At 44.0% G+C, this 71,018-nt stretch overlaps 4 protein-coding genes across 8 annotated transcripts; all 4 read right to left on the reverse strand.

Annotated features, from left to right (window-relative positions):
- Positions 1-2,463: 2,463 nt before the first annotated feature.
- LOC310812462 (actin, alpha cardiac muscle 1-like) lies at positions 2,464-7,876 on the reverse strand. The gene is made up of 9 exons (XM_083681037.1): positions 7,699-7,876; positions 6,957-7,107; positions 5,682-5,810; positions 5,235-5,345; positions 4,886-4,970; positions 4,311-4,472; positions 3,406-3,597; positions 2,970-3,151; positions 2,464-2,746 (listed from the first exon to the last, which is right to left on the reverse strand). Exons 2-9 carry the CDS (start codon positions 7,083-7,085, stop codon positions 2,603-2,605), a joined length of 1,134 nt encoding a protein of 377 aa, XP_083537163.1. The 5' UTR covers positions 7,086-7,107; positions 7,699-7,876; the 3' UTR covers positions 2,464-2,602.
- A 1,881-nt stretch (positions 7,877-9,757) lies between these two features.
- LOC310812342 (uncharacterized protein) lies at positions 9,758-46,281 on the reverse strand. 5 transcript variants are annotated; one of them, XM_083680856.1, is made up of 29 exons: positions 46,142-46,281; positions 45,057-45,119; positions 44,106-44,273; positions 42,736-42,885; positions 42,399-42,524; positions 40,918-41,073; positions 40,340-40,516; positions 40,060-40,182; positions 39,426-39,539; positions 38,810-39,128; positions 37,649-37,764; positions 37,389-37,506; positions 36,109-36,200; positions 35,652-35,802; positions 31,362-31,480; positions 31,154-31,244; positions 30,156-30,289; positions 28,273-28,382; positions 27,573-27,741; positions 27,375-27,479; positions 22,369-26,985; positions 14,878-14,990; positions 13,368-13,455; positions 13,000-13,146; positions 12,740-12,910; positions 12,482-12,582; positions 12,287-12,400; positions 12,002-12,116; positions 9,758-11,531 (listed from the first exon to the last, which is right to left on the reverse strand). In XM_083680856.1, the coding sequence occupies exons 2-29, from the start codon at positions 45,099-45,101 to the stop codon at positions 11,373-11,375; spliced, it is 8,208 nt and encodes a 2,735-aa protein (XP_083536982.1). In that variant the 5' UTR covers positions 45,102-45,119; positions 46,142-46,281; the 3' UTR covers positions 9,758-11,372. The 5 variants fall into 5 exon arrangements, with proteins under 5 accessions (XP_083536982.1, XP_083536984.1, XP_083536981.1 ...); XM_083680858.1 differs by having other exon boundaries at positions 23,914-26,985; positions 31,121-31,244; XM_083680855.1 differs by having other exon boundaries at positions 12,482-12,579; positions 31,121-31,244.
- A 5,078-nt stretch (positions 46,282-51,359) lies between these two features.
- Positions 51,360-54,628, reverse strand: LOC310812139 (guanylyl cyclase-activating protein 2-like; the record flags this gene model as incomplete). Its single annotated transcript, XM_083680559.1, has 4 exons — positions 51,360-51,499; positions 52,036-52,138; positions 52,597-52,746; positions 54,428-54,628. 4 exons carry the CDS (start codon positions 54,626-54,628, stop codon positions 51,360-51,362), a joined length of 594 nt encoding a protein of 197 aa, XP_083536685.1.
- Positions 54,629-57,011: 2,383 nt separating this feature from the next.
- LOC310812335 (guanylyl cyclase-activating protein 2-like) lies at positions 57,012-60,563 on the reverse strand. The gene is made up of 4 exons (XM_083680847.1): positions 60,351-60,563; positions 60,055-60,204; positions 58,403-58,511; positions 57,012-58,139 (listed from the first exon to the last, which is right to left on the reverse strand). The coding sequence occupies exons 1-4, from the start codon at positions 60,546-60,548 to the stop codon at positions 58,012-58,014; spliced, it is 585 nt and encodes a 194-aa protein (XP_083536973.1). The 5' UTR covers positions 60,549-60,563; the 3' UTR covers positions 57,012-58,011.
- Between the last annotated feature and the right edge of the window lie 10,455 nt (positions 60,564-71,018).

The following is a 71,018-nucleotide window of genomic DNA, read 5'->3' on the forward strand; positions in this document are numbered from 1 at the left end:
CAAAAGGAGGTTGGTTGTTGTGAAGCCTCCTGTTGCCACCCCATTCCCTATCCTGCACCGGACCTCTACCCAGCACCAGACTCCTATCCAGCACCAGGCCCCTACCCAGAACCAGACCCCTACCAGACCACTACCCACCACCAGACCCCTATACAGCACCAGACCACTCCCCAGCATCAGACCCCTATCCAGCACGAGACCCCTAGCCAGCACCAGACCCCTACCCAGCACCAGACCCCTACCCAGCACCAGACTCCGATCCAGCACCAGACCCCTATAAAGCACTAGACCCCTATCCAGCACCAGACCCCTACCCAGCAGCAGACCCCTATCCAACACCAGAGCCCAATCCAACACCCCTACACCCCTGTCTTGTCACTGTCTAACCCTATTTCATTGTAATCAGTATGAAGTGAATCTCAAGGTAACATAACTCAAAATTCTTCAAGCCTCTGTAATCCTTCATTGTAAAAAAAACTTGGCAGCAATAGCTGTGGTGTGATGCAACAATGTAAAAGTCTCCTCCCCCTTACCAGGTTTCAGTATAAAAGAGTGTCTCGTCTTTATTTAGACAAAGATACATGAACAGTATTGTGTGAGAGAGTGTGTGAGAAACTCCAAAAGGAGGTTGGTTGCTGCCACCTCATCCCCTATCCAGCACCGGACCTCTACCCAGCACCAAACCCCTACCAGACCCTTACCCAGCACCAGACCCCTATCCAGCACCAGACCCCTACCCAGCAACAGACTCCTACCCAGAACCAGACCCCTACCCAGCAACAGACTCCTACCCAGAACCAGACCCCTATCCAGCACCAGACATCTATCCAGCACCAGACCTCTATCCAGCACCAGACTCCTACCTAGCACCAGACCACTCCCCAGCACCAGACCCCTATCCAGCACCAAATTCCTACCCAGCACAAGACCTCTACCCAGCACCAGACCCCTATCCAGCACCAAACCCCTACCCAGCACCAGACTCGTATCCAGAACCAGATCCCTATCCAGCACCCCTATCCAGAATCAGACCACTATCTATTACCAGACCCCTACCCAGCACCAGACCAGTATCTATTACCAGACCCCTACCCAGCACGAGATCCTCACGTATTCTGCCTACCCGCCTACCTCCTGGAAGAGTGTTTCTGTTCAGTGGGACACTTGTTTTGGAATTTTTCTTAATTATGGTGAGCATTCTTAAATCATCCATTGTAGAAGTCTTCCTTGGCCTGCCAGCCCATTTGCGATTGCTGAGCTTACCAGTCTAATTAATGATGTTCCAAACTGTTGATTTTGGCAAGCCTAAGGTTTTGGCTATGTTTGTGATAGTTTTTTCAGCCTAATAGTAGGTTTCTTGACTTTCATTGACACCTCTTTGGTCCTCATGTTGACAGACACCAATAGCAAACAAAATGTCTTGAATCAATACTAGACATTGACAGCTCTCTACTGCCTGCACAAATTATGTGACGGAACACACCTGACTTACCAGAAACACATAAACCATTAATGTTGGTGCCCTGAAATAGGGGGACTATGTATAAAAAGTGCTGTCATTTCTAAATGGTGAAACCAATATGTACACAAATACCCTCAAATAAAAGCTGATATTCTCTACTTTAATCTCATAGTTTATTGCTTAATTTAAAATCCAAACCTTTGGAGTATAGAACCAAAAGGATAAATGCTTCACTTACCTATTACTTAAGCAGGGCACTGTAACTTAGTGTTTGGATATTTGAAAAGTTTGCACCTGTTTTTCCAATATAAGGTAACCATCGACTATAAATGAAGTCTGGCTGAAATTGGCTGAGATTGTATCTCTCTCCAGATCTCGTCTTCTTCTTTCCATAACCTGTTCTGTCTACCTTGGTATTAATTATTATAATTTCAGCTTTGTCTCATGTCTTTATTTACCTCTGAAAACTGTGCGTTGGTGTATACTCTTTGTAACAATAAGTCTACGATAAACATGTTGTCCCCCACCAATGATGTAGCGCCCCTCCTTGTGTGAATTGGTGATGATTATTTAAATGTATGATAGAAAAGTTACCTGAATGTTTAGCGTTTATTTGATTTATTAACAGTCTTGCTTCTTACAGCTTTGCGTTTTTTTGAATCATCCAAAAGGTGCAGTCTGAGGTGAGTTCTCCTCTTTGCACCCTATTATGATGTTTTAATGATAACAGCCTATCACTTTAGCTGCACCGTCACAAGATGAATCGGCATCACCTCAAAACATTTTCTGTCGAGTTTTGTCTAAATTGGCCCAGTGGTGTGGGAGATGAAAGCGTGTGACATACGAACAGACAGACACTGATCCGTATTCCCATCCCCGATTTCCTTCTATGTCTGCATAACAAAGGAGACACACACGCCCCAGTGTGAGTGGATGAGTGAGCAGCAATATTTATTGCATGAAGTACCAGAACCACCAGAGTCCAGTTGCGGAGAGCCAGGGCTGTGTGTGTGTGGGGGGGGGGTCAAATTAGTCGGGGTGAGACACAAGGGCCAGAGGTCGTTGGTCTGGGGATCAGAGGGGAGTGGCCATTGGTAGGGTAGGGTGGGATAGGAGGATGGAGGAGGGGGGTGGGGGGGTTTAGAAGCACTTCCTGTGGACGATGGAAGGTCCAGCCTCTTCGTACTCATCCTTGCTGATCCACATCTGCTGGAAGGTGGACAGGGAGGCCAAGATGGAGCCACCAATCCAGACGGAGTACTTCCTTTCAGGGGGGGCGATCATCTACAGGGGGGGAGAGGGGCCACAGAAAGGGGAGAGGTGAGCACATGAACTTGACACACTCTTGTCACATTCATGCTCTCAGCACCTCCACAGGTCTCCCAAACATCTCACCGACCAGAAACACTAACACGCAGATGCTATGGCAACAGGCATGTGCGATAGGTGTACGCTCGGCCTCTCTACGGTAACAGGCGTGTGTAGTCGGCTTGTGCTTGCCATGTACCTTGATCTTCATGGTGCTGGGTGCCAGGGCTGTGATCTCTTTCTGCATGCGGTCACCGATACCAGGGTACATGGTGGTGCCGCCAGAGAGGACGTTGTTGGCGTACAGGTCCTTGCGGATGTCAATGTCACACTTCATGATGCCGTTGTAGGTGGTCTCATGAATGCCAGCAGACTCCATACCTGGGGGTGTCGCAGAGGTTCAATCACATTTGATCACAATCAGAACAGAAAAAACACATGCTATAAATAGAGGAAAAACGGATTCCCGGGGTCAGGTCACATGGTCAGGAAAAAAAGTCCTGTCCCTGGTTATACGACATAGTGATGTACCATAATGACATAACAGTATCGACATGATACAAGAACATGAACACAATCGTGGATGCAACTCAAAGCTCATGTGAAGACACAGATCGACGGCTCTAACCACTGACCGATGAAGGAAGGCTGGAAGAGGGTCTCAGGGCAGCGGAACCTCTCGTTACCGATGGTGATGACCTGGCCGTCAGGCAGCTCGTAGCTCTTCTCCAGGGAGGAGGAGGAGGCGGCGGTGGCCATCTCATTCTCAAAGTCCAGAGCCACATAGCACAGCTTCTCCTTGATGTCACGCACAATCTCTCTCTCAGCTGGTGGATGAACACACAGGTAGAGGGATAGAAGACATTTTGAGGATTTTATACTCACAAGCTGTCAATACATACGCACACATGCATGCATGCACGCACACACCATGGGTCCTAATTCTCTCTCTCACTCTTTTTCTCCAACTGTACAACTCTCCCACCCTCTCTCTTTCTCTCTCTGTATATTCAGCCATCAAGCAAGAGAACCACTAGCCAGGTTTCACGCCCATCTAAAGCAGGAAATAGATTTCCTATGAAGCAACAGCCTCGTCTCCCCCCTGCACACTTCAAGGACATGTAGTGAAGCAACGTGCACACACTGTCTGTAAAATCCTGCCCTGTCTCCTTTCTGAGTTCATACCCCTACACTTGTTCGTCCAAACCCCCTCCTCCCTTCTTCCCTCCCTCCCCTCGATGATGGAGTGATGAGAGCCTCTGTCTCTATTTCTGTCCGTCAGTGTCCTTTGGTGCACCTGCTTCCCAGTGCACTGTCTCACAAGCAATGACCTTCTGGCTGTCAACGAGTGTGTGACACAGAGTAGCACAATGTTTCCACTTGTATTTAACCTTGTATATAATAAAATATATGTGTATGTGTGTGTGTGTGTGTGTGTATGTGTGTATGTGTGTGACTGTGTACGTGTAAGTGTATGTGTGTGTACGTGTGTAAGTGTACATGTGTACGTGTGTACGTGTGTGTGTGTGTGTGTGGGTACCGGTGGTGACGAAGCTGTAGCCTCTCTCTGTGAGGATCTTCATGAGGTAGTCTGTCAGATCTCTGCCGGCCAAGTCCAGCCTCATGATGGCGTGGGGCAGAGCATAGCCCTCATAGACGGGCACGTTGTGGGTCACACCGTCACCAGCGTCCAGCACGATACCTACAATCACAAACAGGACACCATATCAGAACCACAAACAGGACACCATTTCAGAACCACAAACAGGACACCATTTCAGAACCACAACCAGGACAACATATCAGAACCACAAACAGGATACCATATCATATCATTTTTAAGTACATTTCAGTTGTGTGTCATAGCTAAGGTGTCAATGCCACTTTGGACGACTGATAAATAATATCGAGGGAGAAAGAGGGAGGGGTAAAGGGAAGAAGAAGAGAGGGTGGAGAGGAAGGGACAGAATTAAAAAAGTAGCAGTAGAAGAAAAAAGGTCGAAAAAAACATCAAAAGACTACTGTTGTTCACTACAAAGTATGTACTGTGAAGTGCCTCTCACTTCTCGCACACAGAGAGTGGTCCTAGGAGTGTGTCCCCTCTGATGGGCTCACCTGTGGTACGACCGGAAGCGTACAGGGACAGCACAGCCTGGATGGCCACGTACATGGCCGGAACGTTAAAGGTCTCAAACATGATCTACAGACAGACAAAGAGACGGTCTCACATGGATGACACGGGCTGACAGACAGAGGGTCTGACATGAATGACACAGGCGGAGGGCGAGAGGTCGCACAATGTTGACACAATCAGAAAGAATGGAGTAAGAGAGGAAAGAGAAAGAAGGGGGTCAATAGAGATGCAATTAGGAGATATTTTGTGTGTGTGTGTGTGTGAGAGAGAGAGAGGGCTGTAGTGGTGTTTTCAGGGAGGGGGGAGGAGGGAGGGGGTAGAGAGGCCAACCTGAGTCATCTTCTCCCTGTTGGCTTTGGGGTTGAGTGGAGCCTCAGTCAGCAGGACGGGGTGCTCCTCTGGGGCTACACGCAGCTCATTGTAGAAGGTGTGGTGCCAGATCTGAGGAGGAGGAGGGGAGAGGGGGATGGGGAGAGAGAGAGAGAGAGAGAGAGAGAGAGAGAGAGAGAGAGAGAGAGAGAGGGAGGGAGGGAGGGGGGAGAGAAAGAGGGAGAAAGACAGTGAAAGACGGAGAGACAGACAGATGCACGAACAGGCACGTAAACAAAAATAGAGGGAGAAAGAGGGAGGGGTAAAGGGAAGAAGAAGAGAGGGTGGAGAGGAAGGGGCAGAATTAAAAAGTAGCAGTAGATGAAGAGAGATAGAAAATAAAACCATCAAAAGACTACTGTTGTTCACTACAAAGTGTGTACTATGTAGTGTCTCTCAGTCTCTCACCTTCTCCATGTCATCCCAGTTGGTGATAATGCCGTGCTCGATGGGGTACTTGAGGGTGAGGATACCCCTCTTGCTCTGGGCCTCATCTCCTACATAGCTGTCCTTCTGACCCATACCCACCATCACACCCTGGAGGAGAGAGGGAGAGAGTGAGGGAGGGAGAGGGAGAGAGGGAGGGAGAGAGGTGAGGACTGGTTTTATCAGCATAACATCGTCTTGATTTTGATCACGCTTTACATGAACCTGGTTGGCTGTCATAAGTTGACATATGCTGTTTGCGAGTTGTTAATGACACCAGTTATGTAATTATTATGAGACCATTATGTAGGTCTGGTGACAGTCAATCCTCCAGAGGCTTTGGGATTTGGAGTTAATATATGGGTGTGACTTAGGGACGTGCTAATGATATTACCTCCCATTATCGCCTGTCACACGGCACATTTACAGTGTGTGTGTGTGTGTGTGTGTGTGTGTGTGTGTGTGTGTGTGTGTGTGTGTGTGTGTCTGTGTGTGTGTGTGTTTGTTTGAGAGACAGAGAAAGGCAGGCACAAAGCCAAGCATATCATATTCCTTGAAAGTTGAATATTCAATTAAATCCTCGTCCATTCAATATTCCACTGGATAATCGATTCAGTCTTATAACAACATTGTGATAATCTAAATCTCCTATTATATATGGCTACAATGAGCTTTTAAACCTGTGAGCATAAGTCTAAGTTGCCGGCCACACTAGCCCATAAGAAAACTTTATAAAAACGTATACGTCTTCTCGTCTTCAGTCATGGCTCTTCTCTGTCTTGGCGCTGGAATGAGCTTCCCACCACTGTCAGGACGGCAGAGTCACCACCTATCTTCCGCCATAAACTAAAGACCCGTCTCTTTAGGCTACACCTGGGCTCTTCCTCCTCAAACCTCTCCACCCCCTTACACCCTACATGCGTTTTTTTCTAGCACTGTGACTGCCGATGGCACTTGTTCTTATCAAAGGTTTGGCTTACGATGTCTGTTATATAGTTGATACACATACTTAGACAAATGTACTTATTGTAAGTCGCTTTGAAAAAAAAGCATCTGCTAAATCACTGAAATGTAAATGTAATATGGAAAGCATCATTGTGTGTATCTAATCAATGAACACATATCGGTCTTCAATTTAGACCAAGATGAATGTTGATCATGTGTGTTAAAGCCTGGCTGGAACGAGAGCCTGCACGCCCTGTGGCCCACTAGAGTCTCTCACAAACCAGTGATGTGTGCAGGTGGGGCGGGGCTTACCTGGTGACGGGGACGGCCCACGATAGAGGGGAAGACAGCTCTGGGGGCGTCATCACCGGCGAACCCCGCCTTCACCAGGCCGGAGCCATTGTCACACACCAGGGCGGTGGTCTCCTCCTCGTCACACATCTTCACTCAAACAGCTGTAAACCTGAAAGCGTGCACACACACACACACACACACACACACACACACACACACACACACACACACACACCACCAAGGGAAAACAGATTCATTTAATTAGCGCGCCAATCATTACAGTTGCTTGTTGCAATAGCATGCATTTTTATTTTCATCAACTACAGATGTCTTGCCTGTCACTCGGTCTAGATATGTCACTGTTTTGGAAATCAGTTAACAAGCCTTTTCTTTCCAAATGTCTCCCTGATTTTCAACCTCTGCCTGGTCCAGTGCATCAGAGAGATTAAAAGGATTTGTATGGCCTCTCTCACTAAGACGAGCAACAACTAACAGGATATTGGGTTACTTCCATGGTCTTCTGGGAGGAAGTTGTTACAGGGGTGCTTATTCCAACAGTGTAACAGAATGCTGCGCTACTGTTCCAGGCTGGAGAAATAACAATCACCTTCCAAACTACATTGCTCTTTTAGACTCATTATATAATAGGCAACTTTAAAATGCTTTCCAAGATACCGACAAGATATTTGAAGAGCAGACTAACTTTTTCAACATCTAATAATGCATTTTTGATTTACTTTTGGGGTTTTTTAACACATACCATGCAGTCCGTGGCTTCCACTGATAAGTCTATGTCTTTGTCTCCATATACAGTATATGCTCAAAATACTTAAGTGTCATTCTCCACCCATCTAAGAACCAATGGGAATGTTCAGAAGCATTCAAAAAGTGTTTCTCGTCCAGCTTACCCGGTAGAGGAGAGGAGGCTTGTCTGATGTTGCTCCCTTGACAGAGTGAACGGATCCTTCACCTAGACACGCTCTTTTGTACTGACCCACCCCCCCCCCCAATACCTATATATATATTCCCCATACCTTCCCTCCCACCAAATCTCACCCATCCCCCCAACTGCCAACCAAGTGCCTCCTAACACCTAAGGCCTTTTAAGGACACTGTCTCCCTTTGCCACAAAGACGTGGCAACCCCCCTCCAACAACCCCCCCCCCACACACACACACACACCCCAAGGTTCGGCAGGTGCTTTGTCCTCCATGGAAGAGGACGCGGCACTGTGGCAGCCCTGGCATCCGGCTGCTACTAAATAGGTTCGCCTCAGACATTGTGTTGGTTTAATATTAGACTGTAATTTATTGAGCCGGCAGACAGGGGAGGCGGGGGGAGAAAGGCTAGGATAGTAGGCATGGGGGATATACAGTAGGTGTGTGCGTGTGTGTGAGAGTGTGTGTGTGTGTAGTGAGGGGTGTGTAAGGCAAAACAGGTAGACAGTAGGGATTTGAGGTGGTTTGTTTGATAGTGTGCATGTGGATGTATGTGTGTGTGTGTGTGTGTGTGTGTGTGTATCCATCCAGTTTACCGTGGCCCTTTCATGCTGGTCTGTGTGTGTGTGTAAGAAGATTCTCCTTTGGAAGTACTTTGCACAGGTGTAAATTGGGAAGCTTGTCTTTATCAACACCTTGACAGAGTCAGTCTTTACTGTGCTGCGGCTGTGTGCAAAAATGTGTACACGTATTGTATACACAAGCTGACAATAGGCCTTTGCACTGGTATGTGTCAGTAACATGTATGCCTTATGTATGTCTTAGCATGTGTGAGAGACCATGTTAGACAGCCCATTACACTGGTGTGTGTGTGTGTGTGTGTGTGTGTGTGTGAGAGAAACGGACAGCAGGCCTCCACACAGTGAAGTTATTCCAACATCCTGACGCATTGAGTGCTATAAATACAAAGGAACTGTATGCATCCTTCATAATGGTGGTGGTGGCGGTGGAGGAATGGGGGCTATGGCCTTGTCTGTCCAAGCTCGTCACACACGCGGCTCCTGTGTCTGTGACTACCAGGGGGGGTGGGGGGTCATTTCACGACAAGGAAACGCTGGGATGTTTCTCTCCGACACAATGCCTTCAAAGGCGATGTGTAAGCCACCTCCAATGGGTGTTAGGGTGAGAGGGAGGGTTGAGGATTAGACACACGTGAAGCGTGGATCTAGTTGCCTTGTTCCAATTCCCAGATCAGCCACTAGTCCCTAGACAACATCTGTAGACCTGGGAGGATTTAATTTCTACAAGCAATATGGCGACAGCTCCACCTTGCTCTCTGACATCAGGTGGGGTTTTCACCATGTTGCTTTTGTATATCCATTCCTCCCAGGTCGACATAAGTGTCTAGGGGCTTGACTCTACTTCCCAGAATCCCACGGTGGCAGGTAGCCTAGAGGTTAGAGAGGGTGGCCAGCAATTGGTAGGTCGCTGGTACGATCCCCACCCCAGGAGGGAGCTGGATGTGAGCTGGTGGCAGGAGGGTTGCTGGCATATCTAAGGTACCTACTGCCATTGTGCCCTTGAGCAAGGCATTCAACACTTAACTGTTCCAGGGGCGCTGAGACTGTGGCCAGAGCTTTGTTCTCCCTTGGAGGGGGAGGAAAGGAATATACTACATAGTTAGCACTTGAATGTGCATAAATCTTTTCCTAATGTGAAACATTTTTTAATCAGTGTAAGGGCATATCCAGGTTATGCACTGAAATGAACATACATATGTGCAAAGACACAGACACAAACAAACCCCCAAAACAGTCAATTAAAGTCACTCAAGTGAAACGTATGGAAACACACATTTGAAAAACAGTCAGCAAAAGTCACTTGATTTTTCAAATAACTTTAATAAAATTCCTTTCTTCAAGACAGAAACCGTACATCTGAAAAAAGACCCTTCTCCAAAGTATTGTACACCTTCAACACCTTGATCTCATCATCAAAAGGCCGCTGTTTTATATGATCTTTAAAAAATAGACCCTATTTAGAAAATATGATATATCAGGTTCACTCAGTAGTTTACTCTTTTATAAATAGATTATTTTTTCCGTCCTTCTTCAATCACACCATATATACAGATCATCAGGACCAAGGTACCACAAAGCCTACACTAGAACGGAGAATGGTATTTCACACAGCAGGATCAACGAGTCCACCGATCATTTTCTAAATACTCAATACTTCGTACATACAATCTATAACAGACTCCATTCATATTCAACTTGGGCTTTCCTTACAAACCAGGAAATTAAGAGCTATATTGGAGTGTTTATCAAAGTGACGTGGCTAGTGTGTGGATCCTGCATTGTGAAATGACAACCCACAATCAATCAATCGTGTGATTCTGCATGTAAACAATCAATTGAAAAGTATAAATGTAGTGTCAACAAACAGCAGAGCAGAAGGGGCACAAAGAGAAAGAGAGATACATACATACATACATACATAAATACACAGTTCTACAGTATACTTGCACTCTTTTATTCACCCTTAATCTCACTTTATTTTAACAGTGCAACCCATTGAAACTCAAACCTTTAATTCAGTATACTTTCAAGGGTGCAACCGAGGGGGCATGATCACGTTTTTCTTATGCTGTATAATTTTTATCTTATGCTGCGAATACCTCTGCCCCCTGTGATATAGCTTTAAGAGGGGAAGAAGATGGAGAGAAAACCCTGCCACTGAATTGATATGAGGAGTACATACAATTGGTTTTAGTGCATAGCTTGAATTCAGCAGCAAGTATACAACACATGGTGCCAAGGAAGGCAGCCATGCTCCAGCCATACCTAGGACGCACCTGGGGGTGCCTGAATGAACCACACAGTGGATTCCAGCAATAGGGGTGAAGGTGGGGGGTGGGGGAGTGTTGAGAACTGAGGTTGGGGGAAAATGGATGGGTTGGAGCAGCAGTGAGATCACAGAAACATACAAACACATCTGCAAATGTAGATGAAAAAGTACCAGGGGAGTTACCCTACAAGTTTACATATGTAAATGCTGACTAGGGCTCAACTGAATATCATGTTGATGCAAATACAGCTAAAACTATAGAGAGGGCTAGTGTGTCTCACACACACACACACACACACACACACACACACACACACACACACACACGGTCGTAATGAATATATATAATGAATGGATATGGCTTTCTGTGCCCTCTCGGGCTTCTCACACATAAAGACATGATCCAGACAACACACTAGCCTGGTACATTCACTTGGTGCATCTCAATAGTCAGAAGGTCTTCCTCTTTTTTTAGATCAGGGAGAATGAAGTAAAGGTAACAAGGAGAGGAAGCCACTCTAGACTATCGAGAGACACCCGAATACCTCACGCTTAGGGAACTCAACGGATATCAAGACCAGACGTTCTTTTTCTACATTGCTTTAGCTTGTCCTCCTCCAGCTAGGAGGTTGCTTAGCGCTGTTTGCTAGAGGGCGCCGGTGAGGCACATGAGGACTGCGATGTGCAGCGTGAGCAGATAGGCCAGGAAGAAGTAGCGTGACCTCGCTCGCGACGTCAGCAGCTTGGAGCAGTAGAGGCTTCTCCCACGCAGCCATCGCCTGCAAGCCAGCACTCCGCCTTTCACCTGGAGAAGGATGGTCATACACCGTTTAATGGACCCTTTCATCAAAAATAACTTCCAGCAAAATCACTGTGTATTCAGTACGGCAATGTAGAACAGTAGGACAATGATTCAGATCGATGAAAATGGCTAGACTATGAATTTGAGTATTCACATTTTTGGCTTGCCTCATTTGCCCTCCCGTAAAACAGCTTTTTACAAAAGCTACTGTTGAAGTCTCTGAGGATAATCTCAGCATTTCTCACTAATTAATTATACTAAGTATTATGGTTTTGTTGAAAGTCATGATTCTAGAGTATTCAAAAACATGTTAAACAGAAAACTTGAAAAATAGTCATTTGTGGCAGCCCTAGTATTCAGTATTATGTGGCCTTTACAGGTATTGGTGTGTGTGTGTGTGTTACGTTAATATATGGTAAAGTGGCATGTGACAAGAGGTGTATGGTAAAGCTGTATGTTTGTGTGGTAGGGACCTTGCGTGTTAGGAGAGGCTCATTGGGGTTGAGGATGAGGGCTTCCCACTCCTCCTCCGTCTCCAGCTGGAGGCTGAAGTCTCTGTGGGTTGATCTGGAGGGACTGGAGTCAACACTGGAAATATAGACATGTTCACACATGTGGGATAGAGGAACAGGATATGAAGGAAGAGAGCAGGAGCACTTCCAGGCTTGAGTGTGTCAGTGTATGTGTGTCTGTCTGTGTGTGTGTGTGTGTGTGTGTGTGTGTCCGTGTGTGTCTGTGTGTGAGTCTGTCTGTCTGACCTTTTGGCTCTCTCCTCGGCCAATCCCAGAGCTTCCTCAGCGTCTTCTCTCCTGGCCCTCTCCTCAGCAAGACTCTGACTGAGCTGGGTGACACTCTGCTCCACCTCCATCAACCTGGGAAACACAAACACACATAGTTATGCACACTCTGCTCCACCTCAACCACCCTAGATCACACCGCGCACACAAAGTCACCTGGCTCGGAGTTCGCTGGCCTCCATGGTGTCCATATCTACCACAGCACTGCTCCTCTCCTGAGGTGCTCCCGGAGCCACCTCAACGAACACTGACCCCTGCTGGATATGACAAGAACACAGGTTCAGATGGGGAGTAAAAAAGCATGTGCCATAAGTCATACACACACTCTCATACAAATGTATGGGCTTTCTATGCGCGCACACACACACACACACACACACACACACACACACACACACACCCACACACACACACCTGTAGTACGTGGCCCTGGGGGTGCTGGTTGGGCGGAGCATGGGCCTGGCTCTCCAGCCAATAGCAGTGGTTCTGCAGTTGGCCCAGGTTGATCTGGGTGTCCCTCAGTGTCTGAGAGACGGCTCTCAGCTGGGCTGACACGCCCCCTTTCTCCTCCACTGCCTGCTGTAGCTGGAAAGGGGGGGGGGGTTGTGGGGGTGATAAGTATCTTGGTGTTGAGCTGGTGTGTGTCTGTGTATAAACATGTACACAATAACTACCTTGGCATTAAGCTGCTGACAGTGTAGGTCTCTCTGCTGAATCTCAGAGAGGCAGCGCTGGAGGTCCCTCTGCAGCTGAACTCTCTCTGCCTGCAGCTGGACAACTGGATCCTCAGGTGCATCCTTACCCACCAGGGCCATGGTCTCCTACACACACACACACACACACACACACACACACACACGATAAGTATATCCATAAACAATAGATAGAGTAACAACTCTTCCATCTCAGTCTCAGACAGAGGCAGGAGCCATCCCCAAACAGGATCAAAAGAGCACAAGAACACATGAAAAACCTCAATTAAAGCCTGATTGGAAAAATCCACAAACAATAGTAAAAAGAGTATTCAGAGCTCAACTCCTACCTTGACAGAGTAGCCATCTTTCCTCTCCCTAGCCAGATGTAGCTCCTTCAGGGCTTGATATTCTGACTGAAGCCTGCTCCGCTCAGACCTGAGGAACAATGAGTGGGTATGTGTAGTGAGCCCTCTGGCATACAAAGGCTACTGTGCATCATCTGAATGGGTGTGATTCATCTACTTCTATGGCACAACGGTTACAACTGCTGAGAAGAATTAAGGGGTGAGAAGTGAAACAGACGTCAAGTTGTTGGAAACAGTAGCCCGCAATTCAAGTTGCTCCGACGAGTCTCGAACTTGTGACCTCTGGCTTGCCAACACACGTGACTCAAATTCCCAATGTTAACCAGGTACGCTATCAAAAAATCAGCGCAGGTGGGGGTATTTGAACTTGAGTTTACCATCTCAATTCGGTTACAAACCAGCTACGCCATCAAAAAGGTAGTCTTTTGGGGTGTAGGAAGTGAACTTGTGTCACCTTGTAGGATGTGAACTCGTGTTGGTCAAGGAGGACAGATCAATCATGCCTTTCCCGTCACCAGCCATCTCAGATTTATAGATGTTTATTCTTGTGGCCCGCGGAGGCACACTGCATAGAGCAACACAACCTTGACTATGGAAACCTGACACCCCCTTGGCATCTGTTGCATAGCAATAAGGGGGAAGGCATTTGCCACGGCTCTGTGAGAAAAAAACTTAGATAGCCATCCATGATATTCTTTTGACTGGCTTCAGTGGGAAAAAACAGTAATGCAACCCAAAGAGTAATTCTGACCAATCTAAAGGCTTTTCTTTTCTGGGTTTGACTGTGTGAAAATCTATTAGGTAATCTACGACGAGCCACTAATCAGAGATCATAATTCAAATTCAAATTTGTCAGAAAACTTGCCTTAAGTAAGCAGCTGTCTGGATGAGAACCAGTTATTTGAACGCTCACAACTGCACAACAAAACTTCTGTCGCAGCACGCTCTATTTTCTAGTCTGTTGCATCTCCGTTTTTCAAAGTCTCTGGCAGCATTGCCCCACTTCTATGACGTCATATCCCAGTCTACCTTTAACTGAGTGCATTAATTACAATGAACTATTGTGTCAAAAATAATCTTCTTGACCTAAAATCAGACAACTATTAAAGGGTAGCCTAGCCTACCACACCACAAAAGAAGTTCCCTCATGGAAAAAGAATAAAACTCATGAAGTTATTGTTTTGTAAGGGTAATTGGATTTGGATAGTCCTAAATAGATGGTTTGTAGATGTTGAACTTACTGTTAACAACATTTAAACTATCCACTAACCCTAACCCTTATCTTAACCCTGAAGCCTGAACCTTTACCCAAACCTTAATCTACTCTTACCTTAACCTAACCTTAACTGTAACCCTAGCAAGCTGTTGCATGTCAAAAGAGTGTCTGTTGATAGTTTGAGCAACTGTAGATCATCTATAGGGGACTATGCAAATAAAGTCTGACCAACACTTGAAACTAATGAATAGATGCTATTAGGTGGTGTGACCTTACCTGAGCTTGGCAAGTTCTGCCTGGTACCCGTCGACTTCACGCTCAGTCTGCTGTCTGTAGGCTTGGGCCTGCTGTAACCCTCTCTGTAGCTCATCCATCCTCTGCCTCATCTCCTTTAGTGGACAAAACAAACCGTTAGAGAGACAAAACAACAACACAAAGCACATTGTCCAGACTTCACATTGAGCATTTAATTGACAACTGCATTCCTGTGTCACAACCAACTTGTCATGCTTGCACACGCTAAAGCCATGACAGGTAAAACAGCTTTCTGACTGGACCCTGCATGCTGCCTGCAAGCTCACACACAGCCAATGAACAAAACGATAAAACATAATCAAACAAGCTTAGTCACAGCTGGTGACTTACCAGCCCATCTGTCTCAGTCTGCAGGGCATCAATACTGCTTCTATGGCTATTTGACTCCCCTGGACCTGACCCTTGCCTGGGCTCGAACGCCCCCCTTGCCTCTGCCAGCTCCTCCATCAGTCGGTCTCTGTCGTCCTGAAGGCTGGCCATGGATCTGGAGAAGGCCGACACCTGCCTGCTGTATGTGTCATTCTCCAGGGAGACCCTTTTGAGCTCTCCCTCCTTCTCTGACAAAGCCCCAGATAGCTCATCGACAAGAGTCGTAAGCTGAGAGTGGGCATCTCTGCTCTCTAGCGCAGAGTATTTCAGGGCCAGAATGTGCCTCTCTTTTGCTAAGTTGGCCAGCTCCGAGGTGGCATCCCCTAAATTCTGCTCCACTTTGCTCATGGCTGCCTGGGTCTCTCTGAGCTCGTCGTCATATCTGTTACGCAAGATCTTGAAGTCCTCAATAAGCTGGTCGCGGTTGTTCTGCAGGGCTGCCATGGCTTTGCCCAGAGACTCGTTCTGAGACTTCAAGTCCTTGCTTTGGCCTCTGGCCTCAGTCAACAGCTGCTCGGCATGTAGCAGGTCTGTGGCCAGCTCGGTCATATTCTGTTCTGCTGTCTCCCTCTCATTTCTCATCTGCTCTACCTCCCGCTCAAAGGCATCCAGCTCACTGTTATACTTGTCATCCGCCTCTCCCAATTTCTTGTCTGTCTCACTCTCCAGTTGCTGCAGGCTGCTTTTCAAGTCATCTGACACCACCTTTTGGGCAAATAGTTTTTGCTGTAGGGAATTACATTCAGCAGCTTTGGCTGCCACAGCCTGCTGCAAATCAGCAATCACTTTGCTTTCATTCGTTTCAGCCCTCTCCTTATTCAGGGCCAACATGTCAGCTTCCAGTTGTGCGACCAGAGTTTGAAGTTTGGATTTCTCAGCTTTTAAGGCATAGTTTGCCTGGCCCTCCCCCTTGAGTTGCAGAAGGGTCTCTCTGTGCTGCTTTTCAGCTATGGACTTTTGGTTATCAAGGTTTTTGATGGTGTCTTGCTGCTTCTTTAGCAGCTCTTTCAACTGATTGTCCTTGAGGGACAGGACCTGATTCAAGTCCTCTCTGTATCTGATCAGCTGTGCCCTGAGCATGGCATTCTCTGAGTTCAAATCATCCATCTGATGTAGGAGAGTCTTAATCTCATGTTTAAGGCCCTTAGTTGCATTCAGGTCTCCCTCAACTGAGCCCTCTCTGCCTTTCATTTCTGCCTGATTCTGTGCCTCAAGGATCCTGTACTCTGACATCAAATTCTCCCTCTCAGTCTGCAAGGACACCATGGAGTTCCTGAATGTCTCCATCTTAGCAGCCATCTGCTCCTTCTCCTGAATGGACTTGTCAACTTTCATCTGGAGGGTTTTGACTTTGCTTTCCAGCCTTCTAAACTCCCTGTCAGCCTTTTCCCTTTCATAATACAATGCAGTTAACCTGTCCTCGTAGCCTGTCACCTGGGCACCATGATTAGCTTGGAGCTGTTCTAGATACCCTGACATCTGCCCATCTCTGGAGGACAGCAGAGAGGAGATCTCTGCATCTTTGTTCTGTAGGAGTGATTTCAGGTGCAGGGAAATGGCCTCCTGCTTTTCAAAATCAACCTGAAGCTTGTCATTGTGAGACTGTGAGAGGAGTAGCTGGGCCTCTGTGTCTGACTGTGTCTTCTCAAGCTGCTGGAGATTTAACTGCATTTGGGATGTGAAATCCATATTGTCTGTGAGAAGTCTGTTCAATAAACTGTTATCCTGCTCGAGGCTCTCAACCTGTGAACTCAGTCCCTGTAACTGCCTACGCAGAAGCTCTACAGTTTGGCCGAGCTCTGTATTACTGGCACCCATGACAAATAACTGCCTCTGTTGTGCAGTGGCAGCTACTGTATATTCACCAAGAGCCCTCTCCAGCCTTGACTTGGTCACCTGCATTTCATTCACCTCCTTCTCCTTGACTCTCATTTCTTCAAGGAATCTCTTTATCATAAAGGCCTGTTCTAGAAGCTGGTTATCCTTTTCATGCAATGTCTTTTGAAATAAGTCATTCCACTGTTTTGTAGCATCTGCACCCTGTGGAGTGAAAGATAGGGCAGCTAGCTTAGCTAAATTAGTTTCAGCCTCTATCTTAAGAGTATGCATTTGTAAATCTTGCGAGTCTATTTGACGTCTCAATTCTACCACTACCTGGCTCTCCCTTTCATTTGAATTCTGAAGCTCCTCCATCTGTTTCTGTAAAATCATCTGCCTCTCCATATAAACACTCTTTTGCTGTTTTGCAACATTTTCTAATGCTTTTGTTCTCTCTGTGATCTGAAATTCTGATAGTTTGCTCCTCTCTGATACTTCCATAATCAATTGGTCCTTTTCAGAGCGAACGCATGCCACATCTTTCTTGGCCTCACTGAGAAGGTTCTTGTGTGTAATCAGCTCAGCTTCGAGGTGCCTCCTGCCCTCTTCTCCACTCAATATCCTCACATTAATTTCCTTCAGCTCTTTCTCCAGCTGTTTACATGCTGACTCAGAGGCCTTCAAAGACCTCTCTAGGTCTAAAATTAGCTCTTGGTATTTGATGCAGTCATGTTGCAGCAGATTCATTTCATGATGTTTTTCTTTCAGTAGTTCTTGCAGCTCCTTATTTACATTCTTCGAGCCCTGATTCCCTCTCTGGACCATTTTGAGCTTCTCCTCAAATTCCTTCACTAACTTCAACTGCTGCTCCTCTTTTGCCTTACAAACCTGAGCCTTCTCATCTTTGCTCGCTGTCAGCTGATTGGAGAGGTGTGTATTCTGGGCTTGGAGAATGTTGATTGCCTCTGTCAGTTCATCGATTCTCTCTGAGTTTTGGAGACCCACAGTTTCCAAGTACTCATTCTCATTTTTCACTGTGTCTGAGATCTCTTGAACATTTTCAAGCTCCTCTTGCAGTAGAGATTTGTCATCCTCCAAGATCTTGACCTTCTCATTAAGGCTGATGGTTTCTTGCCTGTGTCCGTTGATAATGTCTTGGAGCTCTGCCATGGCACAGTCTTTTCCCCCCAAATCCACTTCATGGTCATTCTGTATTTGTTTCATTGTTTCAGAGAGATTGTGTTTCTGCTTTTGCATCAGTTCATTGATTTCCTGTTGGGCAGCAAGTTCTGTCTTCAGGGCCGTGATCTGGACAGTCAGTGAATTGTTCAAATTGAGTGCTTCATCTAGTTTACATTGCATGTTATTCTCACATGCTTTTGATTCTGTGTGCCACGTCTCTGATAAAGAGCTTGCTTCTCTGAGTTCCTCAGCCAGGCTGCCATTGTTGAGCTGAATCTCTGTAAGCTTCTCTCTGAGCTCTTCTGATGACTCTTTAAGCCTATGGATCTCTGTCTCCAGTTCCGGATTTCTGATTGTGAACTCTTGCAAGTCTTTTCTGATTGTTTGATTCTCCTCTTCCAGCTCTTCAATCTTCTGTTGCTTTGCCTTAGCAAACCTTCTCATCTTATCTTTAATTATCTCGTTTTCATCCTCCATCTCGCTGACTTGCTTCTCCAGACTTTCCCTCTCCGACTCAGATTTGTGAGCTTTAAAGAGCGCTTCCTGCCTCTCTCTTCTGGCCCCCTCCAACAGTTGTCTCATCTTATCCATTTCACTGCTGACATTCTCATAAGCTTGCAGAAGAGACTCATATTCCTGTTTAAGCTCTGCGTGTTTTGATTTCCATTCTGATAACTCCTCCATCTGGGAGTCATTCAGCGACTCAAGCTGATACGAAAATGCTTGTTTCTGTTGGGTGATATTTTCTATTGTGAGTTTGAGGCTCTCACAGGCCGCAGACAGATTGTGGTTATCATTGAGAATGCGATCAACCTCAGCACTGAGCTTGTCCTTCTCCTTGCTTAGGGATGAAACAGAGCTCTCCAAATCCTCTTTTTGTTGTTTCAACCTGGCAATGGAAATTTCCAGAGCAGCAGATGAAGTCTCTATATGTTCATGTTTAGCTGACAGTGTTTGTATTTGTTCTTTCAGTAAGGAGGACTCCTTCAATATGTCTTTCCTGGAGATTAAGGCTGCTTGAAGCTTCTTGGTGAGAAGTGCCATTTTGCTTTGGTTGTCCTGATCTTTAGTTCTGCTGGTATCTTCTCGAGACCTCTGCTGGAGCTCATCGACTTCAGTCCTCATCTTTTCCATGGCAACTCCATGAAGGTGAATCTGTCGCTGCAGTTGCTGTTCTAAAGCAGCAATAAGTTCTTCCTTTTCAGTGACCACAGCCTGACAAATCAACAGGGAATCATCTCCCTCCTTGATACTGGCATCAAGTTTTACAGACGTTGTTTTGAGTAACTGGACGTCCTTCCTCTCAATAAGCTCTTCCTGTTGTAGGGATTTCCCTTGTAGTCCAGATAGCTTTTGCAGAAGCTCCTCATTAACTTTTTCAACTTCTTTAAGTTGTGCATCCAGCATGGCAACCTTATCTTTTAATTGTTCTACAGCTGCAAAGGCACTTTCTTTTTCCTGCTGTAGTGATTCCATGTGCAACTTACTACTTTCCATTTCAGCCTGTGATTCTACATAACAGGACTGAGCTTTTTCAAGCTCCTCTTCTAGCGCTTGTTTTTCATCATAGAGTTGTTGCTGAGTTTCAGCTAAGGTGTTTTGAAAGCTTTGAAGTTTGGATGATTGCTGGGCGATTTGGGCGAGTGCATTCTCAAGCTCTCGTCCCATCTGGTCCCTCTCCACCACGAGTGCTTTACTTTCACTCGTCAAAGTGTTTTTCTCAGTAAGCAGTTCCTCCAAGGCATGTTTTAGTTCCTCCACTACAGCTTGTGATGTGCTTAACTGGTTCTGCAATCCTAGGTTGTTGTCTACCATAGTTTGCTTCTCCTGCTGGTTCTTCTGCTCAGCGATCTGAATTGCTTGTTGCTGTCCCTCCATCTTTTCCTTTATCTCTGCATGTGCTTTTTCCAGTTCATTGCTTACCAATTCCAATCTCTCACTTAATGCTTTAGACCTCTGCTCCAGTTCTATATGCTCTTTATCTTTCTTTGCCATCTCAGAAGACATGCTTTCTAGTTTGAAATTAAGGGTTTCAAACTCTGCTTGATATGGTGATGAAGAATGGGCTTCAATGTCCTTCTCTGCCAGGGACATTTTGAGATCTTTTAGTGTTTTATCCCTTTCCTCAACAACCTGTCTCAGGACCTCCAATTCATCGAGGTGGGACACTGATGCTTTATTTATGTCTTCCAATTTCTGAATGTTCTGGTCATACCTCAACTGGATGGCATTAAGCTCATTGGTCTGCTGACTGTGTTGTTCCTGTAGTGTTTTAAAATCATCTTTTAATTCAGAGAACTCTTTGATGTACTTTTTTTCTTTTTCTTGATATTTCTTCATTGTTTCTTTTCGTGCCAGTTGAAGAGCTTGGGCCCTTTTCTGCAAGATTGCCTTTTCTTGCTTCACTGTGGCAAGCTCTTTTTCAATATCAGGAACAGTAGCACTAGAACAAGACATTTCCTGCTTGGTGCTCTCCTCTCTCTTTTTCATCTCATCTTGAAGCTGCTCCAATTTCAGCATCATGTCATGCCGCTCCTGTTCAAAAGCCTCTTCTTTCTCAGAAATGCTGGAATAAAGTTGCTCAATGATGTTGCTCTTTTCGTTGAGTGTATGCAGCATTGTTGTCAAACATGCTTCTTGTTCATCTAGTTTGGTTTGTGAAATGTGCATATTGCTTTCTAACTGTTTCACAAGACTCTCTCTCTCTGATGAGACCTGAGCCAGCCCATGGAGTTCCTCTTCTTTCTGAAGAATTTGCTGTTTAAGAAGGGCAATATGTGCTTCATGGTCTTTTGTATTAGCCTGAGCTTGTGAAGTGAGATCTTGCAATTTCTCCTGTAAACATGAAAGCTCAATTTCATTATTCATATTTTGCTCTTTTTGCTTTTCATGTTCCTCTATTTTCTTCAATAGATCTTTCCTTACGACCAGAGCAGCTTGGAGCTTCTTCTTCATAGCCTCTTTTTCTTTGGACACCTTAGCAAGATGAGTTTTGAGATTATCCTTTTCCTTTGCCAGTTCCTCATTCTCTGTATTCTTGGTTTTGACCTCACAATCAGACAGTGACAGATGTTCTTTGCCCTCTTCTAGTTGCAAGGACATATTCTCAAGCTGTTTCACAGAGTTACTATGTGCATCTTCCAAGCTTTCCAGCTGTGAGATGAAATAATTTTTTTCCTCTGCATGTTTCATCCTTTCATTTGAAGCGGATTCCATAACTTGGGCTACTGAGGCATCCTTCTCCCTTAACTGCTGACTGAGACCCGCTAGTAATTCCTTCTGCTGGCTGATTTGAATGGTCATACAGTTGATCTTCTCATCCTTCATTTGGATCTCACTAAATAGAGCTGTCTGTTCTACACCTGCCTCTCTCAGACTCTCAGTCGCCGTTTGGAGCTGTTCTTGAATATGCTGTACCTTTTCCTGTAATAAAACAACTTGTTGGTTCTCACTCTGATAACCTGTTTCTCTCTCATTGAGGGTATACTCTGTCTGTTTGAACAGCTCTGAAACATTTTGTAATTCACCTCTCAAAGAATCTAACTCAGACTGATGACTTTCCCTCAACTGTCTCATCATGTTCTTTAAGGAGGCCTTTTCATCCTCTAAATCAACTAATCTGTCAGACATAGTTTGTGACAAGACAGACAAATCTTTATCAGAACACTCTTTACTGACCTCTAGTTTTCTTAACTCACTTTCCATATCCTGGAGAGCGTGCCTCAGATCAACGTTTTCCTTATCCTTTTCCTGAACGGACACCAATATATTTTCGAGTTGAACCCTGGATGTAGACGCCTCTATCTCTTTCTCTCTGAGTTGATTTGAACCCTGTTTAAGTGCTGATGCTGCCTCTGACAACTTTTCATGCAAACGATCTAGGTCTTGTTGCAATGCTTGGACTTTAAAGTCTTTAGACTTCATTTCATTTTCAATACTTTTCAACTGTTCCACAAGGAGATTCTTATCCTGTGTTTCTCTATCCAGCAGAGACAGCCACTCCTTCTCTGAGTCCTGAAGAGTGTGCTCTATTTTTTCAATGTTTAATTTCAATCCGGTGATTTCTTCACCTTTTACACTAACCTCAACCTGTAGTCTTTCTTTCTCAGCCATCATTTTCTCCATAACTTCATTCATGCTGCTGGACTGCTGCTGCTTTTGGAGGTTCAAGTGCTCCTGCATTGTTTGTATCTGGATGCTGTAGCTCCTCCCAAGTTCATCTCTCTGCACGATGAGTTTCTGAACCTCCTGATGCAGATGTGCTTTTTCACTGATGGCTGCATCAAGCTGCTGATGGTGTTCTTGCTTTGATAGAGTGACCTTCTCTCTTAGCTTCTTATTCTGCTCTTCTAGTTTCTGCATTTCTGACACAACTTGCTCTGCATGTTTCACCTGTGCTGTGTACTGACTATTTATAGCATGAAGGGCCATCTCTCTCTGCTCAAGGTTTTCAGTCAGTGCATTCACCTGAACAGCCACATGCTGATGTTGTGACTTCAGTCTCTCAATTTCAACAGTTAATGATGAGGTGTTCTTTTGATGGATGGCAAGGGCATCTTCCTTTTGCTTTGAAAGATCAACATTGAGTTCTCGGATTTGGTGAAGTTCCTGACGAAGTAAGGAAGACTCGTTTTTTAGTGCCTCTATAGTGCTCTCTGCCGCCTGAACTGCACCATTGCTGAACCCGAGGGCCTTGTTAAGACTGGACATCTCCTCAGTTCTTTGGGAGAGCTGTTTCCTAATGTTCTGCAGCTCCTCTAAATGAGCTGCATACTTCTCTTGGAGATCGACAAAGGCACTTTGCTTCTTTTCTGCTGACTTGCTGAGGTTTGCAGACTCAGCAGACAGTTCCTGAATCTGACCCTTTAGCTGTGACACCAACTCTATACTTTGGGCTTTGAAGAGGGCTGCTTCATCTGCTCTTCTCTGCATATCCTGAAGGGCTTTTGTCTGATCTGTGGACTGTGCACTGAGGATATTGTTGAGCTGTGAAACAGACTGCTGAAGGTCTGAGAGCTGCTCTTTCAAGCTCTCACACTCTGACTCTTTGGCTTTGAGTTTTGAATTTAGGCTTTCGCTCACGGCTGTGGTGGTACTTTGGGCCTCAAAGATGGCCTGCTCTTTCTCTTTCAACATATCTTTCAATAAGGAGGATTCAGAGGTTAGATACTCTACTTGACCTCTAAGCTGCAAATAATCTGAGGTGAACTTCTCTCTGAGGCGACCCAGTTCTTTCTCAGTCTCATGTAAGGATACACCTTTGTCATGAAGGCATTTCTGAAGCCCCTGGGCTTGTGTCTGCAGCTCAGTGATTACCTCAGTCTTCTGGCTCATCTGACCCTCACCCTCTACTGATTTGGCTTGTAACTGCTTCATGAACATCTCCTGCTGTCTTAGGGACTCATCTCTCTGCTGCAATGTCAAACCTATGCTCTCCTTATCTGAACTGGCTGCTGTCAGCTGCTCTATTAAATCAGACACCTGACTGTCCCTGTTTGAGAGATCTGCCCTGAGAACTGACACTTCTTCAAATGTCTTGGACATTTCTGAGACTGAGTTTTGGAGCTCTGTTTTTAACCTGATATTCTGCTCATTTAACACCTGAACGTTGTCCCTAAGATCCACTACCTCAGCTTGCCTCTGGTCCATCTCCTGCTTCAGTTGGTTTGTTTCTTCTTCATGGTTCTTCAGAGTGGTCTTCAGCTCCACATTTTCAGACTCCAGTTTTGCTGCATTCTCATTCATGACACCAAGCTGACTGCTTAGTGACATTAAAGACTCATTCCTTTTGTTCAGCTCGTCTTTGTGGTTTTGACACTCAAGTGTTGCGTGTCTGAGGGTCTCTTCTCTCTCTACAAGACGCTGACTCAGTTGAGAACATTCCCCTCTAAAGGATTTAATCTCACCCTGCAATTTTGCTACAAGGTCTTTCTGCTGCACCATTTCATTCTGTAAAGAGCTGCACTCCTCCGTTTTCTGCTGCAACATTGCATCCTTCTCCATGAGCCCTGATTTCAAGGCGGTGCCCTGCTCTTGTAGAAGAGACAACGTCTCCTGGAGTTGCACCAGCTGGTTTTGCTGGGCCTCTATTTGTGAGTTCTGATCTGTGAAGGTCTTTTCTTTTTCAGCCATGTTGTTGTTGAGTTGAGTAACTTGGGTGCTCAAGTGGTCAACTTGTTCCTTTAATCTCATAACTTCCTCTTTACTACCCCTAAACAATTTGATGAGATCACTAAATGTATTTGTCTTCTCCAGAAAACTCTCTGAAACTGAATGTTTATTTTGCTGTAGGACGTTGTTCAATTCATCTGCTGCTACACTGAGCTCTTCCTTATCTTTCAATAGCCCTTCAATAATTTTGCGATTTTCTGAATGCTGCATTTCAAAGCTAGAAATCTTATCTTGAAGTGCACTCCTCATTTTGATTAGTTCTGAAATGGATTCCACCTTTTGAGCCAATTCTTTTTGCAATTTCTCATTCTCCCCTGCCAGACTGCTCAGTTGTGAGCTCAGGTTTGTGTTCTGCTCCAAAGTCACAATTAGCCTTCCATCAAGCTCTGATGCAACCTGCGTTTGCTGGGCAAGTTCCTTCTCTCTGATCTCATATGCAGCTCGGAGTTGGTGATTCTGCTCACTCAGTGCCTGGATATGGCTGTGGAAGCCAACCACCTCAGCTTGCCTCTGGTCCATCTCCTGCTTCAGTTTGTTGTTTTCTTCTTCATGGTTCTTCAGAGTGGTCTTCAGCTCATTATTTGCAGATTCCAGCGTTGCTGCATTCTCATTCATGACACCAAGCTGACTGCTTAGTGACATCAAAGACTCATTCCTTTTGTTCAGCTCATCTTTGTGGTTCTGACACTCAAGCGTTGTGTGTCTGAGGGTCTCTTCTCTCTCTACAAGACGCTGACTCAGTTGAGAACATTCCCCTCTAAAGGATTCAATCTCACCCTGCAATTTTGCTACAAGGTCTTTCTGCTGCACCGTTTCATTCTGTAAAGAACTGCACTCCTCCGTTTTCTGCTGCAACGTTGCATCCTTCTCCATAAGCCCTGATTTCAGGGCAGTCCCCTGCTCTTGTAGAAGAGACATTGTCTCCTGGAGTTGCACCAGCTGGTTATGCTGGGCCTCTATTTGTGAGTTCTGATCTGTGACAGTCTTTTCTTTTTCAGCCATGTTCTGATGGAGCTTGTTGATCTGAGTGTTCAAGGTGTCAACTTGTTCCTGTAAATGGGCAACTGCCTCTTCAGTCTCCCTGAGAGTTTTGGTGAAATTACTACATTCATTTGTCTTCTCCAGTAAATTTGCTGAAAATGACTGTTTGTTTTGCTCTAGGACGTTGTTCAGTTCGTTGGCTCTGACACTGAGCTCCTCCTTGTCTTTTAGTAGCCTTTCTATGATTTTGCAGTTTTCTGAATGTTGTGTTTCTAAGGCAGAAATGCTGTTTTGTAGAGAGTCCCTCTCATTTGTTAGCTCTGTGATGCATTCTTTTTCAGCTACTTCCTGTTGCAGTCTCTTATTCTCTGCTGTAAGGTTGCTAACTTGTGTGTTCACACTGGTGTTAACCTTGAGAGCAGCTGAAACTTTTTCAGTTAAATCGTCTACAAGCTTCTTTTGAGACTGAAGTTCTTCTGTCTTCCCCTTCAGGTTTGTATGCAGTTGTTGTTTCTCAGTCTTCATGTTTTTCAAGAGGATCTTGAGCTTTGAGATATTTTCAGATTTACCCTGGAGTTCCTTCCTTAAGTTTTCTTTCTCTGAATCTCTGGCTTTCAGTTCAGTGCTAAATTTCTGTCTCTCACCCTCCGCCTCTTTCTGAGTGGACATTAGTTTTTCCTCCAGAGAGGATATAGTCTCCAGTTTTTCTTTCATCACTTGTTTTAACTGTTCCTGACACTCCACCTGCTCCCCTAGCTTTGTGGACAGGCTCTGCAGCTCGTTATTATGTTTGGCTGCTTCTGCAAGAAGCTTGTTCCTTTCCTCCTTGAAGGACTTGAGTTCTCTCTCGTAGGTCTGCTCCTTGTCCTGCAGCTGGTCCTTCAGATTCTCGTTGGAGACTTTTTCATCCCTCAGCTGAGTGATGGCACCCTCAGACTCTTGAAGTTTCTGAGAGGCCACAGTCACTTGCTCCTTCAGCGAAGAAATCTGTGCATCACACTCCAGAAGATGATTACAATGGCTTATGTTCTGCTTTTGGACTTCTCCGCGAAGGTCCTGGATGGTCCGCTTATCCTCTTCAACTTGCTTTGTCAATTCCACCACCTCAACCCCACTAGACTCTCTCTCCTCTTTGGCCTTGCACAGCTCACCCTCTGTGTCCTTCAGCTGCTCCACCAGCTCTGCAATCCTGGTATTAAGAGACTGCTGGTCTGTGTCCTGTGAGCCTCTGATGATCTGTGCTTCCCGCTCTGCTTTACTACGCGCGCTCTCAGTGCGGACCAGGTCCTCCTCCTTGTGCTTTATCTCCTGCTTCAGCACCGTGATCTGTTCGACATACTCTGCCATGTTTCCAGAGAGGGTGGAGAGCTCCTTGTCCTTGTCCGAGAGGGTGTCTTTGAGGTTGTCGATCTCCCGTTCGCAGCTCTGAAGGTCGTGAATCAGCTGAGCCCTTTCCTCCAGGTGGGTGTTGTTTAACTTGTCCAGCTCATCATTTGTCTGATCAAGGTCGTTCTGAAGAGTCTCTATTGTGGCCTCTTGCTTCTGCGTCTACAGGTTAGGAGAAAGTACAGGAATGTCACTGGAGGCAGAAATCAGTTAACTGGCACAATACTTCTGTAGTTACATTGTTATTACTCTAGTATCATTGTATTAACATATGTTTACATAGTAATTAGTTAATTGCATGGTATAAGGAGTGGTTTGTTATTACCCAAGTGGAATCTCTTCTCTGTCTGCAAGATGCTGACACACGTGAACATTCTCCTCTAAAGGACTCAACCTCACCGTACAGTTCGACTACAAGGTTTTTCTGCTGCACTATTTCATTTTGTAAAGAGCTGCACTCCTCCACTTTCTAGAGGGAAAAATTTACCTAAATTGAGTAAAAAAAATTAAAGTAGTAATGGAGATGATGATATTCATATCCAATAACATACCTTGTCTTTAAGCACACTTAGCCTCTGTGTGAGGTCTGCGACTGCAGCCTTCAGTTCTGAAGACTGTTTTTCAAATGTACTGCACTTTTTCAGACCTTCAGTGAGCTGAAAGAACAACAGAAGGTCCCATTACTTGTTTACAATACAATTTGGCATTTACCAGTTAATAACAAACAAGGCAGGGACTAACGTTCTTACATTGTGCTCAGTTTGAAGTAGCTTGTCATAGACATCTTTGTGCTGTGCTTCCTTTTCCTTCAAAGAGTCTCGGAGGCTGTCGATGAGCTCCAGTTTCTCAGATGTCTTGGCTAACGTGTTCTCCTTCTCGATGAGTGATGTTTCCAGGCACTCCTGGGTGTCGCTCAATCTGAAGGGCATTGACGATACAGGACACATTTCACAGGTTACATATGAGTTAACCTTACCATTATCGCATACAATACATCACAACCACTTTCATAATATAAATATATCACAACAATCCCTGGTGGGATCCACTTTACATTAATTACACAAGTAACTAGGACTGGCACGTTAATCATATAACCATCAGTTTCAATGCTGTAAGAAAGTAATTTTCTGGCATCAGGTAGCAAAATACATTTTGACTGTCATTACACAGGTGTAGAGGCAACATAATGTAAGTGTTACCCACTGGTGTTATGATTAAAATTGACTTGAAAAGCAGAGAGATTGCATTGAACGTAACGTATTTCCAGCACTATTATAACCTGCACGTATTGATGTTGAAACACTTTTCCTATTCATCAGTTTATAAGACGTAATTCTCATAGTGATGATACAAAAGGAAGAATGCTTTGTTTGGCCGTGGTAGAGGGTGTATAACCAAGACTTTTGATCTTGGTGTATTTGGATAGAGGATGAAGTGTTAGCTTACCCTTGGAGCTGCTCGTTGAGACTGGTGACCAGCAGCTGGTGTTTCTCTGCATCTCTGCTCTGCTGGCCACGCAGGCTGGCCAGCTGACCGTGGAGTCTCTCCGACTCATTCTGTAGGGATAGGCAAGTGAAGGAGGGGTCAACACAGTTTGGAGAAAAGTTCACAGCAAAGCTGGGAGGAAACTCACTCCATCTCACCACACACATATTGAAACAAAAGCTGTAATCCCTTGGTGTTGGATATTTAGTCCAAAAACAAAACAGCATAAAAGGAACCGATATCAGCTTTCTCAGGCTGTTTGGCATTGTATAATTTAAATGATTTCTTTAGTGTTTATTTTGGGTCAAAATGATTTTTATCATGGTCTGATTTAGAATTCGATATACCTACAGAGCTCCTTTTATGGTGGTTGTAGATTCCCCCTGTAAGTGAATTTATTGTTCACATCCAGTGAATTGGTGGCAAAACATGATCAATATAGCATTGTGACACTGTTCGCAAGACGTGAACACAAGACGGTGGTTTTCAAAAACAAACAAGCCAAAACGATTAGCCTTCACTGCAAAGAGGTGCTCTCTCTAGCGCACACAGACACAAACACACCTGAGAAACCCAAAATGGCCGTTCTGCTTCATCTACATCAAACGTCACCTGTGTTAGAAGGGTTTGTTACATGATCCTAGTTCTTGGGGAGGGAACATGCAATTTACTGAATAATAATAATGGCAATCAAAATCAGTCAAAAGCAGAATAGAGGCAAAGCAAAACTCATCTCATAACAAGAATGACAAGTAACAAAATTACATTTTGGGAGGGGAGGGGGGGTGGTGGTGGTACATATACAGTGCCTTCGGAAAGTATTCAGAGCCCTTCACTTTTTCCACATTTTGTTGTGTTATAGATTAATGGAGAGGAACAAAACTGCTCAGGAAGGTGACCCTGAGGCCTGGGGAGACTTACAAAAATCTACAAAGTTGAATGGTGGAGAGGAAAAAGCACAGTCGATGGGACATCCTCAGTCACTCTACAAAATTGGTCTATAACCAAGTGGCCAAAAAGAATCCCTTAATGGAAAATAATCTCTCTCATATCCATAATTGTGTTTGCAACAATGAATTCAAGTGATACAGCAAAGAAAGAGGCATTAAGTTTGGCACAAAAAAAAGAAGAATAGTGGTAGCTGCATCAAGTTATGGGTATGTTTGTCACTGGCAGGGACTGGGGAGTTTGTCAGGATCAAGAGAAAATTATGAAATTTGCCGAGTTGGTAGTGACATCCTAATCTACACACTGTGTAATTGATTCCTATGCAAATCAGTGACTCTATAAAAACAGAGATATTAATTCCAAAATTACATGAACTTGCATTAGGATGGACTCAATTCAACTTATTGAGTGATTTGTTGATGACATTTTTGCATTTTAGCTAATTTTAAGAGTGTCATAGCAAAGGGTTTGAATACTTATGTACATGAGGTATTTCTGTATTTCAATTTTAATAAATTTACAGAAATTTCTAAAAATGTGTTTTTGCTTTGTCATTCTGGGGTGTGTGGATTGACGGCAAATTCTTTTAATTGAATCAATTTTAAATTGAGTCTATAACACAACAAAATGTGGAAAAAGTAAAGGGGTCTGAATACTTTCCAAAGGCACTGTACATATACCCCAAGCCTGGTGTGTATGAATGTGTGACATACAGATGATATATGACTGATGATACTGTGACAGGTCTGTGAGGTGTTACCCGGTGTGTGTGTGTGTGTGTGTGTGTGTGTGTGTGTGAGGTGTCACCTGGAGTGTGTGTGCATGTGTGTGATTGTGTGATGGTCTGGGAGGTGTTACCTGGTGTGTGTGTGTGTAATAGGTGTGTGAGGTGTTACCTGTAGTGTCTCGATTCGGGCCTGCAGCTGTAGCCGGTCCTCCAGGTCCTGACAGCGCTCCTCCAGACCCAGGATCTGCTCCTGCAGCTGGTTCCTCTCCAGCTCCAACTCCTCCACGACCGACCGCAAGCCCTCTGGGGGAGGGGTGGGGGGGGTGAGTGGAGGGAGGCAGAGGGATAGTCACAGAGGAAGGAAAGGGACTTTGGTTGGAATTTGGTTGCATTCCAATCTGTTTTAACATCATCACCATCATCATTATCAATGCAGTTCCCAATGCAGGGAAAACCTGAGGAGAATTGTTATCATAGCATAACAACAATTTGCAATTTGCCACCATACATACAGTGAGAATAGAGCATTACCATTTGACTGATGACTTCATGCAACATGCAATGTCAAGAGTTTTTGGACATCAAACAAGAACAGGAAAGTAAAAAAATACAGCACCTTGCATTTTATATCGGACAGTGACTCAAACCTTTAACCTTTCAGTAAAATTGAATATGTCAAACACAAGGGACAGATGAGAGGAAAAAGAACCACGCATGCAAACAGCAAAAAAACAACAAAAACAAACACTTACCACAGATGGGGTGGTCTCTCCACCTACATTCATATGAACTGACAAGAGTTCAATGGATTCAACATGGACTACACCGTCTACTGAGCCTTTGAACGCTAGGCAGTTCAAACAGCATGCACATGTTCAAAATAATAAAATAATAACTGTCAAGTTATGAGTCAACGAAATGCCATATTCACACTGCGGTTGAACCGTGTTAGACTGAGAAAACAACAAACCACGTTGAAAAAACCCAACGGCAGAAGTGTGTTATGTTGACGAAATGACCGAAAATCAACCCAATGAAAACTCAAGACTCCCAAAATGGTGGGCGGGTGGCAGTAGACAAAACAACCATGGGCAGATGTGCATGCTAGCGTAAACTGTCTAGCGGGTCTCACACCTGGGTCAGGGGTACTGTACTCGGGCCACCAACCTCCCATGTTCTCCCCCTCCATTGGGGTGGTGCTCTCTGACGCACTGCGGGCGTCCTGGAACGACTGCTGCACGTCAAACTCAAAGTCTTCCTGCGGGGGGAGACAAAGCGCTCATTCTAGTGGGAACAGTAATATTATATCCTGTTATCTGACACCCTGTACTGCTTGCCATTGACTCTCCCCCAGCGCGGCAGTCTCATTGCGTACCTGCAGGCTGCGCTCGGCGGGGCCTCCCAGCTTCTTGCCCCTGTGGGACCCGAGCCCCCGGGCCTGGGCCTGAGCCTGGGCCAGCTCCTCCTCCAACTCCTGCTGCCGGCTGGCCAGCGCTGGATCGGAGCAGCCAGGAAAGAACCAGTCATCCTCAATCAGTTTTGTGCCACAGGGAAGGGGAGTTGGGGTTGTGTTATAGATGCAATGAATATGTAAAGGAAGGGAGGGAAGAGGATGATCGGAGGAAGACAGACAGGAGGAGAGAGAGAGAGAGAGAGAGAGAGAGAGAGAGAGAGAGGGAGAGGTGGAGAGAGAGAGAGATGGAAAGAAAGGGAGGGGAGGAGGAGAAGAAAGACAAGAGGGAAAGACTGCAGAGAGCATACTCACGCCAACACTACAAACAAAGACAACAGACATGGACAACATGACGGCATAAGACAAGCAAACGTGCTGTATCAATCACTCCAGAGAGAAGAGAGAGAGAAAACACAAAAGGCACTCCAGACTCTGAATGCATGTTTTCTTAAAAATATGTGCGAGTGTGTGTGTGAGTGTGTGTGTGTGTGTACTGTGTGACTTTTCAATAGCAGCAATCTGGTGGAAGCCATGCACACTTTTAATCTACATCACATGGGGAAACAGGTTGCATTCAAACGCTCAGAGGAAAGCGGGGGGGGGGGGGGGGGGGGGGGGGGGGCTGAAGTTACGCAGGGTGAGATTTAGGGGTGCCATCTGACAGTACAACTCAGGGAAACTTCAGTCAACTTACAGTGCCTTCGGAAAGTATTCAGACCCCTTCACTTTACCCACATTTTGTTGTGTTACAGACTCAATTTAAGATGGATTAAATTAAACAAATTTGCCATCAATCCACACACAATACCCCAGAATGACAAAGCGAAAACAAGTTATTTTTTTTAATAAATTTCAGTAAATTTATTAAAATTGAAATACAGAAATACCTAATGTACATAAGTATTCAAACCCTTTGCTATGACACTCTTAAAATTAGCTAAAATGCAAAAATGTCATCAACAAATCACTCAATAAGTTGAATTGAGTCCATCCTAATGCAAGTTCATGTAATTTTGGAATTAATATCTTAGTTTTTATAGAGTCACTGATTTGCATAGGAATCAATTACACAGTGTGTAGATTAGGATGTCACTACCAACTCGGCAAATTTCATAATGTTCTCTTGATCCTGACAAACTCCCCAGTCCTTGCCAGTGACAAACATACCCATAACTTGATGCAGTTACCACTATTCTTCTTTTTTTTGTGCCAAACTAAATGCCTCTTTCTTTGCTGTATCACTTGAATTCATTGTTGCAAACACAATTATGGATATGAGAGAGATTATTTTCCATTAAGGGATTCTTTTTGGCCACTTGGTTATAGACCAATTTTGTAGAGTGACTGAGGATGTCCCATCGACTGTGCTTTTTCCTCTCCACCGTTCAACTTTGTAGATTTTTGTAAGTCTCCCCAGGTCTCAGGGTCGCATTCCTGAGCAGTTTTGTTCCTCTCCATTTGCTCAGTTTGTAATGACAACCTGATCCACACAGTGTGTAATTGAGTCATATGCAAATCAGAGACCCTATGAAAACAAAGATATTCATTCCAAAATTACATGAACTATCATCCTTGCATTAAGATAGACTCAATTCAACTTAGAGTGACTTGTTGATGTCATTTTTGCATTTTAGCTAATTTTAAAGAGTGTCATAGCAAAGGGTCTGAATACTTATGTAAATTAGGTTATTTCTGTATTTCAATTTGATTAAATCTACTGAAATTTAAAAAAAAACATGTTTTCGCTTTGTCATTCTGGGGTATTGTGTGTGGATTGATTGCAAATTTGTTTAATTTAATCCATTTTAAATTGAGTCTATAACACAACAAAATGTGGAAAAAGTGAAGGGCTCTGAATACTTTCCGAAGGCACTGTATAAATGGTGATTTGCCATCTGGGAAGCAGGGGGACAGGGGATGGAGGTCACAGCCTTTCTGGTTTCAAGAGTATCCTGAGGTAGGTTGTTTGGCAGTGATTTGGGGAGTGGGTGGGTAGCATAGCATTATCACATGGACATCAAATTGATCAGTGGCAACAATTTGCACAAAACACATTCCCATCCGTTTTGTGATATCAGGCTGAATATTGGGGGGGGGGGAGGGGGGGTAGCTACAAGCAAAGGGTGTAAGAAAAGAAAGGTTTTAGTGTCTGACGATTGTGGATGAAGTGCACAGCGGTCAATGTAGGCAAACGCCAAAAGTGGAATATTGTATGTTGTTGGTAATAGTGTTACTTGAGTTGGTAATGATAGAGAAAAGGGTAACCATTTTACCCATAATCAGTTTACTGTTGATGACTGTTTGGTAAACAAAAATTAAATTCCTTCTTTCGGGAGCAGGCGCTTGCTTGCATTGACCTTGACAATGACAATGATGTGTGGATAGCATGGGAAAAGCAGAGACCAGGGCGGCATTCAAAAGAACAATTGTGGAAAACACTTTGAAACGGAGGTAAAACCTGAACTTTTCCAATAAAAATGTTTATTCTGGTCTGTTTGAAAGTGTTTTCAACTTTATGCCAACTTTGAAGGCAACCCAGAGAGAAAGCATGCAGTGTCAAGTCCCACCAATGTCCCAAATGACTGCAACCAATAGTGATACCATTCAGCATGTCAGCTAATCAATTGAGTGCAAATGGATGTCTTTGAGAATTCCACATCTGGTTCTCTTTGCAATGACGCAGGCCTACACAATTCTGGTCCTGGTGTGCTAAACCACAAACAATGTTGTTTCCTTTCTACAATGGGATCCAAAGGATGGATAACTGTCACAGTTGGGGACAATCACATTTCAATTCAGTCAATTCTTTGAATTTGAATTCATCCCCCAAATTGACAACCTACATGGAATTGATCCCAACCCTGATGACTAACATTCTATGGGGCCTAAAAAACAATAAAGATGTATAGATTATATCCTCATCAAGTCTGAGTGGGCCTGGATCTAACAACTGCTATGGCCACAAAAGCAATGACAGTAGCAGGTAGCATCACAGAAGCAAATGACAGCAATGAGGTACGAAGGTGTAATGATCGTTTGAGAAAAATGAAAAAAGTAACCTACTGTGTTGTGTGTCTGTACAGTATGTATAGCATACATTATTGATATAATAATAGAACTCAGGGAACCCCCCCACACTTTATTTTTTATTTTTTTAAAGATTGCAATGGTAGGCCTGGATTATCGATACAGTATTGTGAACATTTATAATAATAATATTGCAATAATCAGCTGTGTTAGCATGGTGTTAGCATAGGCTAATGCTAACACCAGGAAGAGAAATAATGAGGACTTAAAATCGACACAGCTGATTATTGCAATATTCCCACCACCACAGAAACGTATCATTGTTGTGTTAATGTGTTTACCAATCCCTTCACAAGGACGGATACTTGTGAGGTCTTTACTTAAGAGTCCAGGGGAAAGGTAGGGAGGAAACGTGGGGAGGGAGGTAAAGTAGAGTAGGAGGAAAGAAAAGAGAAGAGGAAGAAAGAAACACAAAATGGTGTAGGACTCTAAAGCACAGGCCACCCCTGTACTGCCTGCAGTTTAACCGGGCAGAGCAAAGGATCCTGGGAAACAGCGAACAGTACAGCGAGAAGGACTATGGCTGAGGGTTGGGGGGGGGGGGGGTTGCCTGCATGCACAAAACTGATGGGAAACCGTTCTCAGCGGCTGCCCCCATCCGAGAAGCAGGGGTGGAGGGGGAGGGGGGGCAGGGTGTGTGGGGGGCGGCGCTGAACCAACGAAATGCTCGCCGAGACGGATGATGGGGAGAAAAACAAACATAAACAAAAAGAGTCATGCTCAGTCAGACAGTGAGTGGCTCTTAAAACAACAACAGAAGACATATTCAAATAAAAACAGAACATTCTAGACATTTCCTCCTGCCTCACAAATGCTTTCCTTGAATAATGACAGCGGGAAGAGCAACATGAGATGAAGGGAGAAGAGTTAAAGGTGTCAAACTGGGAGTCAGAAACAACGACTACAATCGTAAGTGTAGGTAAGCATCTATACATTCTGTCTTTTACCAGTGTCTGGGTGCCAAGAGTGGCTGATGGGATGTCGAGTCCTCTTGTGCTACATAACCCTTGACCACTAGGGGTGGGTGTTTTTTTTTGTCAGTGTGGACAATTGTCAGCAGTAATGGCTTGCAGTGTGGCTGTCCCCCCCTGGCAGTGTCCCGTCACCCCCTGGCAGTGCCCTTACCCTCTCTCTCCTCCTCCATGTGACTCATTCTGAGGACCATCGTGGCTTTCTCCTCCCTGGCGCGGTCCCTGGCTGTCACCGCCTCTGACACCATCTCCTGCCACTCCAGCACCTGGCTCTGAGTGTCATCCGCACTGCCAGACTCACTGGCCTACGGGTGGGTGGGGGTGGGGTAGAGACACAGGGAAACATTTATTATGGGGACGATACTAGCGATATTAGCTGGGAATGACTCAGCAGTTATTAGCTTTTCTGGTTTACGCTGAAGAGTGACAAGTAAACAGGAACCTTGAAGACAAAAAAACATGCATTCAATAATTTGAATCTTGCATTGCAAAAATATATCAGGGAAGCAGTTTTAAAATTCCTAAAAAGTGTTTTCCTAAAAAGATTTGCCCATCACATAGACGACAGAGGAAGAGAGTGCATTGCAGGGTGCGAGGGGTTGAACTCTGACCTGAGAGGCAGCCCTCTTGGTGACCTGCTCCAGGTCTGCTTGCATCTTCCTCTGCTGCTCCTCGTACACAACCAGCTTGGCCTCCAGCAGATCTGAAAGCACAAATCATATGTTTACACACGTAACCCTCGATACAAAGCCCCAAAAGAGTTTTAAAAATATATTCATCCTTTATTTATACAGGGAGATCTTACTGAGACCTGAGTCTCTTTTACAGAAGCCCTGTAAGAACAAGGCACATGGGGATAAAAGAAACATACAGACAAAATCACACAATATATATATATATATATATATATATATATATATATATATATATATATATATATATATATAAAAAAGTACACATATATACACACACTCACTGAGCACTTTATTAGGAACACCTGTACATCTTCTCATGGTGGAGGTGGTGTAATGGTGTGTGAATGTTTTCTTGGCACGTTTTTACCCGTTAATACCAATCAATCATCGTTTGAATGCCACAGCCTATTTGAGTATTGTTGCTGACCATGTGCATCCCTTCATGGCCACAATTTACCGATCTTCTAATGGCTACTTCCAGCAAGATAATGCACCATGTCACAAAGCAAAAGTCATCTCAAACTGGTTTCATGAACATGACAATGAGTTCAGTGTTCTTCAGTGGCCTTCCCAGTCACCGGATCTGAATCCAATAGAACACCTTTGGGATGTGGTAGCTGAAAAATGTAGAAAAATCTACAGGAATTGTGTGATGCAATCATGTCATCATGGACCAGAATCTCAAAGGAATGTTTCCAACATCTTGTGGAATCAATGCCACGAAGAATTGAGAGCAAAGGGAGGCCCTACCCAGAATTAGTATAGTGTTCCTAATAAAGTGCTCAGTGAGTGTATATACATATAGAAAATCGGCAGATATTAGTTATCAGTGATTTTTGCCCTCCAAAAATCGGTATCGGTCCCAAAAATCCAGTGCCGGTCGCGAACCAACAAGACTCATTAATTGTTCTGGAAGGACAATATGATCACAGTATCAAGAGCGGCGCTATAATCAAGAAGTACAAAGACAGACGCAGAGCTACTTTGACTAAAGCTGTCTCAGTGCTATGCTGGGGACTAAAACCTGACTGAAGGGTCTCATACATGCTATTCTGTTTCAGAAACGTAGTGAGCTGCTGGGCTACTGCTTTCTCAAGTATTTTCGAGAGAAACGACAAATTAGATACAGGCCTAATGTTTTGAAGAGTTTCTTGATCTAGGTTTGGCTTCTTCACACATACTTCGACAATGCTTACCGTTCTTGGCCTTGATCTCCTCGTACTGATCCAGCTTCCACAGCGTCTCCTCTCGCTCCTCCTCCAGATCTGTGATGCGGCTTCGTAGGGTGGTCAAGTCGGGGGCTGTGCTTCCAGACTGGGGGTCAAAGTTGAAAGGGCAAAGACAAGATCATCTCCAATTCAAACCCCTCAGCTATTACCTCCAGTCATTCAGTTTAATTATCTGAAGCCTCATGGCTTCATACACTCCTATAGTGTGGACTAAACAGGTCTCTCACCTGGCTCTTCCTCAGCTCATCCTCCAGCTGTCTGATACGAGACTTGGACCACGCTTTCATCTTCAGGAACTTGCCTTCCGATTTACTGGCCTCCTCTGATTTCAGCTTCATTTGAGCTGTTAGAAAAGAGAGAGGAGAGGGAATGAATACACAGTTGAAAACATGATACCCCAGTCAAACAGCCCTGCACTGCAGACTGAAAACTACATGAATTATACAGGGACAGGCCCATAAACACAGCATCTACATCTTCATGAATGAAAAAAATGGTTCCATGGTTGTTTAGCCCTCACTAATTTCTCACACACAACCGTGGCCATATCCTCGATCTGGTTTGCTCCACTGGCATCACCGTTGGAAATCAAGTCCTGGATACAAGCCAACTTCCTCAAACTGAACTACAATAAATCAGAAACCGTACTTGTTGTCCCTCTCCCACTCTACCCAAGACTTCACCCTCAACATTGATGGCTTCACTGTCTCCACATCAAGCCAGATCCGTAACCTCAACATCATCCTGTACTCCACCCTCTCATTTGAACCTCATGTCAAACATGGCTAAAACTGCCTTCTTCCACCTCAGGAATGTTCTTCCACCCCTGTCCTTCAGTGATGCAGATATCCTCATCCATGCGTTTGTTACCTCCAGGCTGAGGTACCTCCTCCTCCATCACACTCCTACCCACAGTCTCCGTTAAGTTGATGCCAACCTCCTTGTGCCCGTCACCAGAACTAAACACCGGACCTGGAGGGGACCGGGCTTTCTTCACTGTAGCCCGCACTATTTGGAACACTCTCCCAAACGACATCAAAGAATCCAGCATGCTCTCCTCCTTCAAAGGATCCCTCAAAACCCATCTTTTTAAACTTGCTTTTAATCTTTAACTATTTTTATTGTTGTTTTTACTGACTGTGCTTTTGTTTTACTTTTACATTTTTCTCTAACTATTCTTGTTTTCTCCATGTATTCTCCAGTGTATTTGTGTACTGAGAAAGGCGCTATACAAAATAAATGCATTATTATTATTACTACTACTACATAATATAATTTCCACATCTAATTCTAAATACATTTCTGAGTGAATGAGACTCATCTCAAGTATGCAAAAAAAACTAAATCATCGCCACAACTGTAGGTCCCACTGAAAAGCGGCAACCTACCTTCCAGTGCTTTTATCCTTTTGGCTGTGGCCGAATCTGTGGGCGTGTCTCCACTTCCTTCATGCGTGTTCGCTGGTGCCGTGGGCGGAATGGAGGCCGGGGTGGCAGTTGTATTCCTCAGCTCCTCCAGCTGCGCAGGGAGCCCCTGCTGCCGCTCTGCCAGCTCGGCCTGGTGCTTCTCTGCGGTGCGGCGTAGCTCCCCTTGGTGCTTCTCCATCAGGTCACGCAGTTGTGCCCGCATCACGTGCTTCTCTGCCTCCAGCTTGGACTGCAGGCTCTCACGCTCCACCTGCAGCCGCCGCATCCGCTCCACCAGGTCCTGCAGAGAGGGAGGGTTAGATTGAGAGAGAGACCTGAATTAGTTGGGGTTTTTTTTCTTAGGTGTGAGCTGTTTCTAGCCCGGGACCAAAATACCAAATTCATCTATTAATGGTTTTGGTTAAAAGTTAATTTGTTAAATCAGGTATGTAAGCTCTGGGCTGAGATAAAAACCTGGCAGCAAAGTAGTGCTGCACTCTTCAAAAATCCCTTAGCAGCCCCCTTGCACATGCGTTCTCCCTCAGTGTGTGTACAGATCTGGCCTGCAGAAGAAGGGCAGTGGTCAGTAGCCTCTCACCTTTATCTGCTGGTCTCTGCCATCCACCTCTCCCTGGAGGACGTCAATCACCTGAGTTTTACCCAGCAGCACCTCCTCCTTCTCATGCAGCTTTTGTTTCAGGGCCTTCAGGAGCTGGAGAGTACACCGACATTAGAGACGACACTACCCATGGTGCACTTTCTGCCTGCCGCAATAAGGCTGTACAACTCCTCCTCCGGCTGGCTTGATCGGGGTGATCAGAGTCAGGCTGGGGGGATGTTAAATCATACTGGACTGTTTCTTACTGTATATAATGTTCAGATTTCTATTTTATTTTATTCTATTGTCACTTTATTTTGTTGTTGTTGTTTGTGATGTGATGTGAGCTGCTGTAACGCCCTAATTTCCCCTCAGGGATCAACAAAGTACCTATCTATCTAAAAAGTGTTCTCATTTCTAAATGGTGAAACCAATATGTACACAAATACCCTCAAATAAAAGCTTTAGATTCTTAAATCCAAACTTTTGGAGTATAGAACCAAAAGACAAAAAAATGCTTCACTGTCCCATTACTTAAGCAGAGTAACTTCAGAGTAACCACACCACCAACAACGCATTTGAAACAGTTACTACGATGGGGAACACAATGTAGAAACTCCATTGTCCAGTCTACCTGTTCCAGGTCAGCGCTGGCGTCAGACTTGGCTGCCAGCTTGAAGAGCTCCTGTTCATGCCTCTGGTTGACCTCCATCAACATGTTGTCTTTCTGGAGAATGATGTCTTTGAATGTTTGGATCTGAAAACGTCAAAATTACATATAACATGGAGCGATCATCTACAACAAGATAATTTTTTGGGTCTCATTTCAAGCAAAGTCTAATAAAAAAAACAACCCAGAAGCCTGGATGTCAACTATATGGGCTGCTGTAGCCGACTGAGAGGTTTGTACGTACGTTCTGCATGTACATTTTCTCCTTCTCCTCGTACTTGGTCTTCGTCACCAGCAGCTCTTGGAGGCTCTCAGTCTGCTCCTGTAGCAGGCTGTAGCGCTCCTCTCCTTCGCCCACCTTCTTGGTCAGGTTCTGCACCAGCATCTGTAGCTCCTGGAGGGTCCCGCTCTCCTCCGCAGACTGTCGAACAGGGTGAATTAACGTCAAACCTCACATGAAAGACAGGCAGTTCATCGCTGCTGCATCCAGAAGCTCTTTGGGACACAGTATAAGACTGCTTGGTCTGGAATCCATAGGCTGAGTTCTAATAACTAAAACAAGGGTAAATGCTAAGTCGGATGCATGGGACGAACCAACTCTGATGTCACCCCATTGAAGGTGAGATTTAAAATGGTTAAGGTAAGGGTTTATTTTAGGGTTACGTAAGGGTTATGGTTAAAGTTAGGGTAAGGGTTAGGGTTTAAGGTAGGTTATCCCAAGGATCCCACTTAGCATCTACCCTAAACCAAGTCTCCTTGTGTGTTCCTGTTCACCACAAGGGGGATTAATAATGTTTAATGTACTAAAGCGAACAACTTTACCATTTGCTCCTGTGCAGGTATGGCGGTCTGGTCTCCTGACACGGCCGTCTGTAGATGGACAATGTAGGCCTCTTTCTCTGCCAGCTTCCTGTCCTTCTCCACCAACATGGCATCCATGTCCTCGCCCCGCTGCCGTTGAGCCTCCAGCTCCCGTGTCTGATTCAGGAGACATGAGCATTTATACACACACACTGAGATGAACAGTCACACACACAAAACGTATACAACACAAACAACACAGACAACCTACACTCACCGGCCACTTTATTAGGTACACCTGTTCAACTGCTCGGTAACGCAAATATCTAATCAGCCAATCACATGGCAGCAACTCAATGCATTTAGGCATGTAGACATGGTCAGGACGACCTGCTGAAGTTCAAACCGAGCATCAGAATGGGGAAGAAAGGTGATTTAAGTGACTTTGAACATGGCATGGTTGTTGGTGCCAGACGGGCTGGTCTGAGTATTTCAGAAACTGCTGATTTTACAGAGAATTTTACAGAGAATGGTCCGAAAAAGAGAAAATATCCAGTGAGCGGCAGTTCTCTGGGCGAAAATGCCTTGCTGACACCAGAGGTCAGAGGAGAATGGCCAGACTGGTTCGAGATGATAGAAAGGCAACAGTAACTCAAATAACCACTCGTTACAACCAAGGTATGCAGAAGACCATCTCTGAACGCACAACACGTCGAACCTTGAAGCAGATGGGCTACAAAAGGGGGTCCAACCCAGTACTAGCAAGGTGTACCTAATAAAGTGGCCTGTGAGTGTAGAATACAAGTCAAACCATACAAACACACACAAGAGCTGACACAGAGTAACTTGAACCACAAAGATGACACTCAGTTTACACAGCACATAAAAGCTACTGATATGGGATAACTGCACTTTGATAAGCAACACTGAGCCATTTGACATCCCCATACTCGAGGAAATGATAGGCAATTCTGAATTGTCTATGAATTTCTAGTGTAGACAGGAATGCAAACACCTGGCTACCTATGGCCTCAGGGCACTTTGCTGGAAAGCTAATGCTTAGGTAACTCATTCCTCAGATTCTTGCAAGGAGGCAATTTGCTTCGCTTATTAGCTGGTCAGGAAAACATCGTACTCTCCTTTATGCGAAAGGTTCTCATTCTCTTGTTACCATCTAGTAGCCAAAGTTGTGTACTTTTCATAAAAGTAAAACAGAGTGGAACAATGGTCTTTGATATTGAGTACCGAGACCTCGCAGTCAGCCTCCCTTAACAGGTTTCCCTCACCCACCAATAGTGCATGGTTTACTGCTAATATGTTCCTGACTAGCTTATCTCTTCACTCATAACAATAAAGGGCTTCTTAATGTACAATTACCACCAAGGACACCTTTTTCTCATAAGTGTTTAATACAGCGAGCACACCATATTTAGCTTCATAAACTGCCTGTTCATAATGCTCTATGAGGACGGTTCTATGACATGCTCATAGCGGCTGTGTACCTTGACACCCAGCTCCTCCTCTCTCTGGGAGATGTGATGCTCCAGCTCCTCCACTTTCTTCCTGAGGCGGAGGATCTTCCCCCGGCTGGCTGCCGCATGCTCCTGCTCGCCGCCCTCCGCACCTCCCTGCAACAGGACACATGGGGCATGGGGGGGTTAAAGGTCAAAGGTACGGAGATAGGGGTTGAGATGCAGAGTTGTGTTCTTTAGTTGCTATACGCTCTTGATAGAGCAGAACAAGTGCAGTTTGTGCCACTTGGAAAAGTCATCATGTCAATCCAATACAAAGACCCTTTAGACAACCCAAGGTCTGTGTGTGTGTGTCTATGTTTTTTACCTTTCTGCTGTGGGTGGGGGTGTCCTGATCGCCGCTCTGGGGCGCCTGCTGTTTTTTCAGCTCCTCCAGCTGGGAGGTTAGGGAGGTCACCTTGGCCTTGTTCTGGAGACGCATCTTGGAGAGCTTGGCATTGCACGCTGCCTCCTCCGCCTGCAGGACCATGAACAGAGAGATGACCTGTGTGTACTCTTTCTCTAGTCCATAAACAGACAGAGATATGACCTGTGTGTGTGTACTCTTTCTCTAGTCCATGAGGTCTGCTGGGTTTTGTTCCTTCCTTGCACCTAATTGATCAAGCAATGTCACTGGCCTAGGCAGTACACAGCCCATCACATCAGCAGCATGACATCATGATACGCATAACTATAAATATGACAAAGCAGCTATTTATGGCTAAAAGACCAGCTGCTGTCTCCCTGAAGCACAACTAGCCAGATTGGTCGACACGTTGGTCGGTTGAATTTGTGAGTGGTGCATTAATATACTGTGCTTTGGAATGCAGTGTTATAATCTTGAGAAGACTAAACAAGCGGCATGAAGTCTGACAACCCCGATATCAGTGACATGTTGTATTGTCAGAGTAGACTCATGTGTTTTTATTCGATGACATTCTGAGTTCCTCCACTCAGTCAGTGTTTAAAAGGTTCATACTGCCATCGCAACAGTGGTGTACCTAAATGCTGCTGCTGCAACAGACATGAGTTGTGAAGACGTGTGCCTGAAAGCCACCACAAGGTGGTGACAAGAGCTGTGAAGGATGTTTGAAAAGAGAATGGTTTGTGATGGTTAACAGCTTGCCTTATCAGACAGAAGACATTTTTTTCTGTAAACTTTGCTTTTTTTCTTCAAATCAGCATATTTGAGTTTAAGAAGATGATTTGCTGTAATATTTGATCTGACTGTTCTGGAGGATAACATTGAAATTGTAACCAGCTTTGTTTGGCTTGTTTTAAGAAGGGTGATACTTTGTACAGTATTTCATTTTCAATCCCAACCCTAACCCTAACCCAAAAGAACCATGTTTCAGAAACATTTTCAACCCTAACCCTAACCCAAAAGAACAATGTTTCAGAAACATTTCCCAATAATCCTTTCATGCTACAAATTAACAAGGATAGTATTGTCCTGTACATCAAAGATGTTAGACATCTTTGATGTACAAACACACAAAAGCCAGATGACAAGAAATTCCTGACTTGAGATGTACATCTGAGAAAAGATGTACATCTCAATCGTAGTTTGGGAACATGATTAACGTTGTGCAATCCAGGATAAGGATTACTTAGGGCTTGGGTTACAACATGCTTTGTAGGAAGGACCCTGACCACATAGCAACATATCAGGAAACTGCAGTGGACAAGGGGCCTCACCTTGAGCTGCTGGTCTTTGGTGTGCAGCTCTGTGTCTTTCTCCCTGATGAGCTCCTTCAACTGGGCCACCAGCTGCTCTGTCTGGGACAGCCGCTCCGTCACCTCTGACAGGGCAACCGGGCCATGAGCACCAGGACCACCTCCTGCCCCCTGGGGAGAGCCTGGGGCCTGGGTGGTGGAGGGTGGAGAGAGAGAGAGGAAAGGAGATGGGGGAGAGGTAGTAGGCGGGTCATGGGAGAGTTGGATAAAGAGGTGAATGTGTGAGAGAGGGGGAGAGAGTGAGATGGCGGATGCAGAACAGGGAGAGAGAGGAAAAGATTTGACAGAGTTAGAGACAACAATCTGTGAGTGTTAACAAAGAGAACCAATCTTTGCTGGGACAGAGGGCCAAGAGTAGGCCAGAAATGGGGGGGGTATGCACAATGGCCAGTATCTATTAAATTGCATAAACATATCTGGGTTATCGCCAATTTCAAAACATCAAAGGGGTAGGGGCTATGGGGTAGGAGTCAAGTGATGGGGCTGTGCGCTATGGGGCTATGGATTTGTTTCGGGAACAGGCAGAGGGTTAACCACAGCGGACTGGGGCGGAGGTGGGGGAAGGGGGATTCAGGCAGCAACGAATGGGACTGTAGGAAATAGCAGCTATGATCCCCCCCCCCCCCCAGTCAAAGTTGTGTGCTCAGCACTCTCCCTAATGCCTCGCCATGCCTCACTGTCTCAGATTCACCATGATGGGAGCCTAAGCAGGGCAGTGACATGCCTCGCCATGCCTCACTGTCTCAGATTCACCATGATGGGAGCCTGAGCAGGGCAGTGACATGCCAAGTCCAGGGCTCAGGACTATGGGCGTGAGGCAAACACACATGAGCACACACTGATGTACATACACATGAATAAACAGTTACACACACAAAAACAGGTGTAATCTAGCACACTACGTACACTTACTTCCTGGCCAGGCATGCCCTCTTCATTGGAAAACCACTTCAGCATGGTTAAGAAAAGTTATTCCTGAAAACAAAACAGAAACACAGGAAGATTAGTTCACAACCACACCTCCAACAAATAAACATACCCAGCAACACAAATGAGACAGTGATGGCCAAGCCTCATCTGAGCAGAAAGAACTGTAACAAAAACTCTGACTTGTCTGTGACCAATCGTATCTCACTGAAGTTTAAGCTTTAGTAAAGTTCTGTAACTCATTGGTGTTGCTTTTGGCAGAAAAAAGTGATGCCTCCGAATGCACCATTGTGATGATGGAAAGGAACTCACATGGATGTCACCGGGTGGGGAAGCACACACATTGCTCAACTGCTATCTTACTAAACCTGGCCAGTGTGTCAAATCCAACGCTCAGTGGCTGAGCAGGTGAGGAGACCATACTTATATACCATATATAATATTCAATATTATAAATATCATTTTGCTGAGTGCACCGATGCTGCCGGAAGACGAACGCACTTATCTGCGAAGTCCATCTCACGTGATATACAGGAGAAAATCAGGCCAACCTAATTCTCTCACGCATACCAGCAAGCCTGTTCTCAGTTCGAGGCCATGCCCTCCCCATCTCATTCCTCGGTTTCACTGGCCCGGAACAGAACAGTCCTTATAATCACACACAGGACGATTTGGCATTCTGAGGCTAATTCAATTAACAAGACCAGCTGAATGTCATCCGGCCTCTCCATATTAGTAACCTTTTCCTGACTACGTCAACACCTCAGCTAGTCTCTGCTGGCTTTGCGTCTCAGCTGTCTGGAGAGTTCCAGTTCCAAGCTAACGCGTCGTTAGCTGTGTTACCCTCGACAGATGGCTAACTAACAAAATATGACGTTTTGTGAAATTATTGAACGTGCAGGCTAAAAGCCGATCTAGATGGCAAAACGCATAAGTGTGCATTCCTGTATCTTCGTCCCGTCTGGGCTCTGGCAATGTGATGATAGCCTATTTAGCAGCTAGATAGCAAGCTAGCGTCATTAGCTGCTTTTATTCGCACTGTCACTGCATAGCGCATTACAAAAGCTTACCTGAATTACTGCTTCATAAACACGTCACTTGATACGCTCTAAGAAGACACTTTGAGAAACCCCATGATTATGTTCACGGGTTGAGAAATCGTTAAAGATTCAGAGGTATCCTTCAGCCATCAGTAGCCATATTCGTCAACAAACAGCCGACGAAGAACTCTTCTCGTTCCGTGAACGATAATAGTGGAACTCCACCCACCTACCTCCGGTGTAAATCAATGAGGATTTCTTCAAAATAAAACTGCCCAAGTTAAACTTGTTTAAGCATTTAGAAATAGTATATATGGATAAAGGAATCACACATTATTATTGAAATATCTGGAAATAAACAGTTAATGCTCTCAATGTATTGTTTGTGTTTTTAAGGGTTTGTAATAATAATCTAATATCCAAATTACCCAGATGAAAGACTGCTGGATTGCATAGAGCACAGAGATAGATAGAGATAGAGACACAGGAGGCTGATGAGGCTTTGCAGGACTGTTTTGAGACAACAGACTGGGAAGTTCTCTGTGAGTCACATGGGAAGGACACATTGCATCACAGACTACATTAACTACTGTGTGGAGAACACCGTACCTACTAGGAGGGTGCAGTGTTTTCCCAACAACAAACTTGGATTACAAGTGACCAAAGGCCTCCTCAATGACAAGAAGAGAGCCTTCAGGTCTGGTGACAAGAAAGAACTGAAGTGGTTGCAGAGGAAGCTCAAGGAGAAGCTGAAGGAGAGCAGGGACACCTACAGGCGGAAGATGGAGGACAGCCTGCAGAACAACAACACGAGAGGTGTGGAGCAGCATGAGGAAGCCATCATCTACGTGCTACACAGAGCTCACTCCCATTTAGATAAGGCTGGCAGCACTGTGAGGGTCATGTTCTTTGACTTCTCCAATGCATTTAACACCATACAGCCCTTACTACTTGTGGATAAGCTGTTGAGGATGCAAGTGGATTCCCCCATTGTTTCCTGGATTACGAACTACGTGACCAACAGGCCACAGTTTGTATGGCTGCAGGGGTGTGTGTCGAACTAGGTGGTGAGCAGCACTGGCGCCCCCCAGGGGACAGTTCTGGATCCCTTCCTCTTCACCCTCCATACCTCGGACTTCAGGCACAACACAGAGACTGCCATCTGCAGAAGTTCTCGGACGATTCTGCTACTGGGATGTGTCAGTGGATGCCAGGAGACCGAGTACAGAGGACTGGTGGACAGTTTTGTTGAGTGGTGTGAGCAGAACCACCTGCTACTCAATATCAGCAAGACAAAGGAGATGGTGGTGGACTTTAGGAGGACTAGGGTCCCCCTGTCTCCTGTTTCCATCCAGGGAGAGGACGTGGAGGTGGTCCAGAGCAAGTACCTGGGGGTGCACCTGGATAATAAACTGGACTGGACTGGTAACACAGATGTCCTGTACAAGAGGGGCCAGAGCCGGATTTATTTCCTGAGGAGGCTCAGGTGTGTGCAGGACTCTGCTGAATATGTTCTATCAGTCAGTGGTGGCCAGCGCAGTGCCGTACGCGGTGGTATGCTGAGGGGGCAGCATCAAGGAAGGTGACACCAAGAGGCTGAACAAGTTCATTAAGAAAACTGTTCTTACTGTATAGAATGTTTCAGATGTCTATTTTAATATTCTATTATTCTATTGTCACTTTATTTTGATGTTGATTGTGATGTGAGCTGCTGTAACGCCTTAATTTCTCCTCGGGGATCAATAAAGTACCTATCTATCTATCTATCTATCTATCTATCTAAAACGAAACCGGAAGTCTTATTGTTGGAACCTGCCACTTATTATCGCTCAGAGAACACAGATCTGTCAAAAGCCACTGTGGAGATGTAGGGATTATGCGCGTGTGCGCACTCGCCCATGATCCGTGTCCACGCAATATGGAAAAGGAACGTCAACTTTGTTGTGTGCATTGCTTTTTTCATGTACACAAAAACATGTATTTTACTACATTTGTTTTCCAAGAAAAAATATGATCGTTGACATGCTCATCATTTCATTTGCTGCTTTCCCCTTGAGGTATATAACCAGAGAACCTCAGGTTTTGGCCAGTTTGGACTGCTTATAGTGCTTCACGTAGTTATAAAACATTTATACAATTCCAATATGATATTTTCATATTTCTGTTATTTACTGTTCTATGAACCCATTGGATAGTAATGTCAATGCTTTTTGCACTTCAGATGGATTATGATTGCATCAAAGTCGAATTTATTACAAATTAGCCACAATCACAATCTCTTGAACCTTGTCTTGTTTCTTCCAACACAGATCCTTCTGCAGAGATGGTCTGTCTTGCCAGTGTCACTGAAGACGTGAAAGAGGAGGAATCCTTGGGATACAAGGCTGTTCTGAATCAGCTGGTCATGGCCCAGGTTGCCATCAGATATACAATCTCCAAAGCTGTCCTGACAGAGCAGAGGTGCTGCAGAAGGAAAAAATGCAGGTGGAGGTGCCCAATGCAGGCCCAATCATGACTCCCCAAGGTAGGAAACAAGAACATTTTGAAGAAAACAAAATAATAACATGAACATGTAATGTCAATGTCTCTTTTCAAATTAGCCACAATCACAATATCATTGACTTGAAAAAAGCTTTTTTTAAATGTAAAAACTACTAGGATAGGTACAGTAGCATGTTTTCTTCTTTTGGCTCTGTACTCCAAAAGTTTGGATTTTAAATCAAACAATTACTATGAGGTTAAAGTAGAGATTGTCTGCTTTTAAGGGTATTTCACCATTCAGAAATGTTATACATAGTCCCCCTATTTCAGGGCACCAAAATGAATGGGACAGATTCATATAATGTTCAAATTAAGCACTCATGTTTAGTATTTACATGTAATAACTGCCTGAAGTCTATGACCCATTGACCCCACCAGATGCTGGGTCTATTTTCTGGTGATGCTCTGCCAAGCCTGTACTGCAGCCATCTTCAGTTGTTTTTGTTTTGAGGTCTTCGTGTTCAATTGGATTTAAATCTCAAGATTAACTTCAAGAACTTTCCGCTTTTTGGCCCTGAAAAACTCCTTCATTGCCATGGCAGTATGTTTGGGGTCATTGTCTTACTTTATGATGAAGCGCCATCCAATGAATTTGGAGGCATTTACTTGTACTCGAGCAGTCAAGATGTTTCTGTACAGTTCTGAATACGTTCTGCTACTGTCAGACAAGTTAGCCAGTTCTAGTGGCAGCTATATATTCCCAAACCATAAAACCCCCTCCACAGATGGTTTCACAGATGAAGTAGGATAACTAGTGGTTTGCAGTGAAGCCTCTGTAGTTCGGTTGGTGGCATATTCTGCGGATGGTAGTGAAGGGGGAGCTATTCTGCTCCCCTTCCATGAGATCCCTTCCCCCGAGGGGACAACTGGCTGTGACCTCTCTGGGATGTTTTATGAAAGGTGTCAAACTTGTGGTGTCATCAGAATGGAAGTGATAGGATGATTTCTAATAAAGCCTCATTTGATTCATTCTAATTTGATCATTCTTGCACCAAATCAGCACAAACTCAACAATTCTTTGCACATAGTGATAATTACATTATTTGGAGTCAGATTATCAATCTTAGAAATGCTTAGCTATTAACATAATATAGCAACATTTCTTTGCCAAACCTTCACATGGAACTGCCATCTTAAATAAGCCCTACAGTAGTCTCGGGCACATTCATGCCTACCTCCTGGAGAGTGTTCCTGATATGTGGGATGGTTGTCTTGGGGGTTTTCTTAATTATAATGAGCATTCTTCGGTAATCCACTGAAGTCTTCCTTGGCCATGACCAGCCCGTTTGTGATTGCTGAGCTTACCAGTGCTTTTCGTCTTTTTTAATGATGTTCCAAACTGTTGATTTTGGCAAACCTAAGGTTTTGACACTTTCTTTCTGATATTTCAGCCTAATGGCTTCCTTGACTTTCGAGTAATACCTGTCAAGCCAGTTGTCCCATTACTTTTGGTGCTCTGAAATAGGGGACTATGTATAAAAAGTGTTGTAATTTCTAAATGGTGAAACCAATATGTACACGAACACCCTCAAATAAAATGTGAGAATCTCTACTTTAACCAAAGTAAATCAAAGTAATTGTTTGATTTCAAATCCAAGCTTTTGGAGTATAGAGCCAAAACAAGTGTCACTGTTCCATTACTTACGCAGGGTATGTGTTGTTGTTCCTACTCTTACACTAATCTCCTGTCTGTTTACAGCCCACTGAGCTCATGACTATTGAGCTCATGACATGCACGCACACACACACACACACACACACACACACACACACACACACACACACACACACACACACACACACAATCTGAGTTCCACTCCAGTTAACTTTCATGAGACACGGAGCACACATTGCTTTGCAACCTTTTACAGTAAGCTTGTTAATCGCTTGATCTTACAGAGATTGAGAATAACTTTAGTAAGATGTCAAACATCTTATTAGATCCTCTAAGTATATCAGATGACTCAAAGACATCTTAGGCAGAACTGAGCAACCACATAAGTCCTGGACCTTCCCCTTCCCCCCTTTGGCCCACTTTAGGTTTAGCAAACGATCTAATCGCTTCACAAATTATTTCTAATTAGACCTATGTCTGACATACTGTAGGCTACAGTACCATAAGGACTGGTGTCTGACTATACATGCTAACAACCTCTTCAGAACTGGGAAAGCTGTGAAAAACATTTTAAAAACAGAGGGAATTTTGACACAATTTTTCACTCTCAAGCTGTCTGCATTCAGCTGGTGGAGAAACACACACCTAGCTTATATACACAGACATGTAAGCACAAGGTCAAGTGGTCAGTGTCTGTAGCAGGTAGAGACCGGTGGAGCATAACAATGAGCCCGTCCCCTCCGATTTCTACCTCCACCATCCTCCACTGATATGTAGCCACTATTTTTTGTACCGATGAGATGGCTGTGGCAAAGAAAATGAGACTAGACTTCAGAAGAGGTGGTGACCCCTCAAAAACATCCAAGCATACATGACATACATGAAGTCATACATTACTTTTTCCTGTACACCAGGAGACCACTGGCCCCATCAATGTCTTCAAACCTTCACCTTTCAATCACATAGCTTTGACAGTTGTTTGGCAAGGAAAAGGGGAAATATTCAATGAGTTTGATTTAAAAGGCTACATCTCTTCTTGATCCCACAAGATGGTGTATGGTTAAGTTCCTTGAGTCTGTGTAAAAGGGTCTCTTATGTGGACATCTCATGTCTTGAGTTCTTCTTCTGCTGTTCCAAGAACCATCCGCTGGGTCTCACATCCAGCTTAAGCTGCTCCAAAACCCATGGGTCCTTCTCAGCCCCTTCGATGAATTCCTCAAGGGATATCAGACCTGGAAAAAACATGTGAGGAATACAGGAGAGAGTGAGTATAATCATACAAAGTGGCTACAGGCGTGTATTCTCCAATGGTAAATGCTAAGTGGGATGCTTGGGATGACCCAACTCTGACGTTACCCCATTGAAGTTGATATTTAAAATGGTTAAGGGAAGGCTAAGGTATTAGGTAAGGGTTATGGTTAAGTTCAAGGTTAGGGATAGAGTAAGGGTTGGGGTTAAGGTTAGGGTAAGGGTTTAAGGTAGGGTCGTTCCAAGGATCCCATTTAACATCTACCATTCTCAAATTCTCCACTATTCCTCTGGTAGTTACTATACATGCCGTACATAACCCTAATTAAGGCCGTGGTCTCACAGGTCTCAAATTCTACTCTCATCTCAACTTTGCTGGCTTTGAACACTTTTTCAACAACTTATGCCTCACTGAATATCCATTTTGTCAGTGACTCTCAAACATATATTGCAAAGAACACTTTGCACACAAACAATTCAAAAGCTACACGTAGACTCCATTGATCCGTCTTTGACTTACCGTCTTCATCCTTGTCCACCAGCTCAAATATCCTGTCACAGATTTCATTGGGGCTTTCAACTTGGGCAGACAGGTTATCGTGTCTCTTCAGCTTGTACATGATCTGCAGAGGGAGCAGGGCATAACTCAATGAGAGGGAGCAGTCTGACCTTACAAACTGATATCCTACCGACATAAATAGATTTAATAAAAGGGTGTGTTTTGCATTACTATCACCAATAAAGCTCTCTAAAATGGAGACCTTTCAACTCCATATCCAATATCTCTCACAACTAATCCTCTGGACTAAACCTCTTTACTCCATCCGAAAGTAAACAAGATTATGCTCATCCATGCCAATTGACGGAGGTGACGATTCACTCATCCAAGCCAATTGACGGAGGTGACCTTCCCCCCCCCACCCCGCCCCGCCCTCTCAATGTTGACGTTTGTATCTGGTAGTTTTATTTTAGACAAGGTATCCTCTGAGGTAGATTTGAAAGTCATATTAAATTGTGCATTTCATTTTCACACACTGTTTGGTTAAAGGCTAAATAGGCTACAGTAATGTGGGTTACTTACTCCGACAAGGTGCTTTACTTCGTTTCTATCAAGTCTGCCGTTCCCATCTCTGTCGTACACTTTAAAAGACCACTTCAGCTTGTCCTCGAGTTTCCCTCGGAGAACAAGGTGCACCGCTGCCACATACTCCATAAAGTCTAATTTGTTGTCCTGTGAAAAAATAGGGAATTACACTTTTCAGACAGCATAGCAGAGCAGCATATCAAATGGCGGACTGCAGAGGAAAATTTGCGTTTCACTGTCAAACGAGCCATGTTTTGTTTTTTCATCATATGGACATGTGTGCACGTTTGATACCATTCCTAAATCCATTCCATGCATTACAATGAACCTGTCCTCCGATGTCTACCTCCACTGATTGGTAGTAAATATCGAGTTTAGATAGATAGATAGATAGGAGCATATAGTGTGGCCAGAGGATGAATTTGTTATCAAAAAATATACAGTGCCCTCCGTAAGTATTGGAAAGCTCTATAGCGCTATACTTCAACAGTTTGGATTTGAAATAAAAAAAGTACAGATTCTCAACTTTAATTCAAAGTTTTCTTTTTTCACCATTTAAAAATTACAACCTGTTTTATACACAGTCCCCCTATCTCAGGGCACCAAAGTATTGGAAAATTGGCTTGACAGGTGTTTCTGGTCAGGTGTGTTTCATCACATCATTTTTGCAGGCATAAGAGAGCTTTCAACGTATAGTATTGATTGTAGGCTTTGCATTTGCCCTTGGAGTCTGCTATTGGTGCCTGTCAACATGAGGACCAAAGAGATGTCAATGAATGTCATGGAAGCCATTATGAAGCTGAAATATCTGAAAAATCTAAAACATAGCTGAAAGCTTAGACAAATGTAAACCAAAATCAACAGTTTGTAACATCATTAAAAACAAAACAAAACAAAAAAACACTGGTGAGCTAAGCAATTGCAAACGGGCTGGTAGGCCAAGGAAGACTTCTACAGTGAATGACCAAAGAATACTCACCATAATTAAGAAAACCCCCAAAACAACTGTCCCACAGATCATGAACACTCTCCAGGATGGAGGCGCGAGAGATGACGAGGTGACGACTTCAACGGCAAGTCTGGTAGCCTAATGGTACAGTATTAGCCAAGTGCTAATTAGTTGGAATACAATTTTCCTGATTTTTGACCACTTTTTTTTCTCTGGCCTCCAGTGATTTCGTCAACCTAATTTTGTCCATTCTTCAAGGGTAAAAACTCCGACAACTTTAGAACACATTATGAGAGACATGCGGTTTGGCTAATTGACTTTCTTAGAGGATCGTTTACACAAAGAACATTGATGAATGAACATATTATTAATGCATGGTTGATTGGACACTCTACATAACCGGTTGGCAAGCAAGCAAAAACGTCTCTTTTCGGAGCTAGATCTCTCGAAAAAATCCTTGATTTTTTATTGATGTTACTTTTTGTTAATGTGTGCAGTTTGCACAGTCCTGACAGAACTGCATCATAAACTTCATCTAAATAATATCCATGTTGCAGAGTAGGCGAGTGCATACCGGTGGAACGTAAACAGGGGGGAGAGCGTCTTTCTACAGGCTTAATGAAGGCCAAGTTTACCGCGTTGGTCCACCAGATAGTTCACGCATTCGGGCGGAAGTGTCTGGGAACGAGACTAACGGAACACAGATGCAGAGTTCCACTGTTGTCCTTCACGGAACACAGATCCGACCAATGCAAGAGAAATTGACAATTTGAATGGTACTGTATCCATGTTTCTTGCTTTCTTGCTATGGTATCCAATTATTAACATAATAAAGCTAGCGTAATAAAAGTATAGGCCAGGTTATCTACATTAACTTACACTGTTCGCATCAAAGGAACGAAATATGTTGTCCATGTATGTGGATTCCTCTTCCAGTGAGTCCTTGTTGACTCCAAAGATTTTCTTGAATTCGTGTAAGTGCAGGTTTCCACTTGGGCACTCGCTGGCGAACTTTCGGTACAGTTCCTGGATGTTTTGAAGGGCCACGTCGCTTTCTCCGTCGCTCTGTGATTGTCCCATGTTCACAATCCACGTCCTACAGGTAGGCTATACTGTCAGTAAATCTGAATGTTAAACTTAAACTGACTTTTGTTGATAAAAGTCCTCAAGTGCATTCTTCATCTCACTTGCTCTGCTCGACCACACGACAGGTTGCGCCCACGGCAGAGTTTGATGGATTATCCCGTTAACCGTTTACTGTCGATATTTTTAGATGGATCAAATCCAGTGTGCCTTTCTTAATCCAAAAAATGTTTGTCCCTAATAATGATTTATTTTCAAATAGCCTATGTAAGATCCAATCAAAATATACGGGAATGAATCGAGATTCATCAACCAAGCGCTTATAAAGATTTAGTGATTCTAATATGTAGGCCTTGGTCTTTGTCTGATAGGATTGTCATGGACAGCCCACCATGCTCTCAAGTAGATGACTGTCTGATGACGTCAAATAATAATGCCGACAACAGACCCCCCCACCTGTCTCACACACTACAAACCCCATGCCACAAATCTGGATGTTTTTCACCTTTCTGTAAGTAATGCCACTGGGTGTGACTTGGTAGACATTTCTTTGTTAGTACGTGTGTGTGATCAAGTGGATTTGTCTGGAGGTTTCTGTAGTATTCTTGTAGGATTTGCACAATGGAGAATCTAATTAATTTTGAGAAAGATTAGGCTGGAGAATATGGAAGTCAACAAACAATTCTCAGCAAAGCTTTGAGTATCAATTAATTGATTTTCATACTGCAGTCTCTTAGCCTAGGGCTAGGGTTAGGGTTAGCACAGTATGAAAAGGCCTATGGGGTAGAATGTAGCCTATAGTTCCCCACCTAATTCTAGATCTGTGCCTGTGATGGCAACCTCTATGGGCTCAAATGATTCTGGTGTTGAGATCTCTCATCATATCCTGATGGAACATACGCCACTCTGCGTGCTCTTCGTAGATAGCAGCACTCCCCTGGACCAATCTGTCTGCAACTAAAGATTAAAGTCTCTGGCACCTCTTCATATGGACAGCCTGATCTGACCCACAAAATACCATTACAGATAATAAGATTAGATTGGCCACCCTCCCAGGTCCCTCATCAATCAGGCAGGATAAGGTTGATATCATTGGCACTTCGCCCTGTCAGCAACACCAACTGGGAATTGGGGCGCCAAAATGACATTAAGGCCTGTGATGGCACTTTGGCTGTTGCGCTATGGCAGTTAGCTAAAGCCCCACTAAGTGATTTCTGCATACTGGATCACAAACCAAACTTAAATGTTCACATGCAAATAGCATTTCTATTATGTATCTGTACTGTATTTCGACTTGCCATTAGACATTCAGTACCTTAGTAGTACATATCACTAGTACTATATAATATGTTTTGCTGGTTATACTTTAGTATATTAGTAGTACATAACATCAGTAGGATATAGTGTGCTTCTTTGCTGGTTATATTTCTATGTGTTAGTAGCACATACTATCAGTAGTATATAGTATATTTTCTGTGTGTTAATAGTGCATACTCTACTCATACTTTCAGCATCAAAATCCAGCTGCGGGTAATCCATGTCACAAAGAAGCCCTACGACACATTCCTCTGTAGCCTCCGTAGCCACAGCCTCCGTAGGTACCCCACCATCTGCCACCCCCAACCCCACCTGCCCCTCCTCAGAGAGCAGAGCGGGAGTGGGAACTGTCACAGGGAGGTCCCCAGGAGAGACACTGACATCACCATCTTCCTTTCCCCCCTCTAGCTCAACAACCTCTTCTTTAAGCCCATCCTGAATCGTCCCCTGAGCCGAGCTCTCAGCTTCGCCAGACACTTCTAGCCTGAGGACACTAGATGGAGCCAGCCCCCCATGCCTGGGCGCTCCATCCGGAATTCACCAGTACCCACGTGACACCACTCATCCATAAGGGAGCCTGTCATGATATGAGTGCCGCAGCCCCCTTCTGCAGTTCTGAGCAGCATGTTCAGGTGGAGATGCAGGTCGGGGGACGGCCAGACTTTCGACAGATATGTATTGCCCACCATCAGCTCATCATAGTAACCTTAATAACTTAGCTGCACTTCTATCCACCTATTACAGAGCTCCAGTCATACCACCTATTCACTCCAAATGCTTTTAATCTAGAGGGTTTAAGAAATTAGATCATCTGTGTTATTATTTGTGTAAAGGCATTCGATTTAATGTTAGAAACATCAAAAAGAGATTCACAGTGAAACATATTTTCTTAGACATTTTATACAGCCTTAAGGGCATGCAGCTACTTGCATGCATTGGAAAATAGTTTTTTTTTCTTCTTTTTTTACACTTAGTACAAAACAAAAATTGTAATTGCAGATACTGTTTAATTATATACAGCATATACAGTGCTCTGCGTAAGTAATGGGACAGTGAAGCATTTTTTCTCCTTTTGGCTCTACACTCCAAAAGTTTGGATTTTTTAAATCAGAGTATGAGGTTAAAGTAGAGATTCTCAGCTTTTATTTAATGGTATTTGCGTACATATTGGTTTCACCATTCAGAAATGACAACACGTTTTATGCAGACAATGACCCCAACCATACTGCCATAGCAACTAGGGGTTTTTCAGGGCCAAAAAACAGAAAGTTCTTGACTGGCCAAGTCAATCTTCAGATTTAAATCCAATTTCATTTCCTGATAAGATTTTAGGCAAAACATCCTCAAAACAAACAACAACTGAAGATGGCTGCAGTGTAGGCCTGGCAGAGCATCTCTAGATAATATACTCAGCGTCTGGTGGGGTCAATGGGTTGCATACAAAGGATTGCTGACCAAATACTAAACATGAGTACTTTATTTGGACATTATATGATTTTTTCCAATACTTTTAGAGCCCTGAAATCGGGGAATATGTTTAAAAATGTTAATGGTACTAAATGGTGAACCCAATCAGAAAAAACCCCCAGTGAATTAAAGCTGAGAATCTCTACTTTGACCCCATAGTAATTGTTAAAAGAGAACAAAATGCTTCCTCTGTGCAATGCTTATGGAGGGCACTGTATATGTACACATTATGGGCAAGACGTGTTTGCACCAGTTCAAAGTTTGCACCTGTTATTTAAGGAACATGTTTTAAGCTTTGTTTTTGTGTGTGTTGTCTTATTCCTAGATAACAGTCACAAACTCTTAGCACCTGAACTCCATTCAGGCTGCAGGATTCTAAAGCTCTTCGACCTTTCACATCACTACTGGAGAGCAGAATCCTGACCAGAGATCAGCAGTGTATCATTTCCTTACAAATCTCCCAAGTGAAATTATTGCATGATCCACACAAAAATCCAAGTGACACACAGAAGTTAGGATCCCGGCATCCCTCGTTAAGCATGTTTGATAGGAAAATGTATTTTGAAAATCAAGATGTTATTTGTTTTCAAGTAATTTCAGAAGTGTGCACTCTTTCTCCTCTGTTCTAGCACCCAGCTGTAAGGGTTCATGTCCAGCTGAAGCATGTTCTTGATCCAGGGGTCTCGCTGGGCCCCCTCGACAAACTCCTCCAAGGTGATGTGACCTTTAGGAAAGAGGAGGAAGAGGTTCTTTAGCAGGTGCGACCATTTAGGGGGTGGGGGGTGGTAAGTGAGCTGCATATAAAAATACACCATCCAGGAGGGCACTTTGTGACCGGCAGGGCAAAGGGGAAGGGGGCTCAAGCCACCATTGAGCCCTACCTGTGCATGTGCCTGTTCTTTAGAGCAACTAAGTACACTAGCTGGACCGCTCCTGGTCAATGTAATTGCCACAATTGCATAATGAGGAGTGACTTCATTCACTTACCGTCACCATCGACATCCACAGAGGTTAATATCCTCTCACAAACTTCATCTACTGACAACTGTTCACTATCCTGGTCTCTTTTTGAGGTCTTCTTCAATCTATAGCAGCTCTAGAGAGAAAAAGGGAAAAAGTCTTGTTTACACGTGGCTTTGACACCCTTGGGTATGTGATCATTTAAGACACTTATACAAAGGATGTAATGTGTCAGATTGAGGATTCCTTGGATGCCCTGCAATGTACTTACAGGGCCAAGAAGGGGGTGGAGGACGCCAGAGTAACCTTGCTTAACTTCCTGTATAAACACCTTGAAAACCATTAGACACTTTTTTGGGGCTTTTACTTAGGGTTAGGGTTAGATTTCTTGGGTTAGGGTTCTTTTAGGTTAATTTCTTATTAGCCTTTAACACTACCCAGCCACATATGCTGGCTGAGAAACTATTCTCTTACAATATTTCAAGTTAGATCTGAACATTGTTGGCTGGATAGTCGACTTCCTGACCGACAGAACGCAGCAAGTGAGAGTAAATCATGACAAAAATACAAAAGAAGACGCTCGGCAACCTCAAGGCTGTGTGCTCTCTCCCCTCCTGTACATTGTATATATAGCCAACCGACATATCATCAAGTTGACTGATGATTCAGTTATCCTCCAGGATGGAGACTCTGACCATAGACCGATTTTGGATGACTGTCATGTTGCAACAGTTGTTTCCTCCAACTAAATGTCTCCAAGATGTTGCATTTAGAAGGCAACCACAGAGCCCCAATCTCACTGTGGCCAAGGAAATAGAGCTGGTGAGTACCTGGGAACGGTTGTGGATGACAAGTTAGGCTTTGAGGAGAACACTGATGCCATTTGTAAGAAAGAGCAACGTCTATTCTTTCTAAAAAGATTAAATCTTTTAATGTAAGCAATACAATGATGACCATATACTGTATATGTTTTATTGAATCTGTGTTGATTTTTTACATTTAAATGTGGGCAATAAAAACAGGTCGGCTAGGATTGTTATGGTGGCTAGCAAGTTGGTGTGCAGCAGACACAGTTACCTGAGGTAAATACAGTGAGAGACAAGTGGTGAAAAGGCAAAGATCCTACAGATCCTTGACTGTCCTGAACATCCCCTACTGGACGTATAGGTGTTGAGCTCCTCCCCTCAGGTTGTCCTATCAGACTTACAAAGTTTTAGTGCAATAGAACTAAGAACTCTGCATGCCACACTAAATATGTTAAATATGTAGTGAAGCTATGTATGAATTACATGCTGCAAAGCTTATGCTGCATTAACTGCCCTATCATGATGACTGTGACATAATGAGATACATCTCCTGGCATTTATGGTGTGTTCATTTACTGTATGGTTGTTATTGTTTCATGTTGTTTTCTTACCCTGACTGCACAACAAATTTCCCCTTGGGGCAAATATAAGACATTGATTGATTGATTGGACTTGCATAAAACTCCCACATAGGCCAGACTTCTGACAAAGTTTGTTGTGACGTATTAATGTTTACTCATGGCCAAATAAATACCACCACTTAGGCTGTCGACCACCAAACCTCGAGTTGTATCTCAGCTATGGTAAGCTGATGAATACCCATTAAAATAAACTGGCGGTCAACACATGGTTTAATCACAAACTGTTTATTACCTCAATTATTGCCCGCAGTTCCGTCCGGTCTACGTAGCCGTTGCCGTCCTTATCATACACCTTGAATGACCATCGCAGTTTGCGCTCCAAGTCCCCGCGGAAAACAAGATTCAACGCTGCTACAAACTCCAGGAAATCAATGGTGTTATCCTGTGAAGACATTAGAAAAATGTAGTGACATTAACCTGAAAATAAAGACCAAATATAACCTCAAAACTTGGGTGTGCTTTCGCTAAACTTGATAAAGATGTGTGCGACTTAGGCCTATTGATTTACTCGCCTCACTTATTTCTCACCTGATTTTTGTCGAAGGCTCGAAACATGCCCTCCGCGTAATCCGACACTTCACCCGTTGGATCGACTCCAAAGAAGCGCTTGAACTCGTGAAGAAACAGAACCCCGCTTGGGCACTCCGTTATGAACTTTTTGTACATGCCCTGCAGCGCTTTGACGTCGATCTCCTGGTCCTGTTCTGTGGGCTGCGCCTGTCCCATTTCGGGAAGACGGTGGTCAGGGCGCTGTCCGCGGTTGCGAAACCCCCTGTGCGTCTCTGAAGTGCTAGAGTTATGCTTTACGACCGGTCTTAATAATACCTCTGAACCGCTCAGGTAGTATAGGCCTACATGGCAGGTGATTACTAAAGCTTCAGGATTTGAAACGGTATTATGTCGGGAGGGATTCCCTTGCTCACAGGGATCGTGTACTGATAGTATAAGTAGGTGGTAACCAAAGAAGGCTGAAGATATCATCAGCTCACTCAGCATAAAATGTGTCAAGCATCCCCTGTAGATCTAGTATTATGACCAGTTAGGAAAGACAATCTTTTGGTAAAAAGCACCTATTCATTTTAATATTTCGCTGCCATTTGTATTTTGTCTCTTCAAACAATTTTGAAAACAGGAAATATTGGCAAAACTTCCACACTACTCTGACTCTAAACACAAATCAAATTAATCTTTCAGTTGTTTTTCACCTATCAGTATATGTATACTGCCTTTCACCAAGGCATTGAGCTGTTGGCTTGGCTCGAACCCATGTCGATTTTTTTTCAGAGAAAGACAATTACTAATACACTGCCATGTAAGCGTTTCACAGCAAAAGAGTCTTACTGCCCACTAGATAAACCAGAGCTTAGAAAGCAATTGTCTTTAAAAGGGTTTGTACTCAGCTTGGTGCCAACAAATCTTCTCTAAACAAGTCTAGACAAATGTAAATTACAAAAAGTAATTTAGGTAAGCAAACTAAAATCAACTAAGACAGTGTTAGCTATTGCACAACATGACTGAAATTATATTTGCACAATAGGATATATGCTCCAATTCAAGCAGATAACAGGTTTCCAAGATAACAGAAATACATGATTCCTTTTGCACGGCAACAGGCTAATTCATGTTTTGATCATGTCTTCAACAAACCAATGTCAACAGTGTGAAACTGAAACAACATAAAATACATTACATTTTAAACATCAAAAGTCAAACTGCTCCTTTTTAGTTTTCCATTACAGAGCCTCCATCACAGAACCCTTGTGGGGCTATGGAATGTGTCTCTAAAAGAGTATGAAGTGTGTGTCATTAGTGGGCTTGCTCCAGCAAGTCCAATTATAGTCCTTCGATATACTTATCAGATGAGCTTGCTTGAGCAAATATTTCTATCTAACAAGACATCTTTAAACCTTTTCCAAATAGGACTTTGCAAGCCCACAAAGTTTCTTCTGGAACCTTTTTTTCTAGTTATCATTCCAATTCTTCCACCTGTTACTCCTCCTACAACTTAAGCTATGTGCAGAGAGGTCTAACTTGAGTTGCTATGACATCTATTAAACTTTTTAAAGGTTACAAACGTTGAAAGTGCACTTTTTAACATGGAGGTCATTGTCATTGTTTACTTATTTTCTTTTCTCATAATTTGTCTGTCTGTTAATTGTATGCCATAGGGGTAAGGTAAATAGGTAAGAGACCCATGGGTTTACATTTCCACCCCGTAGGCTCACCTCTGTTCCAATTCACCAGATCAGGAGTGGGTGCCACCCCATGTATGTTCTAGTCTAGTGTAGCATAGCACTTTAGCATAGCCCTGATAGTATAGACTATTGCACTAGTTTAGGACATCACTTTTGTTTATGATTTCTTTGCTTTGATATGTTGATGTTATTACCCATGTGTGACTGACTGGGTTCGAAGCATCTGTGCACCATGAGACTGTGTTAGCCTGCTGAGCTATAGCCTCCTCTCAGGCAAGTTCCCTTATCAAGCAAGTGTGGTTCACCAATCCACCAATACTGTTGCATTAAAACTCATTACATAGTGTAGTGTAGCAAGCAAGGCAGAAAGACATTTCCACACCCTAAACAGACCTCTTGCTAAATACCTTCAAGTCTTGTAGAGACAGACTCCGGCAAAATGTTTGCGTTCCGGCAGAAATACCAGATTGTTTTTCATCTGCTAACACGGTGTGGTGTGTAGGAGCTTAAGCTGGGTGGTTTGTACTTCGTCATTCATGCAATTGACTGGCTGCATCTAAAAGTCCAAAACAGGGTTTGAACAAAAGCTAGCAGTGCTGTTGTGGTGTTAGCAGTTAGTGTACAATATCACAAACTAACTTTTAGAATATCACAAACTACCTTTAAGCATGCCGCAGCAGGTTCTAATATTTATTTCAATCACAGGCCTATAACACCTTATACAATTGGCCCACAGGGGTTCATTGCAGCACCGTCTTAACAATAAAAGGGCTTGGTCTGCCCATGGATATGTGTAGCACAATACTGCACAGCCTTTGTGTTTGTGCACTGACTAGCACAGCACAGGGGATGAATCAATACAAAGGTGCAGAGATCTATTGGATAATCCTAGATGGGGATAGCAGGGCTTCCTCCATGCTTATGTGTCATAGGGCAACAGGCCAGAAACAGGAGATTACCTTTTCACTATTTGTGTGGGTGTACCACCCACGGTGGAATCCCCAGGAGGTGAGAAGGGTATCCCAAAGAGGTTTATTTAACGTAGGTTCTAATTTTCAGTTTTGTAGGGGCTTAAGCTGCTGGCACACTGCACTATTTTAGTAAGATTTTAGAAATCTAATCATCTGCAGTATTACAGTAAATTGCAGTTACCATTGGATGAACGAATAAAATGGAAATCATTTCATTTGAGGGCCACGTCCGTCTATATTTATCTACAATGCCTTAGTACACATAAGGCGTTAGGTTAGCATCACTCTGGGTAGCTCAAGAATAATATTACGCTAAAAAGTCACTACTCATATTCCATCAGCAGCTTCATATTCCTGTCGTTTTTGCCTCCGAAAGAGTTAACATTAGCCTTGTTTGTGTATTTAGCCACTTTAGAGTACACCAATTATCCCTGCTGTTCCTATAAGCTATATGTTACATTGTCAAAATAGCCTTGAAGTTAGAGAGGTGGCCAATAACCGGAAGATTGCCGGTTCAAAAGTGAGGGTGAGGGACAGAGTGTGAACTGGCAATCGATAACTGGCATCCATGCACTTCAGCTGACCCTGTTCTCTGTTTGTCCCGTGTGTGTACGTTTAGACATGTTAGCTCAAGTGGTTACAGTTAGGAGTTAGGGGAGGTTTACAAAATGGATTCATTGAAATGTTTCATTTGTACTACGCATCTTTGGCTTGCAAATCTGCATGTCACATAGCTCCTCTCCACCCCCGACCAAGATATCCCTCTTTTTCAATGTGCACAATTACCTTCACTGACACTTGAGCTCAGTCATAATCCAAGAGTCCAAACTTTTTCAGTGTGTGACATTATGTAGAATGAATGCAATACATACATTTCTCTGTAGAGACCAAGTTATTTCTCCTCTCCTGCCAAATCCCATGATGTCAGCCAATATATACAACACCTTATTATCACATATGGACAGTACATTTGAAGAGTTTTGTCGCAAAACACTTAATCCACCATTTAAAAGAATTAACTTTACTTCTTATAAAATGATTGCTGTACTAACTCCTTTATGATACATTTCAAAAGACAGTAGGGCAATAATTTATGATAACATGACAAAAAAAAAATACAAATGGATATTGCGTTACAAATATGTTACATTTATGGTATTTGCTGATGCTCTTATCCACAGGGAGTTACTATCAATACTGAATTACTATCAAACAGGGGGAGGCCTGCAGAGAGCGCAAACACAGGTGTTGAATGGCTCAACAGGATAAGTGGTTGGACACGGTGGGGGGTCAGGGATGTGACAGCCCTATCCAGATGAAGCAAGGTCGGGAATGGCAACAGTATGTAGTAAAGGTCAGGAAGTGTGCATATAGGGTAAGGGTCATGGAATGTTGACTACTACAGTTTAAGCCAGTTAAACAACAAGGTAAGGCAAAAACACATTCCCTCTCCTTGAGCACGTGTTTGAATTGATATCCAGTAACGTCTGGTTTATCTTTGTTTAATGTGATAAACGTCGCTGTACTAATTCAGTTACCAAACACCTACATCAGTTTGGATTGCATTGTGGCACAGCTCACAATGTTGTGCTATGATTGGCTAGTGAGAAATTCTTGCAATACATCCTCATTACCTGAAGAGGGCCCCATTGATCAAGTGGCGATTCATGAAAAACATATTTCTTCATATACAGTACAAATTGATGGGAGATCTCAGAAACTGGTCTCTTAAAATTGAACAGTGTAATTCCTTGATCTCTCAAAATATCTTGGGTACTGAGGAAGGTTCTGTGATAGAATGATTCACCATTTAGATTTGAATGACACCAGGAAGATCACATCTTGCTTTGGGTGAAGAAAGGTCTACAATGTTCTCTAAGTCCCCGGTGTGTGGCCATTGTGTCTGTGCATTCAGAACATATTATTGAAAAATAAACCTGTCTTCCATGACTTCCTTGATCACCCCTTCCCCCCCCCCCACACACACACTATCCGTAGAACTGAAAGTGGAGCTAGACTTACGCTTTCAACAAAGAGAAGTGTGAAAAAGACTGGAGAATGAGATGAAAGTGTGATCATTAGATCTGAAAATACCCCATCTGTCTATGAGCTATTTAGTCCTACTCTAAAGACACCAATGGCAGCATTCTGCCTCTTTTGAATCATAGCACCGTTTTCTTCACTCTCACATCCACACAGACCCGACATACATATATATATGTCTGTATACGTATATATACAATGCATTCGGAAAGTATTCAGACCCCTTCACTTTTTCCACATTTTGTTATGTTACAGCCTTATTCTAAATTTTTGCTAATTTATTAAAAAATAAAAAACTGAAATATCACATTTACATAAGTATTCAGACCCTTTGCTATGACACTCTAAATTGAGCTCAGGTGCATCCTGTTTCCATTGATCATCCTTGAGATGTTTCTACGACTTGATTGGAGTCCACCTGTGGTATATTCAATTGATTTGACATGATTTAGAATGGCACACACCTGTCTATATAAGGTCCCACAGTTGACAGTGCATGTCAGAGCAAAAACCAGGCCATGAGGTCGAAGGAATTGTCTGTAGACCTGCGAGACAGGGAGAATGGGAGAACCTTACAGAAGGATGCTGCAACCATCTCTGCAGCACTCCACCAATCAGGCCTTTATGATAGAGTGGCCAGACGAAAGCCACTCCTCAGTAAAGGTTCACCTTCCAACAGGACAACGACCTCAAGCACACAGCCGGAATGGATTTGGGTCAAGTCTCTGAATGTCCTTGAGTGGCCCAGCCAGGGTCCGGACTTTAACCCGATTGAACATCTCTGGATCGACCTGAAAATAGCTGTGCACCAACGCTCCCCATCCAACCTGACAGAGCTTGAGAGGATCTGCAGAGAAGAATGGAAGAAACCCCCAAATACAGGTGTGCCAAGCTTGTAGCGTCATACCCAAGAAGACTTGAGGCTGTAATCTCTGCCAAAGGTGCTTCAACAGTACTGAGTAAAGGGTCTAAATACTATCTGTAAATGTGATATTTCAGTTTTTTATTTTTAATAAATTAGCAAACATTTCTAAAAACCTGTTTTGGTTTTGTCATTATGGGGTATTGTGTGTAGATTGATGAGGGAAAAACAATAATTGTATCCATTTTAGAATAAGGCTGTAACATAACAAAATGTGGAAAAAGTGAAGGGGTCTGAATACTTGCACTGTATATATACACTCACCGGCCACTTTATTAGGTACACCTTGCTAGTACCGGGTTGGACCCCCTTTTGCCTTCAGAACTGCCTTAATTCTTTGTGGCATCCATTCAACAAGGTGCTGGAAAAATTCCTCAGAGATTTTGGTCCATATTGACATGATAGCATCACGCAGTTGCTGCAGATTTGTCGGCTGCACATCCATGATGCAAATCTCCCGTTCCACCACATCCCAAAGTATGAGTACAGTGAACTCATTGTCATGTTCAAGAAACCAGTTTGAGATGATGTGAGCTTTGTGACATGATGTGTTATCCTGCTGGAAGTAGCCATCAGAAGATGTGTACACTGTGGTCATAAAGGGATGGACATGGTCAACAACAATACTCAGGTAGGCTGTGGCGTTTAAACGATGCTCAATTGGTACTAAGGGGCCCAAAGTGTGCCAAGAAAATATCCCCCACACCATTAGATATTTGCGTTAACGAGCAGTTGAACAGGTGTACCTAATAAAGTGGCCGGTGAGTGTAGGTGTCAGTGGTGTCAGTGTGTATGTATGTATGTGTTTGTGTGTTTAATATCATTGTTTTAACAAACACTAACAAACTACTTCTCAGACCAAAGGGAAGGCTTAGTATATTAATTGATTGTGTTTGTGTTTGTGTATGTTTGCATTTCTGCTCTGTAACTAAAGGGCACATTGCCATCTGGCTAACAGATGCACAGTCAGTCGTGTGTGTGTGTGTGTGTCTGTCTGCATGTTAACTTTGCAGATACTCTTCTTCATATACAGTCGGAGTATACAGTCAGAGTATATACAATCACTTCTGTTACGCAGCTGCAGCAGATATCCCACCTACAGTTCGCAGCTTCCTTTACTGCAGCGGGGCTTATTCAGTTCTGGGCCTCGGGGGCTGCTCTATGCACTAGCATTTCAAGCCTGGGGATAAGGTCACCTCATCCATCATAGTGGAGTCTTCTTCCTCTGTCCCTTCCGACCTGTGTTCTAACCTGTCCTTCCCCAAAGAGGACCTTGGTGACAGTTAAGCAGGTAACATGTCTGATGATCGAGTTTTCTGAGGTCAAACGTCACTTCCATTGCATTGAGAGGAGCAGCAAGGACAGTGTACAACAGCATTGATTTTTAATTCCTCTCTCCCAACTAATCCTGTCATCATGGAGTGGTGTGTGTGTTAGAGGCATGGTTTGGGTTCTGTTATGAAGGAAAGGAAACCCTGAATAATGTGTAAAGTTTGATCCCAGCGCTACCATCAAGCTAAGGTAAGCCTGGGGGTGTACAGTACGGAAGAGGCTTCAGAGGAACTTATATGGAGTGAAGGAACATCTCGTGAGACCAAGTAAATACCTGCAAATCTGTAAACGCAGCATTCCTAACTCCAAGACAACTCTTCAGGGGTTTTCAAACTCTTTGGAAAGAAAGATTTTTCTTGATGAACAGTCAAGGTCACCTCGTTGGGAGGGGTATGCATCACAAAGCCTCAAGGAGCGATGTCGGGACTTTGTTTAGCTCTAACTTCGGGCGTTCCCCTGTGGTGGATGTTGTTTTTTTTCCACTAAAAACAGACTTACACTCCCCCCCCCACCTCTCTCTCCCTCCCTCCTCCTCTCTCTCTTTCTCTACTCTGTCCTGTTCTCTCCTTTCATTCTCCCTTTCTTTTTATTCTTTTTTTTTAAAATAAAATGTATTTTATTTCCTTCTGAGAGTGTGGAGGTGGGGTGGGGGAGACTCACTAGTTCCGATGCTAGCTCTCACGCTCTCCAGTGTAAGTTGTGCAAGGCCCTGAGCCAAATGTAAGCCTTTGTTGATGGGCTGCGAAGTAGAAAAATGATTTTCTGCTCCGGGTTCCTCCTGGGTGAGTCGAGCGCGGCCGTTAAAGAGGATTAAAGATATCAGAACCCAGAGTCTTGTCTGCTCTCACTGGAGCACAGGCTTCATTTACATAGAGAAGGGCCTACAAAGCCAATATCCATGCTTTCTCTGTCTCTCCAACTCTCCCATCTCCCTCTCTAACTCAATGCTCTCTGACTCCCTCTCTCTAACTCTATGGTCTCTGACTCTATGCTCTCTGACTCCCTCTCTCTAACTCTATGCTCTCTGACTCCCTCTCTCTAACTCTATGCTCTCTGACTCTCTCTCTCTAACTCTATGCTCTCTGACTCCCTCTCTCTAACTCTATGGTCTCTGACTCTATGCTCTCTGACTCCCTCTCTCTAACTCTATGGTCTCTAACTCTATGCTCTCTGACTCCCTCTCTCTAACTCTATGGTCTCTGACTCTATGGTCTCTGACTCCCTCTCTCTAACTCTATGCTCTCTGACTCCCTCTCTCTAACTCTATGCTCTCTGACTCTCTCTCTCTAACTCTATGCTCTCTGACTCCCTCTCTCTAACTCTATGGTCTCTGACTCTATGCTCTCTGACTCCCTCTCTCTAACTCTATGCTCTCTGACTCTATGGTCTCTGACTCCCTCTCTCTAACTCTATGGTCTCTAACTCTATGCTCTCTGACTCCCTCTCTCTAACTCTATGGTCTCTGACTCTATGGTCTCTGACTCCCTCTCTCTAACTCAATGCTCTCTGACTCCCTCTCTCTAACTCTATGGTCTCTGACTCCCTCTCTCTAACTCAATGCTCTCTGACTCCCTCTCTCTAACTCTATGCTCTCTGACTCCCTCTCTCTAACTCTATGCTCTCTGACTCCCTCTCTCTAACTCTATGCTCTCTGACTCTACACTCTCTGACTCTCTCTCTCTAACTCCCTCTCTCGCGCCTCTTTCTGACATTCCGATTTTTTGGTTTCTCTATTCTCTCTGACTCTAAATACATTTCCTGTCTCAGTGCTTCTCTAACTCACCTTTTCTCTCTCATTTCTCTCCCTCCTCTATCTTTCTCTCGCTGTGTGGACATACGGTCTCCCTATTCTTTCTCTGTTTATGAATGTGTGATAAAGGAGAGGTCTCATATCACATGATGGGGTGGTACAGGCTACCTGCCTTCAGTTTCTATTATCTCAATTAGGACAGAATTAAATATTCCAGGAGCAATGTTGGGTCTTGACGTGTTCTGCTTTCAATTGAAGCTCACCTCAGTTTCCTTCCTGACAACAGTTTCCATTTACATGGAAAACAAGACACTGATTGGACACTTATCTCCTTGGGATGTCATGGTGTGCTGACAGTGTGTGATAGTGTGTGTCAGCTGGAAGATGGAGCTGACAAGAAAGGGAAGAGCTGTGTGTCATTTTCCCTTGGTTGAGATAAGTCCTTTTTCTTGACTTCTTCTTGGTTGCGTTGACTTGGATCGAGTGACACACATACACACATAAAAAAAACAAAAAACAATGGTTTATTTGCCATGCAATCAACTTGTCAATCAATTGTTGGAATGTGGTATTTTTGTTGTATTTTTTTTTCACACACACACACACACACACAAACACACAAACACACTACACCCTTGTCCCCAGGAGTTTCCTTCTTCACCTAAAGCTAGACCACATCCATTTCCTACCAGTGAGACTTAGCAGGGACTCCTGACTGAGAGGACACTGGAACAGATTTCCTGGTCAGCGGTGTCTTGTATTTGCAGCCAATTCATGACTGTTCCGCATGAGAAATTCTTCCTTTGAAGTGAATGTAAAAAAAAAAGAAAAAAAGTTCTTCCTTCACCTTTAAGAGGGTATAGGGCTGTAAAGAGAGACACTATTGTGTGTGTGTGTGACTATGTGTGCGTGCGTGCCGTGCGTGCATGCGTGTATTTGTATGTTGTGTTTGCCCGCTGTAGCCTGCCTGTCCTGCGATGAGATAGTGTCTGTGTCTGTCTCTGTCTGTCTGTCTGTCTGTCTGTCAGGGAGTCCCTACCCATCTACCGTCTCTTGCTTTATTAGGGACAAGTCGAAGCGTTAAGGAAGTTAATCCATCCCATTATCCCATCCATAGCCTTTCTCTCTTATCTCTCTTTGTCCAGAAGCTCTGGGGATCCAAAAGCATTCTGTTTTTGTAATTACTGCCATGTGAAATGTGTCAGGAGAGATGCAGGGAGGGAAGGAGTGATGGAAGGGAGGATGGAGGGAAGGGGGAGTTTAGAGCTTGGGGGCTTGTGGTGTCCTGGCACAGTTGCAGAGAGGGAACTGTATCTTTAATTTCTCTCTCTCTCTATATCTCTCTTTCCCTCTCTCTCACTGTCACTCGCTCTCCACAAACTGCCCTAATATATTACCCAGCTTGGTGGTTGTAAAATTGCTAGTACAGTATATTATGCACCTGTTATTGATATGAAATCCAAATTGTGATATGAGGAAAACACTGGGATTCATTACCTAATGCAATACGACAACAAATATTTCAGGAGAATGATTTTTTGTTACGTGGGACACATTTTTTTTACACATGAAACAAAACATGAAATGAATAAGAATAATTTCAGGACTGGGATGTCATCCCAAATACAAATTAGAGATTATTAATCATATTGTTACACAGGAAAGTCTGAGGAACCAAATGACGGCACACAGAGAGGGTGGATGTGTAGCCCGAAGGCATATTTAATAATAACAAAATAGGGAGAGGGGTAGGGGAGAGAATGATAATCCAAGGGGTTGTCAGGGTCCGGTCCAGGGGTCGTTCACAGGAGATCCAGTAGCTGAGAAGGGTCAGGGAGAGAATGATAATCCAAGGGGTCATCGGGGTCCGGTCCAGGGTTGGGTAACGGGGAATCCAGTAGCAGAGAGGGGTAGGGTCGACGTACAGGGTAGGGGCTAGGTCCGCGGAAGGGATAAACAAGGGAGTCCAAGGGAGACGAGGGT

Source organism: Argentina silus, assembly GCF_951799395.1.
Source record: "Argentina silus genome assembly, chromosome: 11".
Classification (NCBI taxonomy): domain Eukaryota; kingdom Metazoa; phylum Chordata; class Actinopteri; order Argentiniformes; family Argentinidae; genus Argentina; species Argentina silus.

Excerpts from the sequence above, each read along its gene's own strand:
- LOC310812462 (XM_083681037.1), bottom strand. The coding sequence starts at position 7,085 with ATGTGTGACGAGGAGGAGACCACCGCCCTGGTGTGTGACAATGGCTCC. Across the intron at positions 4,971-5,234 it reads ACAGGGAGAAGATGACTCAG|ATCATGTTTGAGACCTTTAA; the intron begins GTTGGCCTCTCT and ends GTCTGTCTGTAG. Across the intron at positions 2,747-2,969 it reads CCAGCACCATGAAGATCAAG|ATGATCGCCCCCCCTGAAAG; the intron begins GTACATGGCAAG and ends CCCCCCCTGTAG.
- LOC310812342 (XM_083680854.1), bottom strand. The coding sequence starts at position 45,101 with ATGCTGAAGTGGTTTTCCAATGAAGAGGGCATGCCTGGCCAGGAA. Across the intron at positions 31,481-35,651 it reads CATGGAGGAGGAGAGAGAGG|CGCTGGCCAGCCGGCAGCAG; the intron begins GTAAGGGCACTG and ends GCTCCGATCCAG. Across the intron at positions 31,245-31,361 it reads CCGCCGAGCGCAGCCTGCAG|GAAGACTTTGAGTTTGACGT; the intron begins GTACGCAATGAG and ends CTCCCCCCGCAG.
- LOC310812335 (XM_083680847.1), bottom strand. The coding sequence starts at position 60,548 with ATGGGACAGGCGCAGCCCACAGAACAGGACCAGGAGATCGACGTCAAA. Across the intron at positions 60,205-60,350 it reads GAGCCTTCGACAAAAATCAG|GATAACACCATTGATTTCCT; the intron begins GTGAGAAATAAG and ends ATGTCTTCACAG. Across the intron at positions 58,512-60,054 it reads AACTGCGGGCAATAATTGAG|AGCTGCTATAGATTGAAGAA; the intron begins GTAATAAACAGT and ends TTTTCTCTCTAG.